Here is a 72,089-nt window from a genome sequence, read left to right on the forward strand (position 1 = left end):
GTTGCTGTGTATCAGGTTACATTCTGTGCCAGAGTCCACCAATGCTGACACACACTGCACATTTGCCATCCACCCCTAAGCCCCACAACTGTAGAAGCCAAACAGCTAGGGGTTTGGTCAGATGCACAACAGGTAGTGCAAGGAGATACACAGGTTCTCCCAACTCACTGTCAGGGTCATTATCATCCTTGGCTTCAGGAATGGGAGTGTGCTGTTGCTGTACTTCAGTGTCCAGTATGTCTGACTTTTGTTTCAACTCTCAAAACCGTGCCACATCACAGAGTGTCTGGTCCATGTTGGCTCACAGTGCAGTGAGCAGCAGCTAGTCCATCCAGCCAACTGCACACTGGGACTCCTCATCTTTCACAATAAAGTTCAGTACCTTGAAAGCTTTCTCCATGCTCTCAGGGACCCATCCACATAGTCTCCTGTTTCCAGTGGAGCCCAAGTCCACAGGAATGCTGCCACCAGGTACCACATGCTTGAGGGCAGCCACATCTCTTCCCACTCTCAAGGGACTCATGGCTCCTTTACCTGCTCATCCTGCCAAAACTATACTCAGCAAGGTTATCTTTCAGAAATGAGAGAGAAAAATGTGTATTTCCCAGACAAACAAAAATTACGGGAGTTCACTAACTCACAACCAGCACTGCAAGAAATTCTTAAAATAGTCCTGCATCCAGAATCTGAAAAACAATAATCACTATCACAAATTTACAAAAAAGAGCAAAGACTGCTGTTAAAACCAAAAAGCTAATGAGAAAGAGAAAGAAAAGAAATCATGTCATCTCAAGAATCCAACTAACATTGAAAGTGAAAAATAAAAGGAGAAGAAAGGAACAAATGATATTTGAAACATTTAAAACAAAAAGCAAAATAATGACAGGAGTAAAGCAATACTTATCAGTAACAACCCTAAAGGTAAATTGGATTAAACTCCTCATTCAAAAGACACAGACTGTCTGATTGAATTTAAAAGTTAGACCCAACTTTAGGCTGTTTTCAAGAGAACCACCTCACCAATAAAGACACAACACACAGACTAAAAGTGAAGGGAAGGAAAAAGATATACCATGCAAATGGAAACCAAAAATGAGCAGTAATAGCTATTCTTATATCAGATAAAATAGACTTCAAACCAAAATCCATAAAAAGAGACAAAGAAGGCCATTACATAATAATAAAAGGATCTATACAGTTAGAAGACATATCAATCATAAATATGTATGCATCCAACACTGGAGCACACAGATATGTAAAACAAACACTCTTAGACCTAAACAAAGAGATAGACCCAAATAAAATAATAGTGGGTGACCTGAAAACCCCTCTCAGCATTAGGCAGATCTTTCAGGTAACAAACCAACACAAAAACACATGGTTTAAACTACACCTTAGACCAATTGGACCTGGCACACATCTATAGAACATTTCATCTAACAACTAAAGAATACACATTCTTCTCATCAGCACATGGAACATTCTCCTGGAATGACCACATACCAGGTCACAAATTAAGTCTTAGCAAATTTTTAAAAATTGAAATCATCCCAAGTATCTTTTCAGACCATGATGGATTAAACCTAGAAATCAACAACAAGCAAAATTCTAGAGACTACTCAACTGCATGGAAACTAAACAGACTTTGGAGCAACCTATGGGTCTAAGAAGACATTAAACAGGAAATCAAAACATTTCTTGAAACTAATGAAAATAAGGATATATCATATCAAACCTGTGAAATACTGTAAAAGCAGTCATAAGAAGGAAGTTTAGTGCAATAAATGCTTACACTGAAAGAACAGAGACTTCAAATAAATGACCTAACACCATGCTTCAAAGAACTAGGAAAGCAGAACAATCTAATCCCAAAAGTAGTAGACAGAAAGAAATAATTAAGGTCAGGGCAGAACTAAATGAAATAGAGACCCCCAAAATGGTACAAAAGATCAATGAGAGAAAAAGTTGTTTTTTGAGAAGATAAGTAAAATAGACAAACCATAAGCTAGGTTAACAAAAGAAAGAGGGGGGGGGGAGAGAGAGAGAGAGACCCAAATATAAAAATCAGAAATGAAAAGGTAAACACTACAACTGATACCAAAAAAAATATCAAGAATCATTAGAGATTATTATAAACAACTGTACACCAACAAGTATGAAAACCTGGAGGAAATGGATAAATTTACAGACACATAAAAACTACCAAGACTGAACCAAGAAGAAATAGAAATAGAGAATCTGGACAGACCAATAACAAGCAACGAGCTTAAAGCAGTAATAAGCATTCTCCCAACAAAGAAAAGCTCAAGTCCAGATGGCTTTACTACTGAATTCTATAAAATCTTTAAAGAGAAATTAACACTAATTCTCTCCAATGTATTCCAAAAATTTGAAACAGAGCCCACTCTCACAAACTCTTTCTATGAGGCCAGCATCACCTTGATACCAAATCCATATCAAGATACCACAAATAAAAGAAAACTACAGGCCAATATCCTTGGTGAACATAGATGCAAAAATCCTCAACAAAATATTAGCAAACAGAATACAGCAACCCATCAAAAATATTAAACGCGATGATAAAGTGGGATTCATCTCAGGGATGCAAAGTTGGTTCAACATACTCAAGCCAATAAATGTGGTACACCAATCCACAAAACCAAAGACAAAAACCATGATTATCTCAATTGATGCAGAAAAGTCATTCAACAAAATTCAACATCCCTCATGGTTAAGATTCTCAGGAAATTATGTATAGAAGGAAATTATCTCAATACAATAAAAAGCTATTTATGACAAATGAATTGCCAATATCAACCTGAATGGTACAAGACAAGGATGTCCACTTTCACCACTTGTATTTAACATATTATTCATAGTGGTAGCCAGAGCAATCAGGCAAGAGAAAGAAATAAAGGGCATCCAGATTGGAAATGACCAAGTCAAACTGTCCTTGTTTGCAGATTAAATGAAATTATATACAAAAAACCCTATAGACTCAACAAATTACTCTTACAGCTGATTAACAATTTCAGTAATATTTCAGGATACAATATCAACATCCAAAAATCAGTAGCATTTTTATACTCCAGTTACAAACTAGCAGAAAATGAAATCCAGAAAGCAAGCCCATTTACAATAAGCATGAAAAAAAAAAAACACATAGTATCAATTTAACCAAGGAGGTGAAAGATGTCTACAATGTGAACTACAAAATGAGGCACCCTTGCTTGTACAGCCCCACCCAAACTGGATATCTTGCAGAAACAGCTTTAGCTGACGTCCTGCTGCAACAGCATGACCCCCTAAGTCTCACCCTATGGTATTTAGCTGACACCCTGTGATTTCACAGACTGCTGTAACTGAATGTCTCAATCTCTCTTCTGTTTTTTCTTCTGCTTTTTCTTGCCAGTAGTTTTCTACTCTAAGATAAAGCACCCCCCACCACCACCACCATGATGTAAAACCCGGAAATTCTATAGCATAAAAATGACAGCCCTGCACCGGGTGCCCAGCTCTTGGACATTAGTCCTCTGGGCCACAGCTGTCTGGTCAATTGTGGAATATACTAAAAAGCATATGTACTTCACAGGGCATGGTTTTCCAAAGTCTTGCAGTTTCAAATATTGACCTTGCAAAGACAGGAAATTCTCCTCAGGCTGTAAGTCTCTGGTGTAAGATAAAGATTTGTGGCACAGCAGGTTGCTGGCTCAAAGACAGACTAGTTACTGATTGTTATGTTAAGAAATTGCTGTTAAGAAGGAATGTTTGCTAAGATCAAACTGTTGTTGATAGGACCACTTAATTGCCTTACTGGAATGTCATCTGGCTTGTTTCACTGAAAGTTACCAGCCTATATTGTTAAACCATAACCCCACCTTTGTTCTCTTCCTGTAACTTCCTGGTCTGGAAAATAAATGCAGGAAGAGAACCCCAATTTGGTGTTAATTTCCCAAATGGAAGGGTTGGCTCTTGCTTGAGCATTTCCAGGGAAGTTAACCACTTCGGGGCCTCTCACTGCTCAGAAGAGATGGGCTTTGTGTAATCCTTTGTGTCTCCATCACCCAGGGGAAGTGGAGTGACAAATCCATGGGGGGCAAAGCAACACAAAGCAACAGTCAATAAATTCTGCTTCCTGTAGAAGCCTCAGTGTCCCACCTCTCTGTAAGAGTTTGCTGAACCACTGCAACTTTTCTTAAGGGCTCATCCAGGATGGTGGAGATGGCAGCTTGACTGCCTCCCTTGTCTCTCACTCTCAGCCCCCAAGACACCCGGGGACACAGACCACACTCCGGTGTCAACAGAGAGTTTTCTGTGAGTGGGAAATACCTCACTGGGTGGACACAGAGGATGAACCCTGAGCACAACAGAAACAAAAAGAGGCCATGGGAACCAGACCAGGGGAACTCTGCCCATTGGACAAGATAAGGGCCTGGGCCCCAGCAGAGTCCTACTTGCAGGAGAGTAGAAGGGGAGCCTGATCAACTCCCACAGAGGGGAATATCCCAGTACTCCATCCCATGGAGGAAACCACATTCTCCAGTCAGGATTTTTGGAAATTTTCACATGGTGAATGAAAGTGTGTGAATGTTTGTGGCTGAAATGTATCCTGGATACAAACCAAGTGCAGAGTCCTGATCCATGGGTCTGTTGTAACCTCACATGTCTAAGGGTGACTCTCACAAGAGATGTCCTGGTGTGGGGTTTATACCATCTTACCAAAGCCAAGAGGCACTAAAATACCACCTCAAGATGAGCAGCTGGACATGGATAAAACAATTGGAATTGAGTGACTGTTGCAGCACTGATCAAGGGTTTAAAACATTGGAGGGAAACCAAGTAAACAAACTCCCTTTGCCTGTATGCTGAAAAACTTTAAGAAAGGATTTTCTGGTAACTATGGTGTCAAGCTGTCCCCTGATAAGCTTAGGACATTCTTTGAAATGGATTGGCCATCTCTCAATGTAGGATGACCCTCTGAGGGGTCCTTTGACCTCTTCCTTATCTGTCAAGTCACACAGGTTATTACAGGTCAGCCAGTTAGTTTTGGTCAACATGGACATGGCCCTCACAGCCACCCTGACCAATATCCCTATATTGATTCATGGGAAGATTTAGTTCGTTCTCCACCCTCCTGGTTAAAGGCCTGCATGGAAAAACACTGCAAAATTCTCCAGGCCAGAGAAAGGTAAGTCCTGGGTCAGGCTCATATCCAGAGGTGACTGCTCCAAGCGACCTCCAAGCCAGCTATTCTGACTTCAGATCCAGAGGATCTGCCACCTCTCTACTTAACTAGGCCAACTGCTCCACCACCCCCATGGCCCTCATCACTACCTTCCACCCCAGCGATGACTCCTACATCTCCTCCTGGCCCATCAGAAGGGACCACTTCATCTCCCACATCTCTAGAGACCCCACTGCCACCTACCCTGACTCCCTATGGACTGAGCCAGTCCTAACTCTCAACTGTGTCATCATGGGGGACAGCTCTCCAGATTCCACTCTGAGAGACCTGAGGGCCCTTTTATTATGATCAGGATGGACATCTGCAGGGAGGACAACCCACCTTCATCTATCAGCTATTCACAACAACTGACCTCCTGAACTGGAAGCATCACACCCCAAATATACTGAAAAGCCCCAGGCTATGTTCAATCTGGTCCAGTCCAAAATTCAGACTCACTGGCCCACCTGGATGGACTGCAGACAGCTGTTACTGACTCTTTTAAATACAGAGGATAGACGCCCTATTATCCAGGAAGCTCTAAAATGGCTTCAAGACCATGCCCAAGATAGGACAGTAAATGCCCAAGATGGGACAGTAAATGCCCAAATGTATGCCCAAACTAATTTCCCAGATGAGGATCCACAATGGGACCCCAACACAGATCAGGGCCTATGGAAGCTGTAATGATACCAAGAGGCTCTCCTGGGAGGCTTAAAGGCAGGAGGGAAAAAACTGACTAACATGATGAGCAAGATCTCTAAGGTCCTCCAAAAGCCAGATGAGAGCCTCAGTCAGTTCTATGAAACGCTATGTGAGACATTCCACCTCTACATGCCCTTTGATTCTGAACAACCTGAAAGCCAGAGAATGATCAATGCTGCTTTTGTGAGACAGGCACAGGGGGATATTCACTGTAAGCTACAGAAGCTGGAAGGGTTTGCTGTCATGAATGTTGCCCAGTGCCTAGAAATTGCAACCAAGGTGTTTGTCAACCGGGACTTGGAGGCCCATCGTGAGGCAGATAAGAGGAAGAAAAGAAAGATGGACCTCCTAGCTGCAGCACTGGTCAAAAAGTCAGTACCTCCAAAAGGGCCCCAAGGCCGAGGCCAAAAGCCAACCAGAGGGCAGCCACAGGACACACCTGGTTCTAGACCAACCTTAAGACCCAACAAATGTGCCTTCTGTCATCAAGGTGGTCACTGGAAAAATGAATGTCCCCAATACCCAGTGACCACTAGAGGCCGATTCCAGCCCTTGAAAAGGAGACAAACTCCCCAGGGTGACCACAACCCAGTCAAAGCCATTCCAGCCAAATTTCACTGACTTGACTGAACTTGAACAATATCAAAGTAAATTAGACTGACCAGGGTTCTTCTCCCTGGGCCCCCAGGAGCCCTTAGTCCAAATGATGGTACAGCCCAACTTATAAGCTTCATAGTCAGAGCCACAGGAAGCTGACAGAGACACTTCTTTCTGCAGCCAGAAGATGTAACATAGGAAAAAGAAAGGTCATTCATGAGTGTCTCTGCCTACCCAACTGCCCAATACCTCTACTTGGATGAGATCTGCTAAGTAACTTACAGGCCCAAATACCTTTCTCAAAAACTGGAGATATGTCCTTAACTCTGGGAGATTCAGAGATGCAGATCCTGGCCTTCACCATTTGCCAGGGGGAAGAATGGCAGTTTTTAAGCCTGGAGACCACAACACCAACATTACTGGAGCTACCATTCTGGATGCCCAGAGTTTGGGCTGAAGACAACCCATCAGGCCTGGTGAGGGACATTTCCCCAGTCCTAATGGAGCTGAAATCACGGGCAACACCAGTCCAACAAAAGCAATATTATATCCCCCGACAGGCTCAACAGGCGATACAAAAACATCTGGATAGACTCCTCAAATATGGACTTTTAAGGCCATGCCAGTCCCACTAGAACACACCTCTACTGTCAGTTCAGAAGATGAGGACCAACAACTTCCAACTGGTACAAGACCCCAGGGCAGTCAACAAACCAACCCTTACCCTGCACCCTGTCATTCCTAATCCATACATGCTTCGGAGTTTAATACCTGCTGGTGCCACTTATTTCACCTGTCTAGACCTTAAAGATGCCTTCTCCTGCATCAAACTGGCTTCCCAGAGTCAACCCATTTTTGTCTTCCAATGGGACAGTCTGGAGGGGACCCAAAGACAATTAACCTGTACTCAGTTACCTCAATGATTCAAGAACTACCCAACCATCTTCAGCATGAGCCTGGCTTCTGACCTACAGGCTTTCCCAGTCAAACAAAGTGGATGTGCTCTGCTCCAATACATTGATGACCTGTTGCTGGCCAGAAGAACCCACCAAGACTATATAAAAGAGACTGAACTCCTCTTCAACCGGCTTTGGAAAAAGGGATACAAGGTATCTAGGGAAAAGGACCAAATATGCCCTGAAAAAAGTCAAATATTTGGGGTTTTATATCTCTCGGGGACAACACCAACTGGGACCAGAATGAAAACAGGCTATTTGCTCCATCCCGACCCCCAACACCCAAAGACAATTTCGTGTGATCCTGGAGGCAGTGGGTTTCTGCAGGATCTGGATCACCAATTTTGCAATGATGGCCAAACCCCTACATGAAGCAACCAAAGTGGGGAAAGAACCCTTGATCTGGGAAACAACTTAAGAAAAGGCTTTCATGAATGTAAAAAGGGCACTTATGAGTACCCCAAGACTAGGACTGCCTGACTTGGAAAAGTCCTTCTTTCTATATGTCCACAAAAGACAGGACATTGTGGTGAGAGTTCTAACTCAGCTTCTGGGGTCCTGGCACCACCTGGTGGCATATCTTTTAAGGCAATTGGACATAGTTGCTCTAGGCTGACCACCCTGTCTCCAGGCAATAGCAGCCACAGCACTTCTGGTAGCCGAAACTGACAAATTAACTCTGGGACAAAAACCCACTGTGCAGGTGCCCCATGCTGTCCTCACGTTGCTGGACTCTAAAGGACATTACCAGCTCACTAATGCCTGACTAACTGAATATCAAGGAATGATATGTGGAAATCCTCGTATAGATCTGAAAACAGTTAAAACTCTGAATCCTGCTACATTGCTGCCACTTGGGTCTGGAATCCCAGATCATGACTGCATAGAAGTGCTCAATGAAATATATTCCAGCTGACTGGACCTCAAAGATCAGTGTCTCTCAGACCCTGATGTTGAATACTACACAGATGGAAGCAGCTCTGTCATTGTCAGTCTGGATCACAGATCATTCTGCCCCATCCTGTGCAGGTCCTGAGCCAGGTAGTCAAAAGGAAAACTGAGCAGCCACCCGCAAAGTGGACATGCTTTATTTTTAGACATGAGCTCTGCCAACCAGCGGTTCAGAACCACTGCCTTCCATACTGAAGTGTACACAACAAAAACAGCAACAAGCCAAGTGATACATGGGTGTACATGCACACTAACTCTACTCCCATGCAACTTGTTTACAAAGGATGTGCTGAATCATACCCAGCCAGACCTGAGGCAAGAGGGCCTGACTAAACTACTCTGTTTTCTTCACAGTCATCAACAGCCAATGCCAGGCAGGATATGCCATGGTCACTCTTGACTCCACCATCGGGGCCAAGGCCTTGCCTATGGGGACTTCAGCCCAGAAAGCCGAGTTAACTGCCTTAACCTGTGCTTTACAGCTGGCAGATGGTACTAAAGTCAACACTTACACAGACTCCAAGTTCACCTTTACTACCCTCCATGCCCACGGAGCCTTATACAAAAAGCGAGGCTTAATCACTTCAACAGGCAAAGATATAAAGTACCAAAAAGAGGTCCTTGAGCTCTGAGAAGCAGTCTGGACTCCAAAAAGGGTGGCACCATACACTGTGTGGGCTACCAAAAGGAAAATAGCTCTCAAGCCAAAGGAAACTGCAAGGCAGATCAAACAGCCAAGTTAGCCACTACAGGCCTGCCTCCCACCTCGGGAGACCAACAGATACTAAGGATCCTCTGCTCCCAATTTCTCTGCTCAACTGTACCCCAACTTACACCCCCCAGGAGATAACCTAGCGTAAAACAGAAAATGGAATGCTTCTCCCAGAAGGATAGTGGAAACTACCTGATGGAAGGGTTGTTATCCCTAGCTCTCTGGCCCCAAGGGTAGTTAACTAGTTCCATGAAGATTCCCATTTTGGACAGACAGCGTCCAAAGTCACTTTAAGCTGCTACTTCTATATTCCACAACTTGACAGTCTGGTCCAGACCATCTGCACATGATGTGTTCTATGTACCCACAACAACCCCAAGTCACACTTGAGTGCCCCTCCAGGAACTCAAGCCATGGGTGCAACTCCTTTTAAAGACCTTGAAGTGGACTTTACCAAAATGCCCTAGTCTCAAGGCTATAAATATCTCTTGGTTTTGGTATACATTTTCTCTGGTTGGGTTGAAGCCTTTCCTACTCGAACCAAGAAGGCTCATGAGGTGGCTCAAATACTGCCACAAGAAATAATCCCAAGGTTGGACTGCCTTTAGTCATTGAGTCTGACAATGGACCAGCATTTGTAGCTGAAATTCTTCAACTGCTAGCCCGGAATTTAAAAATTACCTGGAAGCTACGCACTGCCTATTGACTTCAAAGTTCAGGAACAGTAAAACGCATGAACAGATCTATAAAGACTCACCTCAGAAAGCTTTGTCAAGAAACTCACCTTCACTGGAACAAAATCCTCCCCATGGTTTTGTTCAGAATTTGATCTACACCACCAAATGCACAGGCTTCTCTCCTTTTCAAATCCTATATGGAAGGCCTCGTCCTCTCATTAAGGCTGTTCAAGATGATCTGACAAAAATCAGACACATGGCCTTACAATAACTCTTGGCCTTAGGAAAAAGCATGCGGGACATTCAGCAGTGTGTAGGAGAACGACTCCCAGTTAGTCTTAATCCCCCTATACACCCCTTCCAGCCAGATACTTCTACTTGGGTAAAGGAATGGAATGTACAACCTCTCAAAGTGTTATGGAGGAGACCATTCACTGTTCTTTTGTCTACCCCTACTGCAGTCAAATTAGCTGAAATCATGCCATGGATACATCACAGTAGACACAAACCAGCCACGGCTGCCTGGGACTGCGTTCCTCACCCCGCTTCCCCATACAAGTTGCCCTGCTGGAAACAGGGACCTAGACCTGCCTCAAAAATTCCAGATTACATCAGCCCTGCTCTAGTCATTTCAGAGGCTGACCAGCCTGTGCACGGCAAAAGCCTGAGGATCTCCGATGAGAGAATGTGACCTTGCAAAAATTGCCAGACTTTGTTTTTTAGGGGTGATGATACTTGCCTTTGTTTTGATTTTCTGTTGTGTGTACCACATCATTTCTTTCCCTTTTGGATCCCAGACAAGCCTCATTCAGAACCATGCCCTCATCTTCTCGTCTGCACCTCATTATCCTTCTCACTGTGAGGGCTTCATTTCCCAGGGGAGCCCCATACAGTATCCCCAGATTTCCATGTTACTACACCCTTTCTAATGGAGCCAAGATGGGTGAGGCTTTTGTCTCCCATGACAACTCAGGCCCCTGCTCAAGCCAGAACGAGATTTGCCAGGGGCCTAAAAAAGACCATTATTGGACAGGTACTGACCAAGGCCACCCCTATTGTTGGTATAGGACAAATCCCGGCAGTGGATATCAAGGCCCAATTGGGACAAAAAGACCTAACAAAATCCTAATCCAGAGACCCACTACCCGGCCTCTCCCCAGGGCTCCTGCCCCCACAGACCTATCCCTTGGTCTGTATAACAAACTCAAAGCCTCCCTCCAAAACACTTTCACGGTCAGCCAAAACTTGTTCATACATCTGGCAGAGAGCATAGCTCAAACCCTAAATGTATCGATCTGTTGGATATATGGGGGGACCTTGATGAATGAAAACTGACCATGAAAGAGATCTAGCCTAGAGGTCCCCAAAATCCTCCTATGGAATGAGACCATAGCCCCATGGGCATCTATCTTGCTCCATAGTTGGGATCTGTCCTCAAAGGTCATTGGACAAAACTACTTAAGTAGACAAGGTAAAAATTTTACCCAATGGGTTGGAAAAACTTTCTGCAGACAGATATACTCCTTAAATAAAACTACCTACACATGGTGGCCAAAAGTTTCCACTCAATATTGGGCCCGACTTCCAACCAAGGAAAGAGCTCACAACAGGTCCTTCACTCCAAGTTCTTATTACCTTCAGCTACAAAATTGTACAGGGGCTTGGCCTTTCCAGGGAACTCCGCAAATCAACCAATATTGGAAAAATTTAAAATCTACCAATCCCAAAACTTTGAGAGCACCTGAAGGGCTCTTCTGAATCTATGGAAAGAGGGCTTATACCCATCTACCCCCCAGATGGAATGGCTGTTGTGCCCTAGGAACTATCCAATCAGGTTTCTTCCTGTTGCCCAAGGAACAGGGCACAGAGCTGGGAATTCCCCTGTATGATGACTTGAGACCCAAACGGTCCATTGAACTGGGAGGAAAACAAACTTGGTATGGAGATGAATGGCCCCCACAAGACATAACACAATATTATGGTCCAGCCACTTGGGCTCAAGACAGTAGCTGGAGATATAGAACCCCCATCTACATGCTAAACCATATCATCAGACTCCAGGCAATTCTAGAGATAATTACCAATGAAATTTCCATTGCCATAGACTTCCTAGCCCAGCAACAATCTCAAATGAGAGCAGCTATTTACCAAAATTGACTGGCATTAGACTAGCTCCTAACAAAGGAAGGGGGAGTCTATGAAAAGTTTTAAACTTCAGACTACCATTTATAAATAGATGACAACAAAAAGACAATCACCAATATAACCGCAAAAATGAGTTAGCTCATATTCCTGTTCAAAAATGGTCAGGCTGGAATCCAGGAAACCTCTTTGGAGGTGGGTTTGGAGGCTGGTTTAACATGTTTGGAGGATTCAAAACCCTTATTATTATAATCCTTTTCATAGTGGGAACCTGTCTCACCCTCCCCTGCCTGTTGCCTCTAATAATACACACAGTTAAATCCTCCCTAGAGGCCATGGTGGAATGAAAAACTACCACCAAAATGTTCTCACTATGGCAATACCAACCAGTGGCCCAACAGGTCCCCTGTATTAGTCTGGTTTGTGTTGCTATAACAGAAATACCTGAGACTGGGTAAATTATAAGGAAAGAGGCTTATTTGGCTTACGATTCTGGGACAGCTGCATCTGGCATGGGCCTCAGGCTGCTTCTACTCATGCAGAAAAGCGGCAGGCAGCTGGTGGGTACAAGCAGATCACATGGTGAGAGAGGAAGCAAGAGAGACAGAGAGGAAGGGCCAGGGTCCTAGAAACAACAAGCTCTCATGGGAATTAAGAGAGTGAGAACTCACCCATTACTCCCCCCTTCCCCAGAGAGAGCATTAATCCATTCATAAGGGATCTGCCCCCATGACTCAATCGGTTTCCAACACTGCCACTTTGGGGATCAAATTTCCACATGAGTTTTGGAGAGCACAACACATCCAAACTCCATCAACCCCAAAAACTATATGTAATGATGCTGTATGACTGAGCCATGTCCAGCCACAGTCAATGCATCAAAGGGGGGAATGAGGCACCCTTGCCTGTACAGCTCTGCCCAAACTGGATATCTTGCAGAAACAGCTTTAGCCAACATCCTGCTGCAGCAGCAGGACCTCCTAGGTCTTACCTTGTGGTTATTTAGCTGACACCCTGTGGTTTCACAGACTGCTGTAACTGAATGTCTCAATCTCTCTTCTGCTTTTTTTTCTTCTGCTTTTTCTTGCCAGTACTTTTCAACTGTAAGATAAAGCATTCCCCCCTCCCATGCTGTAATACCCCAAAATGCTATAATTTAAAAATGACAGCTCTGATGCATCAGGTGCTCAGCTGGACAGTAGTTCTCTGGGCCACAGCTGGCCAGTTAATAAATTCTGCTTCCTGTAGAAACCTTGGTGCCCTGCCTCTCTTAAGTGTTTGCCAAACTGCTGCAACAAAAACACTACTGAAAGAAATTAAAGAGGACACAAAATGTTGGAAAGACATACAACGCTCTTGGATGGGATGAATTAACATTGTGGAAAAGTCCATTGTACCCAAAGCAATCTATAGATTCCACACAATCCCAGTCAAAATATCATTGACATTTTACATAGAAATAGAAAAAAAAAAATCCTAACATTCATATGGAAGAACAAAATACCCCAAGTTGCCAAAGCAATCCTAAGCAGAAAAAAAAAAAGCAGGAGGCATGACACTATCTGACTTCAAATTATATTACAAAGCTATTGTAAACAAAACAGAATGGTACTGCCATAAACACAGACACTCTAACTAATGGAACAGAATAGTAAGCTCAGGAATTAACCCACATATTTACAGCCAAACGATCTTTGACAAGGTCAGCAAGAACATACATTGAGGAAAAGACTGCCTCTTCAACAAATGGTGCTGGGAAAATTGGACATCCATATGCAGAAAAATGAAATTTGACCTGTATCTCTCACTATATACAAAAATCAACTAAAAATGGATTAAAGACTTAAATATAAGAGCTGAAACCATAAAATTACTAAAGGAATACATAGGGTAAACACTCCAGGAAGTAGGGCTGGGCATATACTTTATGAACAAGACACCAAAAGCACAAGCAACACAAGACAAAATAAATAAATGGGATTATATTAAAAGGAAAAGCTTCAGCATGGCAAAGGAAACAATCAACACATCAGAAAGACAATCTATGGAATGGGAGAAAATATTTGTCCATCTGACAAGGGATTAATATCCAGAATACACAAAGAATTCAAACAACTATACATTAATGAAACAAATAATCCAATGAAAAAATGGGCAAAGTAGATGAATAGAAATTTTTCAAAGGAAGACATACAAATGGCCAACAGGTACATGAAAAAATGCTCAGCATCATTAGTCATCAGAGAAATGCAAATCAAAACCACATTGAGATATCATCTCACCCAAGTTAGACTGGCCATTATTAAAGAGACCATGAATAACATGCTGGAGAGGATGTGGGGAAAGGGGTACTCTTCTACACTGTTGGTGGGACTGTAAATTAGCACAACCACTATGGAAAACAGTATGGAGTTTTCTCAAACAACTCTCTGTAGTTTAATATACCATATAATCCAGCAATCCCACCACTGGCTATATATCCAAAGGAATGCAAATCATCATATCAAAAGGATACCTGCACTCCCATGTTCATTGCAGCTCTATTCACAATAGCCAAAATAAGGAACCAACCTAAATGTCCATAAATGGACGACTAGATAAAGAAAATGTGGTATATATACACAATGGAATACTACTCAGCCATAAAAAAGAATGAAATTCTGCCATTTGCAGGAACATGGAGGAGTCTGGAGAAAATTATGTTAAGTGAAATAAGCCAGATAAACAAAGAGAAATACGGTATGTTCTCACTAGGAAGGAAGGAAAGAAGGGAAGGAGAGATGGAGGGTGGGAGTGAGGAAGGAAGGAATGAAGGAAAGAAGGAAAGTAAAGACCACGACAATATGTTGAACTTTCAGAAGGAGAGAACAGTCCTAAGGGTACTAGAGATGGCAGTGAGGGAGGGAGGGGGTTTGGGAAGTGATAAGTAGGGTAAAGGATATAAAAAATTATCACGATTTATAAGAGTGAATGTGCTAATAATAAATAATATAAATTTAAAAAATATGTTGATTTTAAATATTCTTTGGATTTTTGTGTTTATTTTTCTGATATGTATTATTTTTATCAACGGCAACACATATCCTGCTAATACATTTATCTATTCTTTATGACACTTATGAGTATTAACTATATTTTTAAGTATTCATTGAGATTTAAATAATTGAGGGAGAAATCCCTGCTAAATATCTAGAAAATATACATTTTCATTTTGTTACTTGGCTGCATAACCCAATTAATATTAATTGTATGAACATTCCCACAAAAATTAATAAGATACTAAGAAAAACTCTAAATGACAAGGGGAAAAATCATTTTAGAGTTGCAAAGGAAGAGACTTAAGATGTAGCAACAAGATAATGTGTTTATTTAGGTAAAGGTAGATTTAGAAATGTCTTAAATGTTTAAAAAGTCATACATTTATGTGAAAAAATTACCTAAAATTGTACTGTGACAGTTTATACCATTTCATTATATCAGAATGTCCCAAGAGACGCTAGGTACAAAACTAATGCAGGGAGAGAGAAGTAAATGGGAGAGGGATATCACTGAAATTTATAAGGCAAATAAATCAACTTATGAGTGAATATGGTAGAAAGTTTATGATGACTTATCTTCTTTCCCTCAACTCCTTATTGATATACTGATGAGATTAATTTTAAAATGATATCACAAACAAGAGTACTAGAATCTAAGACTATGCACAACTGATCTGTCAGACACTAGTAAGAATTTTTACACATCAAAACGTGGACTATACCCAGAGTCAGGGCAGAGAAAGATCCTAAGTTATTTCTCACCACATTCACACTCAGAAAACATAGATAAAGTTCCTATACAGTCATAATAAACTGCATTATGGCAGAACTCACTTCTAATATGATCTAAGATATTTTATGGGAATGTGCACATGCTCATACACCCACACTTGCATATTCATCTATTTTACCATTTTCAGGTTCAGTGATGGCAATTTGTAGAAGCAATGCGAGCATACAAGAAATTAAAGTTCATAAGCAAAATCATAACACATACAAAAACTTAAACATGTCAGAAAAGTGGAAAATGAAGTATTTAAATCAACTCTCCATCCAGTTATATATAAAAGCAGAATTGTAACCCCAACCATATGTATATGCCTATTCTGACTACAAAACTAATACCTTATCATTTGATTTAGAAAAAGAAAAAAAACAACTGTCACTTAACCTATAATATACCTATAAATATATACACATACGTGAATTTAGATATATGTATATAATACCATAAGCATATAAATAATATTTTTAATATTCATATTCTTAGAAAATAAAACAAATATGCCAGTCCAAAGGCAAGCATGGAGGGATACTACAAAAGATCCATGACCATTAGACATAATAAAATGAATTAGCAGAAATACATTCAAACACATGCAATTATGTACATGTAAAGTTAAATTTGACTTTTAGAAGCTAGATATTTTAGATTATATTGTTTAACAGCTTTATTCGCCTATAATTCACATATTATACAATTCACCTATGTAAAGTGTATCATTCAATGGCATTTAGTATGTTAACAGAATTGAGCAACCCATCACTATAGTCAATTTTAAAATATGTTCATATCCCCACAAGAAACCCCACACTTCTTAGCTTCAAACCTGTTAGCCACCCACTGCACCATTCTTCCCAGGCCTAGGTAACCACTAATCTATAAGGTTTGCTTTAAAAACAGTTAAATGTGGGATCATTTTAGATCCCAATTATAAGAATATTTAGTATTTTAATTCAGGATGATTACAGAATACATGATTATCGAGAAAACATGAAAATAGAATAAAAAAAATACCTCAGATATGATCACTTTTCTAGAAAAGACAATATACTGGTTAGATTAAGCAAGAGAAACATACAGTGTCCAAAACACATATGAGTAACATATAAAAATATGTGCATGTTGTCAAACTCTCTATTTCACAGCTCAAAAAACTTCAGGCCAAGAGTAAGGAAAGGCTTAACTGACAACAGCATCATCTGACTGCAGACTTCGTGAAAAGATGTCATTGTGCTCTATTTCATAAAAGTTAATGTGAATGTCCATAATACTCATAAAACTGCCAAATATTTATTTATTCTTTATTCATTCACTACAATCAAATTGGCTTGTATATAAGGATTTGTAATACAGAAACTGAGATGCACACACATAGATTGAGAAGATGGTGGCAAAGACAATAAGACAATCTTACTTATGACAATTTTTAAAAGCAGCTTTATTGAGATCATATTCACATATCATACAATTCACCCACCTAAAGTGTACACTATTAAATGGTTTTAATATATTTACAGAATTGTTAATTCATCACCACAATTAATTTTAGAATATTTTTATTTCCCAAAAGAGACCCTTCATCACTTAGATTTCACCACCTAAACATCTCATTTTCCCTGTACCAAGTCAACCACTAATCTAATTTTTGTCATTACAGTTTTTTATTCTGAACATTTCATGTAAATGAAATCAGCAATTTAGTCTATTGTGATTGTTATATTTTACTTAGTATAATGTCAAAGTTCATCCATTTTTTAGCATGAATCACAATTTATATTCTACTCACTGAATAATTGTCCATCGTGTGAATATGCTACATTTTGTTTATCTATTTATCACTTGATGGACATCTGGGCTGTTTTCACATTTCAGCTATTATGAGTAAATCTGTTATGAACATTTAAGCACAAGTTTTTGTGTAAATACGTTTTCATTTTCTTGAGTATATACCCAGTGGTGGATTTGCTGGAACATATTAAAACCGTCCGTGCAAAGTTTTGAGGAAATACCAGGCATTTTCAGAAAGTGGCTGCACCTTCAGCTTTATTTTATTTTTATTTTTATTTTTATTTTGCTCAGGATTGCTTTGGCTATTCGGGGTCTTTTGTTGTTCCATATGAATGTTAGGATTGTTTTTTTCTATTTCTGTGAAGAATGTCATTGGTATTTTGATGGGGATTGCTTTGAATCTGTAGATCTCTTTGGATAGTATGGACATTTTCACAATGTTAATTTTTCCAATCCAAGAGCATGGAATGTGTTTCCATCATTTTATGTCTTCTTTCATTTCTTTCCATAATGCTTTGTAGTTTTCATTGTAGGGATCTTTAACGTCCTTGGTTAAATTGATTTCTAGGTATTTTATTTTTTTGGTGACTATTGTAAATGGGTTTATTTTCTTGATTCCTCTTTCTGTTAGCTCATTATTGGAGAATATAAATGCAATTGATTTGGGGGTTATGATTTTGTTTCCTGAAGCATTACTGAAATTATTAATCAGCTCTAAGAGTTTCTTGGTAGAGTTTTTAGGTTTTCTTCTATATAGGGTCATGTCATCGCAGGTAGCGACAGTTGGAATTCATCTCTTCCAATCTGGATGTCCCTTAATTCCTACTCTTGCCTGATTGCTCTGGCTTGTATCTCCAGTACTATGTTAAATAAGAGTGGTGAGAGTGGGTATCCTTGTCTTTTTCCTTTTATTAAGGGAAAAACTTTCCAGTTTTTTCCCATTCAGGATATTGGCAGTGGGCTTGTCATAGGTGGTTTATATTTTGTTGAGCTACTTTCCTTCAATACCTAACTTATTGAGAGTCTTTATCATGATGTGGTGCTAAATCAGTCAAATGATTTTTCTGCATATATTGAGATGATCATATGGTTTTTGTCCTTGATTTGTTGATGTGACATGTCACATTCATTGACTTGCATATGTTGAATCATCCTTCCATTTCTGGGGTGAAACCCACTTCATCATGATGTATATTTTTCTTGATGTGTTCCTGTATTCTGACTGCCAGTATTTTATTGAGGATTTTTGTGTCTATATTTGTCAGAGATATTGGTCTGTAGTTTTGTTTCTTTGTTGTGTCTTTGTCTGGTTTTGGTATCAAGGTGATGCTGGCCTTATAGAATGAGTTTGGGAACATGGCCTGTATTAGTCCACTTTGTGTTGCTATAACAGAATACCTGAGACTGGGTAATTTATAAAGAAGAGAGGTTAATTTGCCTTATGATTCTGGGACAGCTGCATCCGGCATGGGCCTCAGGCTGCTTTTAATCATGGCGGAAAGTGGCAAGGAGCCGGTGAGTACAAGCAGATCACATGGTGAGAGGAAGCAAGAGAGAGAGAGAGAGAGGAGGTGCCAGGGTCCTATAAACAACAAGCTCTCGCAGGAACTAATAGAGTGAGAACTCACTCATTACTTCTCCCTCCTCCCCCAGGGAGAGCATTAATCCATTCATGAGGGATCTTCCCCCATGACTCAATCAGTTTCCAACACTGCCACATTGGAGATCAAATTTCCACATCAGTTTTGGATGGGATAACACATCCAAACTCAATCATTCCACCCCTGGACCCCAAAACTTGTGTTCCTCTCACATACAAAGTACAATCATTCCATCCCAACAGTCCCAAAAGTTTTAGCTTGTTCCAGCACCAACTTAAAAGTCCAAAATCCAAAGTCTCGTCTGAGACCAAAAGTAAAAGTCCTTCCAGCTTTGAACTTGTAAAAGTCAAAACCAAATTTATCTACTGCCAAGATACATTGGTGGAACAGGCATTGGGTATACACTCTCATTCCAAAAGGGAGGAATAGGCCGGAAGAAAGGAAAAACAGGCCCCCAAAAAGTCCAAAACCCAGCAGGGCAGATATTATGTCTTAAAGCTCCAAAATAATGTTCTTTGACTCCAAGTCCTGCATCCTGGGCACAATTGGGCATCTGGGCCCACAAAGCCTTGGGCAACCTCACTTCCACAGCTCTGCCAGGTGCAGCCCAGTTGTCAGTGCTGTGCCTGCAGCTTTTCCAGGCTGGTGTTGCATGTTACCCATGGCCATGCAGTTCTGGGGTCCTTGCAGAAGCCCTGCTGTCTTGGCTCTACTAGACATTTCCCTGGTGGGGGCTCTCTGTGGGGGATCCGACCCCACATTCCTGCTTGGTATTGCTCTAATAGATGGCCTCTGTGGTGGCTCCATCCCTGTGGCTAGTCTCTGCCTCAGTCCCCAGGTTTTTCCATACATCCTCTGGAATCTGGGTGGAGGCTGCCACGCCTCCGCTGCTCTCACACCCTGCTGGCCTGCAGACTTAACACAACATGGACGCCACTGAGGTTTCAGGCCTCTATTCTCCAGGGCTTCTGTATAAACCACACTTGGGGCTGCTCCAGCTGGAGAAGATGGGATGCAGGGAACAGGTTCCCAAGGGCAGCTGTGCCCCAGGTATGTCCTCCAGGATAACAGAGTTCTTCTAGTCCTCAGGGTCTGTGATGGGTGAGGCACCCTTCCAGACTTCTGAAATGCCTGCAGGGCTTTCCTCTCATTTTCTCTGCCATTAGCATCTGGCTGCCTCATCACCAAGATAATGTCTTTAGCCACCAGTTTATCTGATTCACCCTTGCATTTTTCTCCAGCTCTCTGCTTCTCTACCACACAGCCAGGATGCAAATTTTCCAAATCTTTATGCTCTGCTTCACTGTTGGTGGATGATGTGCAGGAACTGGAAGATTCAAAGCAGAAAGCAGAGTCATTGGAAGCATGTATAGATGTCCTGGAGGATGACGTATGGTGACTGGCCACTCCTGCTTCTCACACCAGGGAAGACAACGAAGCCAGTGGTGAGTTGGGGGAGACCATCTCCAGGCATGACCTGTCGTGCATCAGAAAACGAAGCATGAGCAGCCTATGGGACTGGGCGGGCAACCAGAGGGGAATCCACAGGTGACCCAATTTACCACCTATGTCATATATACCCAGGTTGAATTAGTTGACTTGGGGAGACAGTTTTGGTGAAAACAGGAGGAGCCCCTGGCTGCTTGGCTGTTGTGGTTATGGGACCTAGGGGTGGATAGTGTGCTATGCTCTGGTGAGGAGATGGAAAAATTGGCTTCCATCACCATACACCCATCCCTGAGGCAGAGGCTGCAGAGTAGCCACAGATATGCACGACGGCCAGGTAATCACTCCTTAATGGAATGGATGAGTGCAGCTGCCCAAACCATGTGGGCAAATGCTGGAGAATTGCCCAAGATTGTTAGTAAATGGCAAATGTTTGCTGAGTTAGTTCAAATAATTCAAGAGCTGGGGATGTGGTAGTCCATGTTTAATGTGAACACTCGTGGCCTGGATGATGAAAATTTTACAGACAGCATGAGAGACATAGTGCTGCAGAATGTCCCATCAACGTCCTTTGGGTCACTGATGGCCATACTGGCCCCATACATTGGTCGTACTATACATGAGGTAACGACCATTATAGCCAGCTTGGGTGAAGTAGAGGATAGGAGACAAGCAAAAGAGGTCCAAAAGGTGGCTAAGACCAAACCCCCAAGAAATACTTGGGATTTTATCCCAAAGGGACCAAGCAAAGCTAACCATAAGCAGATGTGGCCCGACTTGCTTGCAGCAGGGGTTGATAGGAAGAAAACTGACTGAAAGCCAAATGGAGTTCTGTTTGCCTTGTGGCAGCAACTGCTCCCTGAACAGTGTTTCACTAAATGTCTGGAAACAGGTAGCAAGGTATGTTCAGTGGATTTAAAAGATTTTTGATCGCTCCTGAGGAGGCAGATGAACTGCACCATTTTGACTAGGGAGCATGCCAAGGTGCTCATCTTTTGGGGGCAGGAGAGGACTGGAGGCTTCAGGTTGAATTGGCAATGATGAAGCTGATGTGCTGGCTAAGGTAAGATGGTTGGAGAGAGCTCCAACAGCTGATGTAGCTGGGTGGCTACATTGAAGAATGCAGCATGCTGGCTGCAAGACCAAGTGGTTGGTGGCCTGCCGGGTGCCACATAAACCCGAGGGAAAAATGTCCCGATGGGCAGATGTGCTCCTGATGAACAGACGGGTGTCCCTGATGGGCAGATAACTCATGTGAGAGTGCGACTGAGACAGTGGCAGGTGGATCTTGTGGGGCCACTGCCAAAGTCAGAGAGTTACTGGTCTTCTCTTTGTATGGCCAATTATGAGTTCCCCTATACTGGTACATGTAGAACCTACAGATCCCACAGTGTTAGCAGATAAAGCATGGTATCATAAACCAGGCAAGATACCTATTACTGCAACCATCTGTTCTCAGGATGGCAAACTGGCATGTATCTTATCAGATGGGTGAGAACTTCCCCTTACCAATAATCCTTCTGTCTTTTCGCCCATAGTGTTCTGGCTGCAGGCACTGCACCGGAGTCGGCTGGGTACATGCATACATTGGCATGATCATCTACTGAATATGCATTGAACTTCACATCAGTATGACTACAAGATTCCCATGGAAAATCACACCAATTGTGACTACTAACCGGACATGTGTGACTAAAGGACAGAACTACAGGGCAATCTTTAAGGACAAGCCTTAAGCCATATTGAAAAGACAATAGGTTGTATAAATAAAAGGGACATTTATCCTCACTAAGGTAACATCACAGAAGACCCTGAAGGGGTGGATTTTGGAGAAAATAGGATAATTTAGTCAGGCTCCTTTGTCTTAGGTCTGGTTGGGGGTCGTGCAGCACATTCTTAATTCCTTGTAAACAAGTTGTGTGTGGGTGGAGTTAGTGTGCATGTGCGCCAATGTATCTTTTTAGTTTTGTTGCTATTGTGTGTTTTGCAGTTTGTAAAGCAGAGCTGGCTGGCAGAGCTCACATCTAAAAATAGAGCATATTTACTCTGCTGGCAGCTGCTCAGTTTTTCAGTGGATTTTGCTGATAGCAGTTGAGTTACTGAGTTTCTCTGAGGACTGTTTAACTACTAGATGTGTGTGTGCTGAATAATGACTATTCCTACTTCAGCCAAGGCTCTGAGGACCGTTTTGTCTGGTTACCTAGCTCATTAACCTGAGTGAAGGGTTTGTGAATGGGCTCAAGGGGTCTGTGAGCTCCAAACCTTAGCCCTAGTTCTACATGCCCTTACTTCGGAGGACCTATTGTTTTGAAAATCTCCTTAGGCTTAAACTTCCCCACTTTTAGTTACCATAATATAAATTCTTCTGGGGGAGCTTTGGAGCTCTATTGTTCTTATGGACTTTCTCTCCACCTGGGTAGGTTCTCTGAATCACTACTATGGTGCCTAAATGGGTGGTGGTCTCTGTTTTTTGTTTTGGTTTGATTTTGGTTTTGTTTTTTTGGCTTTCTTCTGTCCTATGAGTGAGCTGTGGCTAGGGTGATTGGAGCTACAGTACTTTTGACCTTCCTTTCTTTGGGTATTGATTCTTTCTTATAAATGGGGGTTTGCTAAAGGGAGAAAACCCTCAACCTCTTGGCCACATTCACTAGAAATTTAGTGACTTTAGTTAAGCAATGGTAAGATACACAGTCTAGTGAGATAGTTTTCACTTATTTGAACTCTTAGTGCATAGGGAACCCCATTTTCTTGGCCACATCCAACTGAATTGGAGCTCCTATCAAACTGGCATGCAGAAAGTGAGGGAGAGAAGCAGCTACTAATAGCCCTAAGGCCACAAAGTGTCCCTGTCCTTACAAAGATTGAATAGTTTTTCTTAAATAAGTGCTTATTTTTTTCTCCACGTTCTTAAGACAATTTCCAGAATTTTTTTATACTTTTCATTAGCTTTGTTTGTTTTGTTGGAGAGTGTCTACAGATCCCCTTATACTTTCATAGTGGAAGTAAAACTCTCTTAAACTGAATTTAAAATCTAGCTGAACTTTGCTTAAAGGTCACAGATAACTAGGTGTCACAGAAAGTTGAAAATAATGTGATAAAAAAGACATATGCACTAAATGTAAGAGAAAAAAGTAAAAAAACATAGATAATAGAAAAAATAAAAGTCAAGTTGAAAAGCAGTAGGAAAGAAGATTTTGAAATAGAATGAATATGTATTATTGAGAAATCAGACCCCTCGACCTACGCAGGAGGCAGGAGAAGTACTGCTGCTAAGACAGGGAGGTCCAATGCAGAATAGTTCCCCAGCAGCCCAAACCCACCCCCACCCTCACAGGAGGCAGGAGTGCAGTTGCAGTGACAGGGAGGCCCAAGGGAGGGAAGTTCCTCAGGCAGCCCCCACCCATGCGGAAGGCAAGAGGAGCACTGCCACCACTAAAGGAGGGCCCAAGGGAAGGAAGTACCCTGGGCAGACCAAAACCAATACCAGCCTGCTAAGAAGGGAGGAAAAGTGCCCCCAATGGGACAATGAGGCACTGAACTTCTACTGCAGAGGTGGTTCCCAGCAGCTGCCACCAAAGCTTTTACCACTGCAAGGATGATTTGCCACCAAAACAGCAACAAACACCACTGTGCAGGTGGCTTGCTGCATAACAGAATGCACTGACAAAAGGAGAATCACCAGAAGACCCAGGAAAGAGAAGAGGAAGTCATACTCTTCAAGGTCCACTCCAGAGTAGTAAAAGTACCAACTGATCTACCAGATGATCAGATATCAGTGTAGAGACACTAGAAATATGAGAAATAAAATTAAATAAAATAAAATGTGACACCACCAAAGGAATGTAGTAATTCTCAAGTACCAGACCCTACAGAACAGGAAACCCTTAAAATGACTGAAAAGGAATTCTGATTAACAATTTTAAGAAAACTCAGTGAGATAAGAGGAGACTCAGTTAAACAACACAATGAAACAAGGAAAAATGCCCAGGATACGAAGGAAGATATTTACAAAGAGATTAGTACTTTAAAAAAGAATGTACCAGAACCCTATAACTGAAGGATTTATTCAATAAATTAAAAATAAAAACACAACCAAAAGATTAGGCAGCAGATTAATCAGAAGAAACAATATCTGAACTCAAAGATGGTATTTATTAAATAATCCAGGCAGACAAAAAAAAAAGAAAAAAATATGAATGAAAAAATTGTAAGAGAGCTAGCAGATAACATTAAGCACATAAACATCTAAATCATGGGTGTTTCAGAAGGGGAGGAATAAGGTAAAGGCATTGAAAATCTATTCAATGAAATAGTAATGGAAAATTTCCCAGATATAGGGAGAGACAGACATTCAGATCCAGGAAGCTCAAAGATCCCCAAATATTCAATCCAAAAGATCTTCTCTGAGACATAATGTAGTCAAACAGTCAAAGCTCAAAGAGAAATAGACAACTCTAAAAGCAGCAAGAGAAAATTGTCAAGCTGCTTTTCTGATAGGAGCCCACATCAGAATAACTGCAGACTTCTAAACTGAAACTCTACAGGCCAGAAGAAAATGGAATGACATTATCAAAATACTGAAAGGAAAAACTGCAAGCCAAGAACACTATACTCAGCAAGACTATCCTTCAGAAATGAGGGAGAAATAGTGTATTTCGCAGACAAACAAAGGTTGAGGGAGTTCACCAACACACAATCAGACCTGCAAGAAATCCTCAAGGGAGTCCTGTATCTAGAATCCAAAAAACAGTAATTACTGACACAAATACACAAAAAATCAAAACCCATTGGTAAAACACAAATGCAAAAGAGAAAGAAAAAAGAAACAAAATCTTACTACCTCAAAAACATCAAATATTGAAGATGAACAACGAAAGGGCAAGAAAGGAACTAAAGACTATTCAGGGTCTTTTGTTGTTCCATATGAACGTTAGGGTTGTTTTTCCTATTTCTGTGAAGAATGTCATTGGTATTTTGATGGGGATTGCACTGAACCTGTACATCACTTTGGATAGTATAGACATTTTCACAATGTTAATTTTTCCAATCCAAGAGCGTAAATTGCATTTTGGTCTTTTTGTCTCCTCTTAATTTCTTTCAGCAGTGATTTGTAGTTCTCATTGTAGAAAACTTTTGTCTTCTTGGTTAACTTGATTCCTAGTTCTTTTCATTTCTTTTTTTTTTGAAAACCATTTTATTTTATTTTATTTTTATTTTTATTTATCAAAATACAATGTAGGTGATTTTTGTGCCCCTTTACTGATTCCTCTTTACCCCTTCCCTCTCCTGACTCCCACTCATCAACATCATACCTGTTCAATATAATTAGAAAAATATTTAAACAAGGAGTCATAAGACTTGTACAGTGGGGGCCAGCCCATGGCTCACTTGGGAGAGTGTGGTGCTGATAACACCAAGGCCACAGGTTCAGATCCCTATATAGGGATGGCTGGTTTGTTCACCTGGGAGAGAGTGGTGCTGACAACACCAATTCAACGGTAAGATCCTCTTACCAGTCATCTTTAAAAAAAAAAAAAGACTTGTACAGTGAAAACAGCAAAACGTGGTTGAAAAAATGAAAGAACATCTAGATAACACAAGATAACAAAATATGTACTCTATGCGTAGATTGGAAGAGTTGGCATTGTTACCATAATCTTAACACTCAAAGTGATATACAAATTTAGCACATTACTTATTAAAATCCTAATAACATTTATTGCAGAAATTGAGAAACTATGCAAAAATCAATATAAAATTTTAAGGGAAACCAAACAGCCAAATCAACTCTGAAAAACCAGAACAAAGTTGGAAAACTCACACTTTCCAATTTCAAGATTTACTAAAAAACTACACTAATCAAAACAGTGTAGTAGCAGCATAAATTTAAGCTTATAGATCAATAGAATAGAGTTATCCAGAAATAAACTCGCATACATGTTCATTTGATTTTCAAGAAGGGTGCATACAATAGGAAAGAGCAGTATCTTCAACAAATGGTTTTGGAAAAACTGGATATCTAAGTGCAAATGAATGAAGGTGGAAAATTATCTTATAACATATAAAAATTAACTAAAAATGGACCAAAAACGTAAATTTAAAAGCTGATATCATAATACTCTTTGAAGAAAACAGGGACAAGTTTTCATGACCTGCAATTCTCAATGGTTTCTTAAATACCAAAGTCACAGGTGGTAAAAGCATAAAATTGATAAATTGAGCTTCATTGAAATTTTTATATTTTCAAAAAACTAACTCCTCATTTTAATGTTTTTATTGTTTTTCTAATCTATAGTTGTTTATTTCTTTCTAATTCTTGTTTTTGTTTGTTTGTTTTGTTACTCAGTTTTCATTTTTATTTATTTTTTTCTCAGTTTTCATTTTTTTTTTTTAATTTTATTTTGTCGATATACATTGTGGTTGATTATTGTTGCCCCTTACCAAAACCCCTTCCCTCATCCCTCTCCTCGCTCCCCCCAACAATGTCCTTTCTGTTTGCTTGTCGTATCAACTTCAAGTAATTGTAGTTGTTATATCTTCTTCATCCCACCAGTTATCTTTGTGTGTGTGTGTGTGTGTGTGTGTGTGTGTCTGTGTGAATTTATATATTAATTTTTAGCTCCCACCAATAAGTGAGAACATGTGGTATTTCTCTTTCTGTGCCTGACTTGTTTCACTTAATATAATTCTCTCAGGGTCCATCCAAGTTGTTGCAAATGGCAGTATTTCACTCGTTTTTATAGCTGAGTAGTATTCCATTGTGTAGATGTACCACATTTTCCGTATCCACTCATCTGATGATGGACATTTGGGCTGGTTCCAACTCTTGGCTATTGTAAAGAGTGCTGCGATGAACATTGGGGAACAGGTATACCTTCGACTTGAAGATTTCCATTCCTCTGGGTATATTCCCAACAGTGGGATAGCTGGGTCGTATGGTAGATCTATCTGCCATTGTTTGAGGAACCTCCATACCATTTTCCATAGAGGCTGCACCATTTTGCAGTCCCACCAACAATGTATGAGAGTTCCTTTTTCTCCGCAACCTCGCCAGCATTTATCGTTCAGAGTCTTCTGGATTTTAGCCATTCTAACTGGGGTTAGATGGTATCTCAGTGTGGTTTTGATTTGCATTTCCCGGATGCTGAGTGATGCTGAGCACTTTTTCATATGTCTGTTGGCCATTTGGATATCTTCCTTAGAGAAATGCCTACTTAGCTCTTTTGCCCAATTTTTGATTGGGTTGCTTGTTTTTTCTTGTAAAGTTGTTTGACTTACTTGTATATTCTGGATATTAATCCTTTGTCAGATGTATATTTTGCAAATATTTTCTCCCACTCTGTTGGTTGTCTTTTAACTCTCTTAATTGTTTCTTTTGCTGTGCAGAAGCTTTTTAGTTTGATATAATCCCATTTGTTTATTTTTCCTTTGGTTGCCCGTGCTTTTGGGGTCGTATTCATGAAGTCTGTGTCCGGTCCTATTTCCTGAAGTGTTTCTCCTATGTTTTCTTTAAGAAGTTTTATTGTTTCAGGGTGAATATTTAAATCCTTAATCCATTTTGAGTTGATTTTAGTATACGGTGAGAGGTATGGGTCTAGTTTCATTTTCCTGCATATGGATATCCACTTATCCCAGCACCATTTTCTGAAGAGGCAGTCCTTTCCCCAGTGAATAGGCTTGGTGCCTTTGTCAAAGATCAGATGGCAGTAAGTGTGTGGGTTGATTTCTGGATTCTCTATTCTATTCCATTGATCAGTGTGTCTGGTTTTATGCCAGTACCATACTGTTTTGGTTATTATAGATTTGTAGTATAGCTTAAAGTTGGGTACTGTTATGCTTCCAGGTTTTTTTTTTTTTTTTTGGCTCAGCATTGCTTTGGCTACGTGTGGTCTTTTATTATTCCATATAAATTTCTGGATAGTTCTTTCCATTACTGAGAAAAATGTCTTTGGAATTTTGATGGGGATTGCATTGAATTTGTATATCACTTTGGGTAGTATGGACATTTTCACTATGTTGATTCTTCCAATCCAAGAGCATGGGATATCTTTCCATCTTCTTGTATCCTCTCTAATTTCTCTCAGCAGTGGTTTGCAGTTCTCATTATAGAGATTTTTCACATCCTTGGTTAACTCAATTCCTAAGTATTTTATTTATTTGGTGGCTATTGTAAATGGGCATGCTTTCCTGATTTCTCGTTCTGCATGTTCACTATTGGAGAAAAGAAATGCTACTGATTTTTGCGTGTTGATTTTGTATCCTGCTACTGTACTGAAATCATTTATCTATTCCAAGAGTTTTTTTGTAGAGGTTTTAGGCTGTTCGATATATAGGATCATGTCATCTGCAGACAGGGACAGTTTGACTTCATCTCTTCCAATCTGGATGCCCTGTATTTCCTTCTTTTCTCTGACTGCTCTGGCTAATACTTCCAACACTATGTTGAATAGGAGTGGTGAGAATGGGCATTCTTGTCTAGTTCCTGTTCTTAAAGGAAAAGCTTTCAGCTTTTCCCCATTCAGGATGATATTGGCAGTGGGTTTGTCATATAGGGCTTTAATTATGTTGAGATACTTTCCCTCTATACCTAACTTATAGAGGGTCTTTGTCATGAATGAGTGCTGAACTCTATCAAATGCTTTTTCAGCATCTATAGAGATGATCATATGGTCTTTGTGTATGACTTTATTAATATGGTGTATCACATTTATTGATTTGCATATGTTGAACCAACCTTGCATCCCTGGGATGAATCCCACTTGATCGTGATGAATAATTTTATGTATGTGTTGCTGTATTCTGTTTGATATTATTTTAGTAAGGATTTTTGCATCTACATTCATCAAGGATATCAGCCTGTAGTTTTCTTTTTTTGGTTATATCTTTACCTGGTTTCGGTATCAGGATGATGTTTGCTTCATAGAATGAGTTTGGGAGATTTGCGTCTGTTTCAATCTTTTGGAATAGTTTGTAATGAATCGGGGTCTGTTCCTCTTTGAATGTTTGGTAAAATTCTGCTGTGAATCCATCTGGTCCTGGGCTTTTCTTTGTTGGGAGCCTTCTGATAACAGCTTCAATCTCCTTTATTGTTATTGGTCTGTTCAAATTTTCTACATCTTCATCGTTCAGTTAAGGGAGCTTGTGTGTGTCCAGAAATTTATCCATTTCCTCCAGATTTTCAAATTTGTTGGTGTATAGTTGTTTATAGTAGTCTCGAATGATTCCTTGTATTTCAGATGAATCAGTTGTAATATCGCCTTTTTCATTTCTAATTTTTTTATTTGAGTCTTCTCTCTTCTTTTTTTTGTTAGCCATGCTAATGGTTTGTCAATTTTATTCATCTTTTCAAATAACCAACTTTTTGATTCATTGATCTTTTGTATTGTTTTTCAGGTTTCAATTTCATTAAGTTCTGCTCTGATATTAATGATTTCTTTCCGTCTGGTAACTTTAGGTTTGGATTGTTCTTGTTTTTCTTGTTCTTTATGGTGAAGTGTTAGGTTGTTCACTTGCCATCTTTCCATTCTTCTGAGGTGAGCATTTAATGCAATAAATTTCCCCCTTAATACTGCTTTTGCAGTATCCCATATGTTTTGGTATGATGTATCATAATTTTGATTAGTTTCAAGAAATTTTTTGATTTCCTGCTTGATTTCTTCTTGGACCCATATGTCATTAAGTAGAATGCTGTTTAATTTCCATGTGTTTGTATAGTTTCCAGAGTTTCATTTGTTATTAATTTCTAGTTTTAATCCATTGTGGTCTGAGAAAATACATGGGATAATTCCAATTTTTTTGAATTTATTGAGACGTGCCCCATTTTTCATTATTTCATTCATTCTAGTAACCTTGGGTTGAGTTCTTTTCTTTCTAGTTCCTTGAGATGCAGGATTTAGATTGTTTATTTTAAATCTGTCTTCTTTTATGTAGGCATTTATTGCTCTTATGCTTCCCTCTTTGGACTGCTTTTGCTGTATTTCACATGTTTTGGTATTATATATTTCCATTTTAATCTAAATGGCCCCTAAAGTCATTGAAACTTAATCCCCATTATAACTGTTCAGGAAGGGAAATCCTATTATGGTGATTAAAAGATGGAGCCTTGAAGAGGCGGTTAGATTGTGAGGACCATAACCTAGAAAATGGAATAGTAAGTTGATACTTTAATAGTGGTTATGAATGTGATTCTGAGGGCTTTAAAAGGAGAGCACATGAGGAGCTGTTTCTCTCTGATCCACTACTCTCACCATATGACAATCTGCATGGCTTGTAGAGTCACCTCAGCAGATGTGTTCTCTGAACTTTGTACTTCCCAGCCTCAGAAACTGTAAGCAATAAATTTCATTTTATTATAAATTACCAAGTTTCAGGTATTTCTGTTATAAGCAACAGAAATGGATTTAAAACAGAAAATTGGTACTAGAGAAGTGGAATGTTGCTTATAACAAATACTTGAAAATGTGGAAGCAGCTTTGGAACTGAGTGCTGAGAAGAGGCTGGAAGAATTTGGAAGAGCAGGCTAGAAAAAGCCTAGTTGCTGGTGGGATGTTAGAAGACAAGAAATCCTGGGAAGATTTAGAACATATAAAGTCACTGAAGATTAATCCCACAGTTCAGGGTGCAAAATTCTATTACAGTGACTGAAATGTGGGGCCTTGAAGAGGTGCTTAGATTGTGAAGATCATGTCTTATCAAATGGAATATGAAATTGATGGTTTAATATTAGTCATAGTCATGATTCTCAGGACTTTAAAAGTAGAGCACATGAGGAGCTATCTCTCTCTCTGCTCCACTATACTCACCATATGGCACCCTGCATTTCTGTAGAGTCACCACACCAGATGTGCTCCCTGGACTTGAGACATCCCAGTCTTCAAAACTGTAAGCAATAAATTTTATTTTCTTACCATTCTAGGTATTTTGTTATAAGGAATACAAATGGACTAATACAGTTTGTCTCAAGGAATTGGTATGTCTTTAAATTTTGTATTGACCCTTTAGTCATTCATTAGCATGTTGTTTAATATCTATGTATTAGTAAAATTACCAAGCTTCCTCCTGTTACTGATTTCTAGTCTTAATAACACTGTGGTCAGTAAAGATACTTAGTATGATTTCAATTTTCTTAAATTCATTAAGATTTGTTTTATGGCTTAACATGATCTATCCTGGAGAATGTTCCTTGTGCAGTTGAGAACAATGCATATTCAGCAGTTGCATGAAATTGTTTGCAAATGTCTGTTAGTTACAGTTGGTCTAGAGTGCAGTTAAACTCTGTTGTTTCTTTGTTGATTTTCTGTCTGGATGAGATTTTTCTGAATAAGGTTGTCTGGATGGATGTTGATTTTCTGTCTTTACATTGTTGAGAGTAGGGGATTGAAGAACCATACTATTATTGTATTGCAGTATATCATTTTTTTAGATCTATTAATTTTTGCTTTATATACCTAGGTGCTCCAAAGTTGGGTGCATATATAGTTATAATTATTATGTCCTTTTACTGTATTAAATTATTTACCATTATATAATAACCTTTTTTTGTCTTTTTCTATACAATTTTTGAATTAAAGTCTATTCTATATGATACAGGTACGTGTATTTCAGCTCTATTTGATTTCCATATGTGTGAAATATAATTTTCTGTCCCTTCACTGTCAGCATTTGGGTATCCTTACAGACAAAGAGAGTCTCTTATACGCAGCATGCAATTGGGTCTTATTATAATACATTCAGCCCTTCTTTTTTTTAATTTGAGAATTAAATCCATTTGCATTCAGTGTGATTATTGATACATTAGCACTTACTACTGACATTTTCTTAATTGTTTTCAAGTTATTTTGTACATCCTTTCTTCCTCTCTTCCTCTGTTAATGTCTTCCTTTGTGGGTAAGAGACTTTCATGAGCAGTACATTTTGATGCTTTGATATTTTAGTGTATCTATTATAAGTTTTTGCTTTGTGCTTACTATGAGGCCTACAGAAACCATCTTGCAGTTAGAACAGATTATTTTAGGCTAGTATCAACTTAACTTTGATCTCTATTTTAAAAAATAAAATCTACAGTTTAACTCTACCCACACACACAGATTTTTAAATATTGATGTCAAAATTTACATTTTTATATTGTATATTCTTTAAAAAATTATTGTAGTTACTAATTTTCAAGAGTTTTGTCATTTAGTCTTTAAATTAAGGAAATAATTTGATTTAAACACCGCCATTACATTTTCAGAAAATTCGGAGTTTGTCTGTTTACTTTTATCAATGAGTTTTATACTTTTTACTGTTTTCATATTACTCATTATCATTCCCTTCTTATAGTCTGAAGAACACCCCTTTGCATTTCTTATAGGGCAGGTGTGGTGTTAAATGAACTCCCTCAGATTTTGTTTGTCTGGAAGTCTTGACCTCTCCTTCATTTCTGAAGGACACCTTTGCTGGATACAGTATACTTGATGGGTAGTTTATTTTCCTCAGCACTTTGAATATATCATTCCACTTTCTCTTGGCCTGAAGTATTTTGTGATAAGAATTCCACTGAAAGCAATATTAGGACTCCATTAAATGTGATATGTTTTTTTCCATTTCGTCTTTCATTATTCTTTCTTTTTTTGTTATTGATGATTTCATTATGATATATGCCTTGGGGAATTTTGTTAGGGGTTAAATTTAAGAAGTGACAATTGAGCTTCCTGTATCTGGCTATGGTTGTATGTCCTCAGATTCCATTATTTTCTCAAATATGCTCTGTAGGACATTTCCTATGGTTGTTTCTGGGTCTAGGGAAGAATTAATGCAAGCACTGGAACTTAATTACTGATCTTTTAGTTTTTTGCTGGTCAGGGGAATGTTCCACAAGAGAAACTGTGTTATTTCGGAAATTCAGCCAGAGACTCTGGTCTAAAATACCTGTGGATTGTGCCTTCTGCAATGTGATGACACCAACCAGTCTTCTAAGCATAGTGGTCCCACTGATTGTAAGGCAGAGCAGCTGTCATGGTCTAGGTGCCAGTCGCTGCGATCAGTGACCTCACTCTTTCTCCAACTCACCCCATTTAATTTGGCTTACTTACATTTCTAGTGCTTCCTGAGGGATGGAACTGAAGTGGGTTTCCTGTGAAGATCCCCAGACCTATGGGGAGATGAATAGCCCACCTCTAATTCTTTCCTACCACCTCAGAAACCATAAGTCCAGGGGTATGCTCTGTGAGTGGTGTTATGCCAGTTTGGGAGTGGAGGTGGAGTGGTCTCAGATGACCACTCCTCTTCCCAGTCACAGCTTTTATCATTTCTGCAGCCCCAAGAGGATTCTCTCCTTTTTCCATGAGTTCTGGTAAATTTAGGGTGATATTCTTGCCTTAGAATAGTTTTTAATTGTACTTTTCTGTTGGTGAGTGATGCTGGTGTCCTCCTATTCCATCATATTGGTGACGTCACCCAAGTCTATATATTTCTTCCTAATTCCAACCTTAGCTGTAGTCCAATTCTTTATATCTAGTACTTTGTTATTATTCACTTTTAACTAGTTTGTGACTTTTATTACAACTTTTTCACCCATTAGCTCTTTAGCAACATCATTTAATATTTCCAAATGCAGGTGTTATTTAAGTATTTTTATGTTTTTTAAAGTTTTTTGCAAGCAAAGCTTATTCTGTTGCAACAAAAAGATTCTAAATTTAATTAGTATTATTTTCCGAATACTGCAAGTGTATTCAAAGGTTTAAAACTCATCCAGTACTCATAATTTATATCATTTTGTATTACAGAATTTTCATTGTCTATTTTCGTCCTAAAAATTTATACAGTCAATATTTTTAAGTTTACCCTCATTTTCAACATTTTTAACATTCATAATTTCTTCTTACAAGATATATATCTTATCCTGGGATTATTTCTATATGTCTTAAAATAATCCTACACAGTATTCTTTGCTAAAATAGTCTGTTGATAGCAAACACTTTTAATTATTGTGAGAAAATATCTTTTTTTCAGCATATTTCTTAAAATAGTTTTCTGGATATATAATTTTTTACAGACAGAAATGATTTTCTAGCTTTTTTTTGAAGGTGTCATTCCACTATCCTCTTGTTCCATGGTGGTTTTGATAAGTTATCTAAAAACAGAGGTGTGCTATTATACCAACTCTAAAATAAATATAAAAATAAAAAGAGGTGATGTGGAGTGCTTGAAAATTTATATGGCTGTTTTCAAGCTAGTGATGTGACATCTCTGAACATAAAGTTGGGATGATACGTGCAGAATATTTTTTCTGTTTAGATAAATGGTTTTATTTCATTTAGGCTGATTTTTAACATGATCCTTGATCCTTTCTTTTTCATCGCCCACTTTTCTTCTACATTGCAGTACCTCTCATTACATTCTTGCTCAACATTTTGTGTAAACACCATGGTATTTACTGTTCTGTATATTTGGCCAAATCCTTGTAGTTATACAATAGCACACATTTCCTTATATATGTACATGCAAATTAGCATAGACATACGAATATGTTTTCTAAGCATAGTGGGGAAGGACCATTGTTTCGATCACCAAAAGAAATAGTATTACAAAGCCTCCTCTGCATTTTCCATTTCTCTCCCAATAGTATGTTGGGGAAATAACAATAAATTAATGAGAAAAATATATTTATGCATAATTTATTCCACAATTACCTTGATGATTCCCATTAATTGTTTCCAGAATATTATATAAAAGTAAATACAATCAAACAGAAAGAAATCAATATTACAGTAGAGGTATTGATTTTTAATGCCCCAACTCTAAGCATGGCCCTGAGTTTAGAAAGCTTTAAACAAATGGTGACTTCTGTGCCCAAACTCTTTTCTTAATTCTATTTACTGCCTAATCTTATAACATCAGAAGAAGAGCCCTATGGTGCTAACTAAAGACCAATGCAGTGAGAGGGCTTGTTGAGCCCTAAGAACGGGAATGGGCTAGCAGTCCTGCTTTTGCTTCCCTCCCTTCCCCATCCCACATCTGTCACGGTGATTGTGTCTCCTGGGCACTGTGTCTATTAAAATTGCTTAAGACACTAGTTTAAAATGATGATTCTAGGGACCCTACTGAATCAAGCATCTCGGCCCGATGCCCAGAAACTTTTACTAAAACCTTGTGAGGACACAGCCTCAACAACCTAAAACTTTATTTTTTTTTTTTAAAAAAAAGGCCACTTAAAAGGTCCATGGGACAAGAAGCATAGACTAGAACCATTTAAAATTTACGACAAAAATCAGAAATTACTCTGGTGCTACCAAGAATAAACTGAAACTTGAAATGGCAAAACTCTTTTATTGAACATCCTGCTGAAGCCCAAGGAACAATGTCACCTCCTGCTGGTACTCCTCTTATCTGTCACTTAGAGCTTTTTTGTGTGTTCAATTATCTTTAGAAGCATCTTCTATGAACCACAGATGCTCCAAACTCCGTGAAATCATCCGAGGTGACACACATCTGCTTTAAACTGCTCACAGAGGTCATGACAGATGCACCAATCCAGGCAAAGAAACATCTGTCAGGAGAAGCTGTGATCTTGATGGGGGTCCCTTTGAAAGTCAGCTGTTCCACTTCTTTCATGAGCCTTTCCTCCAGCCCAGGGAAGAGAGTGGTGCCTCCAGACAGCACAATCTGTGCAAAAAGGTTCTTCTTGATGTCCCTGTCACACTTCATGATGCTGCTAAAGACCATTTTTGAGAGACCCAGGTTGTGGATGCCCAGCTGGTCAGGCACAAAAAGACCCTCTGGCACCTGGTATGGCTTTTCCCCAATTTGTATGACATTCCCATCTGGCAATTTGTATTCCCTCAAGGCCTCCTCAGGCCTCTTGCGTATCTCTTTTTCTGGCTCCAAGGCAACATAGCACACAGATTCTTTTTGATGTCATACACCAAGGCCTCCTTGAGTGTGCCAGGGAATATACATCCGCTAACAAAGAGGAGCTGGGTGAGGTGCTCTGTTATGTCCTTCCCCTCGCCCCCCACCACGCAGATCTTGGTGACTGCATGAGGCAGGCAGTAACTCTCAAAAATCGGGAAAGTGCGAGCGACCCCATCCCCACTGTCCACCACCAGGCCTGTGACACAGCAGAGGCATAGAGTGCTACCACCGCATGGTTGGACAGGTAAACAGCAGGCACGTTGAAGTTCTCAAACATCATTTCTGCAATCTTTTCCCGAATCTCCAGTAGATTCAAGGAGGGCTCAGTCACGAGTACAGGCTGTTGATGGGGTTTTACCCCCGGCTCCCACTCAAAAATATGCTCCCAGAGTTTCTCCATGTCATCCCAATGCGTTATCATTCCACGCTCAATGGGGTACTGCAAATATAATGCCTCATGCCTGTGCAAGGCTTTTTCCCCCACATAGTACTTGTTTGGATTGGCTCTTCCTGATGGCATGTTGAATTTAGGATGAACCACGATAGTGTTGATGACATGACGGGGTCCAATCTCTCCAGACAGGTCTGCTTTGCAGATTTCAGAACCATTGTCTAAAATCACAGCTGGAACATCTAATACATGTGGGCCAAACATGTCTGTATCGTGCTCTTCTGTACTTCACTGGAATAAAGAAATCTTGAGCGACTCTTCCAGAAAACAGGCACCTTTGGGATTCCAAAGTTCTCAGGTTGTCACCCAGGCAGACCTAGAAGGCTGTCCCCAATCCACCCAAATGCTCCTCCTCAACCCATGAATCCTGTCCCCTTTCTGGTGGTCCAGAGCCTGCTGAGGCAATTTCATTGATGATTACCTTTTATGTAACAATGTAGCCATGGCAACAATTGTTCTTAGTGAACATCAGAGGGATGGGGTCTCTGAGCCACCAGTACTCCCTACTTGGTGAGACATTAAGCAGAGGAAGGCAATTACATCTACAGATAGCTTTGGTAAGCCTGTGAAACCACAGCAGAGGCTTAGTTTTAGAATAAAGTGAAGCTGAAAACGTTTGATTTGTCCCAGAGAAGTGCCTTCTCTGCTCTGCTCAGCTGCTGCATGGGGGACACACACACACACACACACACACTCTCTCTCTCTCCCTCTCCCTCTCCCCCTTCCTCCCTCCCTCCCTCCCCTCCCCTCCCCTCCCCTCCCCTCCCCTGCCCTCCGCTTTGGATGGAGAGATACTAAGCACAAGGTGCAGGTCCAGGTCTGAGTAGGGATGCCTGCAACTCAGTCTAGCAAGCACTAAGAATGTTTTTTAAGCATCTTTAGTGAGATAAGTTTCACAATGCTATTTAAAGTGCACAGTTCCACAGATTTTAGTATATTTACTCATATCTGCATATGTTACAATCTTCAATTTAGAATATTTTCATCACCTCAAAAAGAAAACCGCTACCCTTTTGCAATCACTCCCTCCTCAGACCATCCCCCAGAGCCTTAAACAAGGCTATATATAGTCTATCTAACATATAGTCTACCTTTACAGATTTATCACTTGTGCATGTTTTTTTAAAAATGGAATGACACAATGTATGGCCTTTCTGACTGGCTTCATTCATTTTGCATAATGTTTTCAAGGTTGAGCCATTGTTTGGATATAGCACGCTTTGTTTATCCATTCACCTTTTGACAGACTTTTGTATTGTTTCCACCATTTCATTGTTATGAAATAAGTTGCTTGAAACAAGCTCGTACATGTTTTTGTGTGGAATTACTTTTTCATTTCTCTTGGTTATATACCTAAAAATGGAATAGCTGAGTCATATGACAATGACAACTCTATTTTTAATTATTTTACAGACTGTTAGTGTGTTTTCCAAAGTACGAAACATTTTGTGTTCCTACCCGAGCTGTAGGTGGGTTTTCTACATGCTTGCCAACACTAATCAGTATCTGACTTTTTGATTCTAGGAATCACAGAAGGTGTGAAGTGACATCTTATCACAATAATATCACTTCACACCCACTAGGATGGCTGTAACAGAAAAATGAAACATACAAGTTTTGGTGAAGATGTGGAGAAATTGGATCCCTCGTGCATTGCTAGTGGGAATGTAAAATGGTGCAGTCACCGTGGAAAACAGTTTGGCAGATTCTAAAAAAAGTTAAACACAGAATTAACTTTTGACATAGTGATTCTACTCCTAGGTCTGTATCCAGAAAATGGAGAGCAGGTGTCGGGCTGGATCTCAGATCCCTACCCCTTCCAGTGCAGGCCCTGAGTCAGGTAATTGAAAGAAGATTCTCACGGCGTTATGCAAGGTAGACATACTTTATTCTTTAGAAGTGAGTTTCACAAACATGCTTTATCCTCAGACACGAGCTCTGCCATTCTCCACTGTGCTCTGCCCACCTTCCATGTTCTGCCAACCTTCCAGGCTCTGCTGTCCAGCAGTTCAGACCAGTTACCTTTATACTTTTAGTACACAATAGCAGCCACAAGCCAAGCATGACATAATTACAACAATCATGCTGCATCAGTAAATGGGCACACAGGCACAGTTACCCTACTTTTATTACTGTTTCTAGTGAATGTGCTGAATCTTGCCCATTTGTAACAGATATGAGGTGAGACATCCTGTCTTAACCTTTCTACTTTCCTTACAATACCCTTGACAATAACCCCCAAAGAGTGTTTTCTTTGTTTAGCTACAAATGTGTCTCAACAGATATCACTGAAGAACATCTCAATACAGAAACTAACATATAATTTTTTATCTAAATTTTAAGTGGAGGATTTATGTCAATGGTACATAGAAAATTAATTTTCAGTGTAGAAAATGCTTGAACTATTAATCTTTATCAAAGCAGACAGATATTGGTAGATACTTATTGGTAAAAATCAGGTGGTATGAAAACATCAAGAAATTAAAGATGGTCTGGGAATTCAATTAGGAGTAGAAAAAAGTTGAAATAGTACTAAAAATTGGGCCATGTCAGTGTGGTGAATTCTTGAAATTATGGCCTGGGATGTTGACTAAAAATGAAATTACGTATAAAGGGGAAGTTCAGAGAAAAATTCTATATTTATATTCATTCCTCTACATCAGAGATCAAAAGAAGTATGATAATACTTTTTTGCAATCAATTTTATTTACTGTGATTTACTTTTTACTATAATATTTAGGTTATATTCTAAAGAGCAGAATTGTGAAGTGATGTAAATTTTTCATTGCATGATTCAAATAGCAGCTTCCTCTTAAACATAGTTTAATACCCTCTACCACTATTACTTTCTATTTATGACTTGGGAGCTGGGAGTAAAGATTTGCCTGCCCAGCCTTAATAATTCTCAAACAAAAGTTAATGGCTAATAGGATCACTACAGTCATTGCTATTCTCTAAACCTACCTTTATTTGAGTCATTTAGAGAGAGAAATTATCAAATCAATGATGTGTTCCCATGCAAAAATACATGAGTGACTTGTATTTAAGCAGAAATAATGTAGGCTAGTATACTGTTGCTCACTGATTGATCTGGGAGTAAATGATGAGGAACATCATAAATGAAAACTCTAGTTAAATTGAAAGTTATGTTAAGTATTTTTTGGATAGCCTATTTGTAAACTGACCTTTTAGCAAAATCATATAGAAGATCAGCTTTTCTAAGTAATGTGGTGTTTATTGTCTCTTTGTAGTCCTCTAAGCATGTAAATAGCTCTTCAGAAGATGTGAAATGCCCCTCAAATAAGAGCAAAAATGTCCATGATATTTTGTCATATTCCCTACAGTCAATAATTTCATTTCATGCCACTTTATTATCTATAATGGACAGGCTACACAAAATTCAAGAGGTACTATATAGAAAAAAAAATGTAAATAATGGTGAGAAATTACTTTCATTAAAAAAATATAACACTTTAAGTAAAAAGAAAAAGTCTTTATTTTGTATGTTTTATTCTAAAGGGTACTGCTAATTCCTTGGAGTTTTGTTTCTCTAAAGGGTACACATTTTGCTTAAGAATTAATAATTTCAAATGATTTTTGTGATAAATGAAATGCTTTTATTTCTACATCTACATGCAAGAGAAAAAGATGAGGAAAGATGAAGGCAACACATAATAATACACAGTTCTAAGAATATTTATATAATAAGATTTGCTTTCTAAGCAAACACAGGAGCATCTTGTAATCTAAAGTACTTTATATATATAATAGATATATTTTCAATATTTTTAAGTGTAAAAATACCATTTTCTCTGACAAGCAAATAAAATATTTTAACCTGATCAGCAATCACAAACATACAAATTTAAACAATCATTCAATATATTTACCTATTAAAATTGCAAATATATATATTTTTAATTTTCTTAGGCCCTGATACACCTTGTGGGTCCCTTTATTTTTATTTTTTTAAATTTTATTTTGTTAATATACAATGTGGTTGATTATTGTGGCCCATTACCAAAACCTCCCTCCCGCCTCCCTCTCCCTGCTCCCACCCAACAATGTCCTTTCTGTTTGCTTGTCGTGTCAACTTCAAGGAATTGTAATTGTTATGTCTTCTTCTCCCCCGTTTTTTTTTTTTTTGTGTGCATTTGTGTGAATTTATTTAATTTTTATCTCCCAACAATAAGTGAGTACATGTGGTATTTCTCTTTCTGTGCCTGACTTGTTTCACTTAATATAATTTTCTCTAGGTCCATCCATGTTGTTGCAAATGGCAGTATTTCATTCATTTTTATAGCTGAGTAGTATTCCATTGTGTAGATATACCACATTTTCCGTATCCACTCATCTGATGATGGACATTTGGGCTGGTTCCAACTCAGCTATATGTAAAGAGTGCTGCAATGAACATTGGAGAACAGGTATACCTTTGACTTGATGATTTCCATTCCTCTGGGTATATTCCCAACAGTGGGACAGCTGGGTCATATGGTAGATCTATCTGCAATTGTTTGAGGAACCTCCATACCATTTTCCATAGAGGCTGCACCATTTTGAAATTGCAAATATTTTTAAACTGATGATACTTATAATTTTCTACCCATGTTCACTGACATACTATATTCAATATTTAATGTACCTAATTTGTGATGACTGTTTGTTTTAAACAATCTGCTTATGTGTTACTAATGACTGTATACATTGTTGGAAATACTTGAGAAGATAATTGAAAATAAGTACTAACAATGGAAGCAAACTACTATAGAAATTCAATGACTAAGATGTTTATCAGCTTATCTTGTTAATAAACACTCCTGAAAAATTTAAGTTATCCAAGAAAATGGATTTCATGAGACTTAAGAAACACTTATGGGGTGACATCAGTGAAAATTATGGAATAAAGTTTATACCTCCATAAAAGCAATGATAAAACTGTTAAAGGCTGTCTGAATCAACTTTACTGGAACTCTGAAAGCTAACCAAAGGTTTGCAGCAACAAGGGAACTACTTCATCAAGAAAAACTAGCTGAATCTTGATAAGAACAAAAAGCTGTATGGCATTTTAATTTTTTTTGTCCCATTCCCCACTCCCCTGCTCAATTTTAGACCTGAAAATAAAAAGACCATTTCTGGAACCAGCATCAGTACACTACAGAGTAAAATGGATTTTATTTAAAAAGATTTGTTATTATTTGACCTGTCCAGTGCCTCCATAGAAGATGAGGTCAAAAGTCTTGCATTTGTCTTTCCAAATTCAGAATTTACCCAGTGCCAAAACTGCTACATGGGAAATTTTTGCTAAAAAATTTACAGATATGTGTTTTAGTCATTGATGCTGGAGAGAATAGATGAAAGTTCAAACAAACAATAACCTAACAAAAACGCTTTGAAGGAAAACATGAGAAATGAGATGCTTTGGGGAATAAGCACTTGAAAACCTTAGAAATATTCCTTGGAGTATAGATAACCATGTCCATGCAAAGGATTATGCTCATGCTCAGTGAAGACCTGAGATCATAATATTTCACCTCTGGCAGACTTTAAGTCTCTGTACAAACAGAAAACAAATACTAAAACAAAATTTTAAACTTCCTTCCTAAATTTTGAAGGCATGCCCTAATAAATACATGTAATGAAATATCCAAAGAAGAGAGAGAAAAAGATGTACAAAAGATAATTTAATAAATAATGGGATAATGGTGGCAAATGTCCCAAATTTGATTTAAAAACCTCAAAAAATATCTCTAACTGGAATAAACAAAGTGATCTACAATGAGACATCTCATAATCTAACTGTAAAAGTACATAGACAAAGACTCTTAAAAGCAACAAGAGAGATCTGACTTGTTATATTAAAACCATCTTCAATATAAACAACAGATAATATATATTCAGAAATCATGACCCAAGACAGTAGAATGACATACTTGAAGTGCTGAAAGATATTGGTAACAAAAAATTCTGTATCTGGCAAAACCATCTGAGAATAAAGGAGAAATGATTACATTCCCCGAAAAACAAAATGTCAGAGAGTTCATTGTCAGTAGACTTGCCCTACAAAAAATGCTAAACGAATTTTTTTTTTCTTCAGATGGAATAAAAGTACACTGGACAGCAACTCAAATCTACATGAAGAAATAAAGAACACCAGTAACTGCATGGATAAATGATACAAGCCAATATTAACATCACAATACATTTAAAATAGATAAAATCATACAAAGTTTGTTCTATGACTATAGTAAAATAAGAAATAAATAAGTAAATCAAATTTAGAAAATTTACACATATTTGGAAATTAAAAAATACACTTCTAAATACCAATGAGTTAAAGATAATTCACACATATTAGAAAATATTTTGAAACAAAAAAGGTAAAAAGACAACATAGAGAAACATATGAGCAGTGGTAAGATACAGATTTAGAGTTGTAAATGGCTTTATTGAATATGAAACAAGATTTCAATTCATAACCTAAACTACTACCTTTAGAAACAAAGAAGGGCAAACTAAACTCAAAGCAAACAGAACAAAATAAGTAATGAAGATTAGAGCAAAGATCAATGAAATAGAGAATAGAAAACAATAGAGAAATTTTTTAAGAGTCTGTTGTTTAAAAAGATAAAATTGAGAAAAATTTAGGTACACTGACCAGGGAAAAAAGAGAGAAGACTCAAATTAATAAAATTAGAATGAGGGTTTCAAGATGGCGGTGGCTGCGGCGGTTGGCGCTTAGTAGCTGAGGTGGAAAAGGCGGCCACTGGGCCTCAGGCAGCCGGGAAACTTGTGGACCTTCCTCTTGCCATCTCTTAAGGGAGGACCGCTGCTGGTGGCCGGTCGTGGGGGCTGACCGCCACTTTGCCCCAGGCAGGAAAGGCTGCCTCATTTACAGGCAACAGCTTTGAAGTGTGGAGCAGGAAAGGAACTGTTTCTTAGCTGCAAAAGCGAGTCTCGAAACAGGGAACACGGCGCCAGGGCTGCTGTGAATGCAGACAGGATCCCGGAGGCCAGGGCTGCGCTGAAGGCAACCAGCTGCCCTATTCAGGATTCGAGGTTTCAGGCCGGCATTAAAGAAGATTCCTGGGAGTGCCCGAGCCGCGCCGCGACTGAACAGCCCGAGGCAGCAGCGGCCGAGAACGGGGAAGACGACAAACCAGAGGCAGAGAGTGAGCACCCGACCTGGCACAGCCCTGTGAGTGACCCCTGGCCAAGCCCTGTTGGGGGGCTGACACCCACCCAGCTCCCACCTGCATCACCGGTTCACTCACCGCCCCAGGGCTGCCTCCATTTTCCCAGGTGCTGGCAGCTCCGCCCGGCTCGGCCATCACTGAGCCTTCCCACTTGCTTGGCACAGCGTGGGGATTTCCGGAGCCTGTGGGCCGGCCTCCGCTCCCACTCCCTCCACGGTTCTCTGGTGGAGCTGGTGGTGGGGGGCGTCCCAAGCCAGTGTCGGGAGGGCAAGGAAGTATGGGTGGGCCGACTGTCACTCCACCACACCCTCGACTCTGGCCCCCAGTAAATTTCCTGTTACTGGGAGGCAGATACCCTCTCTGCGGCCACCAGTTCAGAAAAAAGCCTAACAAATCTCTGGTTGGGAATAGTGTGGTAGGAGAGTTCCCAGGTCTGCTTGAACCTGCCGGACAGCTGGCTGCAGGTGGGTGCTAGATTCGGTCTATGCCGGGAGGATACAAAGGTGAACAAGTCCCAGGAACGATCTACACAGTGCAACAAAGGCACCTAGAGTGACCAGTCGTCTGTGCCTACCAGAAACCTGGTAGACTTCCGGGGAGAGGTGGTGCCGAGCAGGGTCTTGAAGGCCCAGCTGATAGACGAGGGCTGCAGAAGACACACCCCAGCCCAGCACAGTGCGCACAGAGTGGGGAGACGTGCAGCCAGGGAGGCGGAGACTCGAAAGAAACCACACACCCTGTGGGGTCGCCACTGCACAATCCAACAGCCTGGGCCAGAGCACACGGAACAGGGAGAAGTCCTGCACAGGAAGTGAAAGCTCAACAGCGATCACACACCCTGTGGTACGTGATCCACCAGCCCAGCAGAGTCAAAGCTGACCAGAAAGGTGGCTCCCCGGAGAAGCCCAAGACCCGAGGCAACCACACACACAAGGCACTAGAGGCCAAATGAGCAGTCACGGAGGTAGCCATACGAAATTGGCAGCCACAGCAACATCGTAGTTAGTCATTAGTCTCAAACCGGTGGACTGTGAAACCCCCTGCCACAATGAATAAACATCAAAAAAAAGATACCAGAAATACAAAAAATCAAGAAAGTACACCACCAAAAGTTAATAAATCTCAAACTCTAGATCCTATAGAACAAGAAGCCCTTGAAATGACTGACAAGGAATTTCGAGTGATAATTCTAAGGAAACTGAATGAGATACAAGAAAACTCAGCTAGACATCATGATGAAATGAGGAAAAGTATACAGGATCTGAAAGAGGAAATGTACAAGGAAATCAATGTCCTGAAAAAAAATGTAGCAGAACTTGCTGAACTGAAGAAGTTATTCAGCGAAATAAAAAACACAACGGAGAGTTTAATCAGCACACTTGTCGAAGTGGACGAGAGAACCTCTGAACTTGAAGATGGGCTGTTTGAAATAACACAAGCAGACAAAAAGAAAGAAAAAAGAATCAAGGACATGGAAGAAAATCTGAGAGAGATATCAGACAACTTTAAGCGCTCAAATATCCGAGTCATGGGTATTCCAGAAGGGGAGGAAAATGGAGATTCCATTGAAAACATATTCAACAAAATAGTGGCAGAAAATTTCCCAGGTATAGGAAAAATCACAGATCTTCAGATCCAGAAGCTCAACGATCTCCAAACGTATTCAACCCAAAAAGGCCTTCTCCAAGACATGTCATAGTCAAATTGGCAAAACTCAGAGACCATATCATAGTCAAATTGGCAAAACTCAGAGACAAAGAGAGAATCTTAAGAGCTGCAAGAGAGAAGCGTCAAACCACCTATAAGGGAGCCCCAATCAGGCTAACATCAGACTTTTCATCACAAACCCTAAAAACTAGAAAGGAATGGGATGATATTTTTAAAATGCTAAATGACAAAGATTGCCAGCCAAGAATACTCTAACCTGCAAGGCTATCCTTCCGAAATGAAGGGCAAATAGTATATTTCTCAGACAAACAAAAACTGCAGGAGTTCACTACCAGAAGACCACCCTTACAAGAAATCCTCAAGGGAGTACTGGGTTTGGTTCCTGAAAAATAACTACCACTGACATAAAAACCCAAGAAAAATCAATACCCACTACTATAATATAAATGGCATACATGAAGAGAAAACAAGCAAACAAAAACGCTATCTACAACCTAAGGAACCAACAAACACAGAAACCAAACAGTAAATCAGAAAGCAAGGAACAAAAGACACCTAAGACAACCAAACAACCAATAAAATGCTAAGAATAAATCAACACCTTTCAATAACAACTCTTAAGGTAAAAGGCTTAAATTGCCCAATCAAAAGACACAGACTGGCTGACTGGATCCAAAAGGAGGACCCAACTATATGCTGCCTACAAAAGACCAACCTCACCCATAAAGATTCACACAGACTAAGAGTGAAAGGATGGAAAAGGATTTACCATGCAAACAGAAACAAAAAACGAGCTGGAGTAGCTATTCTTATATCTGACAAAATAGACTTTAAACTAAAAACCATAAAAAGAGACAATGAGGGACACTACTTAATGATAAAAAGACTAATCCATCAAGAAGACATAACAATCATAAATATGTACGCACCCAATGCTGGAGCAGGAAATAGAAACTAATACCGTAATAGCAGGGGACCTGAACACCCCACTGTCAATAATAGACAGATCTTCTAGGCAAAGAATCAGTGGAGAAACACAAGATCTAAATAAGACTCTAGACCAACTGGAATTGGCAGATAGCTACAGAACATTCCACCCAACAACCTCAGAATATTCATTCTTCTCATCAGCACATGGATCATTCTCCAGGATAGATCACATATTAGGTCACAAATCAAGTCTCAATAAATTCAAAAAAATTGGAATTATCCCATGTATCTTCTCAGACCACAATGGATTAAAACTAGAAATTAATAACAAACGAAACTCTGGAAACTATACAAACACATGGAAATTAAACAGCATTCTACTTAATGACATATGGGTCCAAGAAGAAATCAAGCAGGAAATAAAAATTTTATTGAAACTAATGAAAACAAAGATACATCATACCAAAACATGTGGGACACTGCAAAAGCAGTATTTAGGGGGAAATTTATTGCATTAAACGCTCACTTCAGAAGAATGGAAAGATGGCAAGTGAACAACCTAACACTTCACCATAAAGAACAAGAAAAACAAGAACAATCCAAACCTAAAGTTAGGAGACGGAAAGAAATCATTAAGATCAGAGCAGAACTTAATGAAATTAAAACCCGAAAAACAATACAAAAGATCAATGAATCAAAAAGTTGGTTATTTGAAAAGATAAATAAAATTGACAAACCATTAGCATGGCTAACAAAAAAAAGAAGAGAGAAGACTCAAATAACAAAAATTAGAAATGAAAAAGGTGATATTACAACTGATTCATCTGAAATACAAGGAATCATTCGAGACTACTATAAACAACTATACGCCAACAAATTTGAAAATCTGGAGGAAATGGATAAATTTCCATACAAACACAACCTCCCAAAACTGAACCATGTAGATGTAGAAAATTTGTACAGACCAATAACAATAAAGGAGATTGAAGCTGTTATCAGAAGGCTCCCAACAAAGAAAAGCCCAGGACCAGATGGATTCACAGCAGAATTTTACCAAACATTCAAAGAGGAATTGACACCGATTCTTTACAAACTATTCCAAAAGATTGAAACGGACGCAAATCTCCCAAACTCATTCTATGAAGCAAACATCATCCTGATACCAAAACCAGGTAAAGATATAACCAAAAAAGAAAACTACAAGCCAATATCCTTGATGAATATAGATGCAAAAATCCTCACTAAAATACTAGCAAACAGAATACAGCAACACATACGTAAAATTATTCACCACGATCAAGTGGGATTCATCCCAGGGATGCAAGGTTGGTTCAACATATGCAAATCAATAAATGTGATACACCATATTAATAAACTCAGACACAAGGACCATATGATCATCTCTATAGATGCTGAAAAAGCACTTGATAAAGTTCAGCACTCATTCATGACAAAGACCCTATATAAGTAAGGTATAGAGGGAAAGTATCTCAACATAATTAAAGCCATATATGCGAAACCCACTGCCAATATCATCCTGAATGGGCAAAAGCTGAAAGCTTTTCCCTTAAGAACAGGAACTAGACCAAGATGCCCACTCTCACCACTCCTATTCAACCTAGTGTTGGAAGTACTAGCCAGAGCAATCAGAGAAGAGAAGGAAATAAAGGGCATCCAGATTGGAAAAGAGGAAGTCAAACTGTCCCTGTCTGCAGATGACATGATCCTATATATCGAACAGCCTAAAACCTCTACAAAAAAACTGTTGGAGTTGGTAAATGATTTCAGCACAGTAGCAGGATACAAAATCAACATGCAAAAATCAGTAGCATTTCTTTTCTCCAATAGTGAACATGCAGAATGAGAAATCAAGAAAGCCTGCCCATTTACAATAGCCACCAAAAAAATAAAATACTTAGGAATTGAGTTAACCAAGAAGGTGAAAAATCTCTATAATGAGAACTACAAACCACTGCTGAGAGAAATTAGAGAGGATACACGAAGATGGAAAGATATCCCATGCTCTTGGATTGGAAGAATCAACATAGTGAAAATGTCCATACTACCCAAAGTGATATACAAATTCAATGCAATCCCCATCAAAATTCCAAAGACGTTTTTCTCAGAAATGGAAAAAACTATCTAGACATTTATATGGAACAATAAAAGACCACGCATAGCCAAAGCAATGCTGAGCAAAAAAAATAAAGCTGGAGGCATAACACTACCTGACTTTAAGCTATACTACAAAGTTATAATAACCAAAACAGTATGGTACTGGCATAAAAACAGACACACTGACCAATGGAATAGAATAGAGAATCCAGAAATCAACCCAAAAACTTATTGCCATCTGATCTTTGACAAAGGCACCAAGCCTATTCACTGGGGAAGGGACTGCCTCTTCAGCAAATGGTGCTGGGATAACTGGATATCCATATGCAGGAGAATGAAACTAGATCCATACCTCTCACCATATACTAAAATCAACTCATAATGGATTAAGGATTTAAATATACACCCTGAAACAATAAAACTTCTTAAAGAAAACATAGGAGAAACACTTCAGGAAATAGGACTGGAAACAGACTTCATGAATACGACCCCAAAAGCATGGGCAACCAAAGGAAAAACAAACAAATGGGATTATATCAAACTAAAAAGCTTCTGCACAGCAAAAGAAACAATTAACAGAGTTTAAAGACAACCAACAGAGTGGGAGAAAATATTTGCAAAATATACATCTGACAAAAGATTAATATCCAGAATATATAAGAAACTCAAACAACTTTACAAGAAGAAAACAAGCAACCCAATTAAAAAATGGGCAAAAGATCTAAGTAGGTATTTGTCTAAGGAAGATATCCAAATGGCCAACAGACATATGAAAAAATGCTCAACATCACTCAGCATCCGGGAAATGCAAATCAAAACCACACTGAGATATCATCTAACCCCAGTTAGGATGGCTAAAATCCAAAAGACTCTGAACGATAAATGCTGGCGAGGTTGCGGAGAAAAAGGAACTCTCATATATTGTTGGTGGGACTGCAAAATGGTGCAGCCTCTATGGAAAATGGTATGGAGGTTCCTCAAACAATTGCAGATAGATCTACCATACGACCCAGCTATCCCACTGTTGGGAATATACCCAGAGGAATGGAAATCTTCAAGTCGAAGGTATACCTTTTCCCCAATGTTCATCGCAGCACTCTTTACAACAGCCAAGAGTTGGAACCAGCCCAAATGTCCATCATCAGATGAGTGGATACGGAAAATGTGGTACATCTACACAATGGAATACTACTCAGCTATAAAAACGATTGAAATACTGCCATTTGCAACAACATGGATGGACCTTGAGAGAATTATATTAAGTGAAACAAGTCAGGCACAGAAAGAGAAATACCACATGTTCTCACTTATTGGTGGGAGCTAAAAATTAATATATAAACTCACACACACACACAGACACACACACAAAAAAAAACCGGGGGGGGGAAGAAGATATAACAACCACAATTACTTGAAGTTGATAGACAAGCAAACAGAAAGGGCATTGCTGGGGAGGGGGGGAGGGAGAAGGGAGGGAGGTTTTGGTGATGGGGAGCAATAATCAGCCACAATGTATATCGACAAAATAAAATTTAAAAAATAAATAAATAAATAAAAATAAAAATAAAATTAGAATGAAAACCTGGATATCATTGCTTATTTTACTGAAATAAAAGGACTTGCAAGATAATACTGTAAACAGTTGTGTGCCAAAAAAAATTATACAAAGTAAATGAAATTGAAAATTATAAAAGTATCTTTATTGACCACAATGGAGTGAATCTAGAAATCAATAGCAGTCAGAAAACAGAAAAATTCACAAATATGTGGAAATTAAACAACACGTTCTTGGACAATCATTGGGTCTAAGAAGAAGTTAAAAAGTCAATCATAATTTATCTTGAGTCATGCAAAAACAAAAACACAAACTACCAAAACATTGAATGTAACAAAAGTAGTACGAATAGGAAAGTTTATTTCAATAAATGCTTACATTAAAAAAGAAAAAGATCTCAAATAAACCACCTAACTTTGCAACTCATATAACAAGAAAAAGAAGGAAGAAACTAATCCCAAGGTTATCAGAAGGAAGGAAATAAATATTACAGCAGTAACAAACAAAGTAGAAAATAGAAACAGTAGAAAATATCTACTAAGCTGAGGGGTTTTTTTTTGAAAAAATAAACAAAATGGACAATCCTAAGCTAGACTTTAAAAACAGACAAGGCATAAATAAGTTTAAGAATAAAAGAAGAGACATTACAACTTATGCACAAAAATAGAAAGGATAAGAAACTACTTTGAACAATTTTACATTAACAAATTGGATAACCTGGAAGAAACAGATAACTCCTAAAACATACAACCTGACAGCATTGAATCATAAATAGAATATCTGAACAGGTCTATAATTTTTAAGGAAGCTGGGTAATTTAAAACATCCCAACAAAGGAAAGCCCTGGACCAGACGACTTCACTGGTGAATTCTACCAAATATTTAAGGAATAATCAATGCCAATCATTCTCAAATTTTTTTAATCAATTGAAAAAGAGAGAACACTTCCAAACGCATTGTATAAGGCCAGCATTACCCTGACATCAAAGGCAGACAAAGGCATTTTGTAGAAAATAAAACTACAAGCTAATAACCTTGGTGAACATAGATACAAAAGTCCTCAACAAAATACTAACAAACCAAATTCAAAAGAACATTAAAAGGATAATTTACTATGACCAAGTGGGATGTATCTGTCATGCAAAGATAATTCATTATGCCCACATCAATTATTGTACAATGCTACATTAACAGAACGACGGATAAATTACATGCAGAGAAAGAAATTGACAAAATTCAACAAATTTTCATGAAAGAAACTCAGCAATCTATATATAGAAGGAAATTATCTCAATATAATAAAGGCCATACATGAAAAGCTAACAGTTAACATCATACTCAACTGTGAAAATCTGAAACCTTTCCTCTAAGATCAGGAACAAAACAAGGGATGCCTACTTTTATTATTTCTATTCAGCATGGCACTGAAAGTCTTAGCCTGAATAACTAGGCAAGAAAATAAATAAATGAAATGCATTCAAAGAAGAAAGGAAGAAATAAAGTCATCTTGCGGATGGCATAATTTTTCATGCACACAATCTTGAAGATTTCACACACACACACACAAAAAAACCTGTTAGAAGTAATAAATTCAGTAAAGTTGCAAGATACAAAATCAACATAAAAAGCAGTTGTGTTTTTATACAATAACGAGAACTATTTGAAAAGAAAATGTGGAAAACAATCCCAATTACAATAGCACAAAAAAATATAAAATACTTCAGAATAAACTTAACTAAGATGGTGAAAGACTTCTACTACAAATTATATTGATATAAAACATTAAAGAAGGCATAAATTGAAAGATATTCTGTCTATGTTTAAATATCATACTACATAAAGGGATCTACAGATTCAATGCAATCCTTATCAAAATTCCAATGATAGTTTTTATAGAACTACAAAACAAATTCTACAATTTATACAGAATCACAAAAGACACAAAATAGCCAAATCAATCTTAAGAAGAAAAAAGAAGCTGGAAGCATCATACTTTCTGATTTCAAAATGTATTAAATAAAGATACACATATATAGACCAATGGAAGACAATAGAGAACCCACAAATAAAACAAATATATAGTCAACTAATCTCTTAAAAGGTGCCAAAAATACACAATGGGAAAAGGGTACACTTTTTAAAAATACTTTTTATTGAAATGTATTTATTGACTGCACATACTTATGGGGTACAGAGTTATATCTCAACACATGTATACCATGTGTGATGATCCATTCAGAATAATCAGCATATTCATCCTTGCATAACCCAATCATTTCTTTAGGATGTGCAAATTTGATCTCTCTTCTAGTCGTTTGGTAACATGCGGTAAACCATTGCTAATTATAGATTTCTGGGTCTACTGTACACCAATAAGATTTATTTTCCTATATAGCTGTAATTTTGTGTCTATTAATCATCTTCTCTCCATCCTCCTCCCCGCTCCTCCCTCTACTAACCACAGTTCTTCCCTCTCCATTTAACAGTTGAACTTGTTATTATTTATTTGTTTTGTTTTATTTTGTTTTATTCTCATTTTAAGCTCCCACATATGAGTGAGATAATGTGGTATTTGTCTTTCTGTGCCTGGCTTATTTTGCTTATGATTTTCTCCAGGCTCATCTATGTTGCTGTGAATGCCATAATTCCATTCTTTTTATGGCTGAGTAGTATTCCATTGTGTATATGTACCACATTTTCTTTATCTTATCATCCATCAATGGACATTTAGGTTGGTTCCATACCTTGGCTATTGTGGTTAGACAATAGACAGGTGGTTTCCATTCCCTTGGGTATATACCCAGTAGTGAGATTGCTGGGACATATGGTAGTTCTATCTGTAGTTGTTTGAGAAACCTCCATACTATCTGAGCAAAGGGTACTTTATTCAACAAACAGGGCTGGGAAAAGTGGATATTGATATGAAAAAGAATGAAATTGGACCCTATTGTACACCATATACAAAAATCAACTCCTAATGGATTAGGGGCTTAAACATAAGGTCTGAAACTGTAAAACTCTTAGAAGAAATTACAGGTGAAAATTTCATGACATTCTTCTTGGCTATGATTTCATGGATATGACACCAAAAGCACAGGCAACAAAAACAAATAAACAAGGGGGGCTACCTCAAACTACAAAGTTTCTGCATAGTGAAGGAAATAATTAACAAAGTAAAAAATAGCCAATTGAATAAGAGAAAATATTTGCATAACATATGTCTGATAAAGAGTTAATATCCAAAATATATAAGAAACTCCTGCAATTCAATAGTAAGATATTTATAATAAGAAGAAGAAGAAGAAAAAGAAGAAGATAAAATAGTAACCCAATTAAAATATGGGCTGAAGACTTGAATAGACATTTTGTCAAAGACATACAAATGACCAACAGGTATTATGAAAAAATTATCAACATCATAGTCATCAGGGAAATGCAAATTAAAACTACAATGAGTTATCCCCTCACACTTATCAAGATGGCTATTACCAAAAAAAAAAAAAAAAAAAAGGCAAGGATGTGAGAAATTGGAACACTTGCATTTTGTTGGTGGGAATACAAAATAGTGTAGCCACTATGGAAAACAGTATGGAGCTTTCTCAAAGAGTTAGAAATAGAACTACCATATAATTCAGCAATCCCACTTTGGGCATTTATCCAAAATAATTAAAATTAGGATGGTGAAGTGATATTAGCACTCACATATTCATTGCAGTACTAATCACAATAGCCATAATATATAAACAACCTAAATTTTCATAGACAGATGAATGGGTAAAGAAAATGTGTTATATACATACAACAAATTCCTATACAACATTAAAAAAGAAAGAAATTCTGTAATATTGAAGGACATGGATCAACCTTGCAAACATTATGCTAAGAGAAATATGACAGTCACAGAAAGACAAACACTGCATAATTCCACTTATATGAGGTATCCAAAATAGTCAAATTCATAGAATCTAAAAGTGGAATGGTGGATGTTGGAGGCTGAGGGTGGGAGCAAAAGGGGAGTTACTCATCAATGGGTACATTTCAGTTAATCAAGATCAATAAACTCTAGATATTTGCTGTACTTTTAGTTATCACTAATTTATTGTACACTTAAAAATTTAAAGGAAATTTCACTTTAAGAGTTTTTACCACAGTAAAATATAATTTTGAAAAATCCCCTAGAATGAGAGAAAATATTTTCAAATCATATATATGCTAAAGATCCAGTATCCAGAATATATAAGGAACTCTTACAAGGCTGAAAAAAAAAAAAAAAAAAAGACAATCATTCTACTCAATAATTGAGCAAAGAAGTTGAATAGGCATTTCTCCAAAGAATACATACCAATGGGCAATCCACACATGATAAGATGATCGACATCATTAGCTTTTAAGGGACTGTAAATAAAAAACACAATGAGATACCACTTCCAACTCCTTAGGGTTTCTATAGTCAAATAAATAGAAAATAACCAGTTTTGTCAATGATGCAAATAAATTGATACCATCATCCCTATGAGGTGGGAATGTAACATGGTGCAGCCATGCTGGAAAACACTTTGGCAGTTCCTCCAAAATTTAAAAATAGAGTTACCTTATGGTACAGAAATTTCACTCCTAGATATAAACTCAAGTGAATTAAAATCATATTCACACAAAAATGTACATGTGAATGTTCATAGCAGCATTACTCATTATAGCCCCAAAGTGGAAGCAACTGAAATGTCCAACTGATGAGTGGATTAACAAATTATGGTATATTTGTACAATGGACTATTATTCCATAATGAAAGAGAATGAACTATTGATATATGCTACAATATGGATGAACCTTAAAAGCAATTTGCTAAATGAAAAGCCAGACACAAAAGACGACATATTGTATCATTCCATTTATATGAATTATCCAGAATAGACAAACACCTAGAGACAGAAAGCAGATTAGTGGTTGACTAGAACTACAGATAAGGAGTGCTGGGTTTCTTTTGGGGGCAATGAAAATGTTCTAGAATTTATTGTGATAATGTTTACACAACTCCATGAACATACTACACCGAATTATACAGTTCAAATGAGTGAATTATGTCGTATGTTATTTTCCAATAAAGCTGTTTCAGAAGAGAAAAAACAGTACAGATAAAAATGAAAGGGAGCTCATAAAGAAGTTGTTCATTTTTATATTTACTCATGAAGACTTATGCAGAAATACAGATTATGTACTTAATATTAACCCTCATAATAAAAAATTAATATCATTAATTTAAATTGGGACAGAATAGGTTTCATGAATGACATGAGTAAGCATGATAACTCCCTTGTCATTTGAATGCAGGTTATTGGTATGGGGTGACTAGGACAGATAAATCCAGAAATAATTGTTTAGAAATATTATGTAATGCCAAAAATGCAATCATCCATAGAGCTATATACTATTGTTCTTAAGGGAAAAACTTTTGCCTTTTCCCCATTCAGGATGATATTGGTGACTGGTTTGCCATGAATGGCTATTATTGTGTTCAGATAATTTCCTTATATACCAAATTTGCTGAGAGTCTTTATCATAAAGTGATGCTGAATTCTGTCAAATGCTTTTTCTGCATCTATTGAAATAATCATATGGCTTTTGCCCTTGGTTTTGTTGATGTGATGTATCATGTTTATTGATTTGTATATGTTGAACCAACCTTGCATCCCTGGAATAAATCCCACTTGATCATGGTATATAATTCTTTTGATGTGTTGCTGTATTCTGCTTTTAAATATTTTGTTGAAGAATTTTGCCTCTATATTTATCAAGGATATTGACCTGTAATATTCTTTTTTTCTTGTATCTTTATCTGGTCTTGGTAATAGGATGATACAGGCTTTATAGAATGAGATTGGAAGAATGGATCCTGTTTCAATTTTTTGGAAAAGTTTGAAAAGAAGTGGTATTAATTCCTCTTTAAAAGTTTGATAGAATTCATCTGTCTAGCCATCCAGATCTAGGTTTTTCCCTTCACTTTTAGTCTGTGTTTTTCTTTACAGATGAGGTGGGTCACTTGAGGACAGCATATAGCTGAGTGTAGCTTTTTAATCCAACCAGTCAGTCTCTGTCTTTTGAATGGGGAGATTAATCCATTAACATTTACTGCTGTTACTGATAAGTATTCCTTTACTCATGTCATTATATTGCTTTTTCTTCAGATGTTTTAAATATCATTTGTTCCTTTCTTCCACTTTTATATTTCATCATCAATGTTAGTTGGATTTTTGAGGTGACATAATTTAGCTTCCTTCTCTTTCTTTTTTGCATTTTGGTTTTAATAGTGGATTTTGTTCTTTCTTGTAAATCTGAGATATTTATTATTGTTTTTCAGATTTTGGATACAGGACTCCTTTGAGTATTTCTTGCAAGGCTGGTTTTGTGGTAGTGAACTACCATAATTTTGGTTTGTAAGGGAAATACACTATTTCTCCCTGATTACTTTTTTTTTTTTTTTTTTTTTTTTCGTGACCGGCGCTCAGCCAGGGAGTGCACCGGTCATTCCTATATAGGATCCGAACCCGCGGCGGGAGCGTCGCCGTGCTGCTAGCGCAGCACGCTACCGAGTGCGCCACGGGCTCAGCCCTCTCCCTGATTTCTGAAGGATATCAAAGCTGGGTATAGAATTCTTGGATGGCAATTTTTTTCTTGTAATATTTTGAATATATCATCCCATTTCTTCTGGCTTGTAAGGTTTCAGTTGAGAAGTCTACTGTTAGTCTGATGGGGAATCCCTTATAGGTGACTTGATGATTTTCTCTTGCTGCTTTTAGAATTCTCTCTTTGTCTTTGAGTTTTGCCAGTTTGACTGTAACATGTCTTGGAGAAGACCTTTTTGGACTGAATCTGTTTGGAGGTCTTTGGGCTTTCTGGATCTGAAGGTCTTCATCCCTCCCTATACCTGGGAAGCTTTCTGTTATTACTCCCTTGAATAAGTTTTCAATGGCCTTTCCTTATTCCTCCCTTTTCTGGAATACCCATGATTCAGATGTTTGTGCACTTGAGGTTGTCTTCTAGCTCTCTTAAATTTTCTTCATTTTAAATTTTTTTTCCTTTGCTTTTTGTCTGCCTGGGTTATTTCAAAAAGATCATCTTTGAGTTCTGAATTTCTTTTTTCTGCTTGCTCTAGCCTGCTGCTCAAGCTTTCTGTTCTGTTTTTTTATTTCATTGATTATTCATCTTCATTTCTAGGAGTTCTGTAACATTCTTTTTAAAGTTATTAATCTCTTTGTAAATTTCCTCCTTCAAATCCTGGATATTTTTTGTTTATTTAATTGTGTTCTCTAATTGATTCTTCTCTAATTTATTGGAGTTTTCTTAAGATCAGTGTTCAGTATTCCTTTTCAGACATCACAAGGTTTTCTTGCTCTGTGGGGTTTGGTACTTGAGAATTACTATATTCTTTTGGTGGTGTCATACCTTCCTGTTTATTTGTAGTTCTAGTATTTTTATGCTGATGTTTGGTCATCTGGTAGAAAACTTGTTTCTTCTATCACTATGGAGTAGTCTTTGAGGGGAAACACTTCTTTCCTCTATTTATAGGTTTTGCTGGTGCCTGTTCTCGGATCAGTGCTTTTGAGTGTGCAGTGGGCTGCCACGGCTCCTGTTTGGTCAGTGGAAGAGCCCCTCCAGTGCGTGGGCATGAGTGGGCCTGATGCTGGGTTAGGCCTATTGGGTGGCACAGGTCCAATGCACTCACCTGAGTAAGTTGGAGGGCCCGTCTCATGCTCGGGCATGAGCAGACCCATAGTTGTCTTGGGCCTGGGGCATACTGCATGTCTGTCATGCTCACCTGGGCAGCCACTCAGTCAGCAGGTGGGCTGGAAATTCAATGTGAACATGAATTCTTACTTAGTATGATGAATTTGTCTTAACACAGCAAGGAAGAAGAAAATAGATTGTGATACTAATAGTAAAATAAATTACGGACATTATTGTGTGCTAGCCATGTAGGAAAAAGTTCTTAAGATGAAATAATACTGCCCTTGTTTCTCATATTTAAGGATCCTCTTCCTATATCTCATGGTAATGAAATGAGAATAAACATGACTTTCAAAGAGATTCCACTGCTTGATAACATGATGGCCAACATGTCTTGTTATATGTAAGTTTTTAAAATGCAAGGCTGAAACAAGCTTGTTATATAAAATTGTAAATTGTCACATAAGTTGGAACAAACAAAAATGTAAGTGTCGTATAATCAATTCACGTTATTAACATTATGTGAATTCTTTGCATAGCAGTGAACTGCTCTGTCTCTCCACAGTGGTTAGCCCACTGGTGATTATGATTGCCAATCCAAACACAAAGAGAAATTTTCTTTATTCCTTTCTTTGTTTAAATAAAATTGCATGTATTAGGCATCTCCCTGATGATTAGTAATGTTGAGCATTTTTTCTTATACCTCTTGGCTATTCGTATGTCTTCCTTTGAGAAATGTTTATTCAGCTCCTTTGCCCCTTTTTAAATTGTATTATTTGGGTTTTTGCTGTAAAGTTGTCTGAGCTCTTTGTATATTCTGGATATTAATCCCTTGTCAGATGCATATTTTGCAAATATTTTCTTCCAATCTGTAGGATGCCTTTTCACTCTACTGATTATTTCCTTTTCTGCGCAGAAGCTTTTTAGTTTGATATAATCCCATTTATTTATTTTTTTCTTTTGTTGCCTGTGTTTTTGGGGTGTTAGTCCTAAAGTTATTTCCTAGTCCTAAGTCCTGGAGCATTTCCCCTATATTTTCTTCTAGGAGTTTTAAAGTTTCAGGCATCAGAAATGTAAATCAAAACCACTTTGAGATATAACCTCACCCCAATCAGACTGTATTATGAAAAAGACAGAATAAGAAATGCTGGTGAGGATGTTGAGATAGAAGAAACCTCCTGCACTGTTGATGGGACTGTAAATTAGTATAGCCATTATGGAGAACAGTATGGAGGCTTCTTAAACAACTACAGATAGAACTTTCATATGATCCAGCAATCCCACTCCTGGGGATATATCCAGAGGATTGGGAAACATCAGGTCAAAGGGATACCTGCATGCCCATATTTATTGCAGCTCTTTTTACAAGAGCTAGGTGATGGAACCAACCTAAATGTCCATTGATAGATGACTGGATAAGGAAATTGTGGTATATTTACACAATGGAATACTACTCAGACATAAAAAAGAATGAAATTCTACCATTTGCAACAACATGGATGAGCCTGGAGAAAATTATCCTAAGTGAAACAACCCAGGTACAGAAAGAGAAATACCACACGTTCTCACTCATAGCTGGGAGCTGAATCCATAAATAAACAAATGAACAATAAAGAGAGACAGAAGAAAGAAAGAAACAGGAATCACAGGAATACGTTGAACTTTTAGAAAACTAGAAGGGGAGGGGAGAGGGAGAGGGAGAGTGGGAAGTTAATGAGGAATTGGTCAATAGACACAAAGAATGATTGCCTATTGCAATGATGAATAAGCTAACTGTACTGATCTAATGATGACACATTCTACACAGTTATTGAAAATCAGTGTTGTACCTCACACGTATGTATAATAAAAAAAGAAAGAAAGAATATAAATATTAAAAACAAAACAAAGCAAAAAACAAATTACATGTATTAGACTTCAGTACACAAAATTGCTAATATACAACCATTTTGACCAACAATAAGGGTAATTACTTATGGCTCAACCTAATATAGCAGCAATTCAGGGAAATAGAAATAAATAGTGAGACTGTTCAATTGGGTTGAAAAGTACTACAGATATGAGGTTTTTCTAAAAAATAATCAATATTTTTAAAATTGTGCATATAACACTTTCTCAAATTTATTATTTATAAAATATATTTACAAAGAAAAACATAGTTGTAAATAAATCAAAATAATATCAATGCTTGTCTCAGGGTAAAGAACTTAGAGATTGTTTTTTATTTCTTTTTCATAGTTATTTTTTCTATTTTTCAAATAATCTACAAATAATTTGCATTATAGATTACATTTTAAAAAACTTTATCAAAAAACAAAATTTTCACATGGTTTAGAAAAATGTTAATGGTTCCAATGAAAAACACCTATTTAACAGATGTATCAATTTGAGTTTCTACAAATATCTTTGAAGTCTACAAAACATCAAATTATTAAAAGCACAATGCAAATACAAACCAAAATATGAAGCTTAGAGAGAGTACATTAAAACTATAATTAAAAATGCAATCTATATGTATTTGATTAACTTAAATATCACCATCATTAAACATGTTTATATTGTCCTTTAGATACTGCTTTTCCTTTTCAAAATTTCACACTTGTTCTCCTGCAATTTGCATCTAGGTATATACCTAAAGTAATAAAAAACAAGTATCCAAATGTGTACAGGTACATACATATTCATAGCAGCACTATTTGCAATAGCCACAATGTGTAAACAGCCCAGTTTTGAAAAGATAAGTAGTTGATAAACAAAATGTGGTATATTCATACAATAGAATATCATTCAACAATATAAAAGAAGTATTGATACATGCTAAAATGAGGCTGGACATCAAAAAATAATGCTAAATGAAAGAAGCCATATACAAAATGTCACACATTGTATGATTTCACTGATTAGACTTTTTTTTTATTTTAGTCTGAAAAAATCTCTTCTAAACAATTTTTTTATGTTTACTATATATACTTTCTTCAGATTCATTTTTAAGCATACTACAATCAAGTTTTTATCACTATCACTTCACAAAAATGCTTGCACATTCCATACTGGTTTATCCAATTTCCTTACTCCTTATCTTATTCAAACCATCAGCATAATTTGATACTTTTGATCCTTTCCTCTTCCTTAAGTAATTTTTTCTCTTGTCTTCCTGAAAACCATACTCTACTAGTTTATACTACCACATTGGCTAGTCATTTTCAGATTCCTTGGCTGCCCCTCTTCATCTCTTCTACATTTTGTTAGAAAATAGCATTATTTCAACATAATTTACAAATCATGAAATTCACATTTTTAATGTGTTGTATCCTTTTTTTTCTTATGGCAGCTGGCTGGTATGGTGATCTGAACCCTTGGCCTTGGTGTTATAACACCACACTCTAACCAGTTCAGCTAACTGGCCAACCTATATCCAGTGTTTCTAATTATAGTCATAGAGTTGTGCAACCATCAATACTATTTTAATCAGGAATTTTTTATCACCCCAAATGTATTCATTAGGAATCACTCCCTATAAACCCTTCCCCCTAGACACTGACAACTAATCTACTTTCTGTTTCTGTGAATTTGTCTCTTCTCGACATTTCATATAAATGTAAATCACGCAATAGTTAACCTTTTGTGATTGGTCTCTTTCACTTTCATAATGTTTTTTAAGGTTCATCCATGTTGTAGCATGTGTCAGTACTTCATTCCTTTTTATGGCTGCATAATATTCCATCATATGAATTTCCCACTTTTTGATTGTCCATTTTTCAGGAGAAGGGCATTTAAGTTGTTTCTTCTTTTTGTCTGTTGTGAATAGTACTTGCTATGGACATTTTGAACAAGTTTTTGTGTAAAAACAAGTTTTGAATTCTTTTGAATATATACCTAGCTGTAGATGTGTTTGGTCATATGGTAACTCGACGTTTGGCAGTTTTAGGAGCTGTCAACCTGTTTTACACAGTGGCTGATCCATTTTACATTCCCATTATCAATGTATGAGATTTCCAGTTTCTCCATATCCTCACCAATACTTGCCCCCCCCCACTTTTGCCTAATAGCCATTCTTGTGGGTGTAAATGGTATCTCATTAATGTTTTGATTTGTATTTCCCTAATGAGCAATGCTATTGAGCATGTTCTCATGTTCTTGTTGGCTTTATGTATATATTCTCTGGAAAAATGTCAATTTAAATATTTTGCCCATTTAAAATTGGGTTGTTTGTCTTCTTATTTTTGGATTGCAAAAGTTTGTATGTACTAGAAAAAAATTCCTTTTTAGATTCATAATTTACAAATATTTTCTCCAATTTCATGGGTTTTCTTTCTCACATTTTGGGTGGTTCATTTCGAAGAACAAAATTTTAAAATTCAATGACATTGAATTTATATTTTGTTTGTTTGTTTGTTTGGTTGCTTATGCTTTTGGTGACTATCTAGGAGGGCTTCCTTAGTCCAAGGTCACAAAGACTTACACTTATATTTATTTCTAAAAGTTTTATAATTTTATTTTTTATATTTAATTATTTTTTCCATTTTTTTGTTCATTTTGGTAAATGGTGTGATGTAATATCTAATTCGATCTTTTTCTTATGTGTGGATATCTACTTGTCTCAGTATTCCTCATTCACTCTTCTGTTGAAAAGAATGCTTATTCATCTTTGAATTTCTTTAGCAGCTTTGTCTAAAATAGAATGACCAGTATGCATTGGTTTATTTCTAGGCTGTAAATTATTTTCTATTGATATATATGCCTATCCTTTTGTCAGTAACTCATAGTCTTGATACTGTAGCTCTGTAGTAAATTTTGAAATTGGGAAATGTGAGTCCTTTAACTTTTTTTTTGTTCAATATTGTTTACAGAATTTGTAGATCAATTTGGTGAGTATTTCCCTCTTAACAATGTTATTCTTTCATGTATTCAAATCTTCCTTAATTTCTTTCAACAGTGCCTATCTTTTTGAAAGAGTTTGTGAAGGATTGGGGTTAATTCAGTGAAGTTCTCTGGGTTTGGGAATCTCCTGTAAATACTGACTCAATATCTTTATTTGTTATAGTGTTATTCAGATTTTCTATTTCTTTTTGAATAAGAGTCAGTAAAATTTGGCTGAGATTTACTAAAATTTGTGCCTTCTTGGAATTTGTCCATATTATCTAAGTTACCGAATTTGTTTACTTAAAACTGTTCCTAGTATTTTTTTATACTTTTTTCTTCCCTCTACAAGCCCTCTAGTACTGTCTCAATTTTCATTAGTGATTTCAGTAATTTGAATCTTTTCTTTCTTTTCTAAATCAATCTTGCTGAAGGTGTTTCAATTGTATTACACTTGTGAAGTGTCAACTTTTGCGTTGTTGATTTTCTCTATTGTTTTTCTCATCTGTATTTTATTTATTTCCATGGTAATCATTATTATTACCATCCTTCTATTTCTTTGGGACTTAGTTTGCTCTTTATACACCCTTCTTTAAGTGAAGTATTAGTTTATTAATTAGTAAATTTAAGCATTTACAGGTATAATTTTCTCTCAAAACACTGCTTTAGCTTCATCCCATACATTTTAGTGTGTCATTTTTATATTCATCTGAAAATATTTTCTAATTTCTATTGTGAGGTCTTTAATTTTTTTAGTTCAGGATTATTTTGTTTAATTTGAAAATATTTGTGAATTTCACAAGTTCTTGTTACTAATTTCTAATTTTGCTCTCCACTAGTAAAAAAACATAATTTGTATGATTTTAATACTTTGGAATTTTTTGTTTTGTTTATTGACATTTGCTTTATATTCTAACATATGTTCTATCTCTGAGAATGCCCCATGTGTACTTGAGAAGGATGCTGTTGTTAGGTGGAGTGTTTATAGATGTCTCTTAGGTCTAGTTGATTTACAGTATTGTTCAAGCCTTCTATTTTTTTGTTGATAACCTGCCTAATTATTCTATGCACTATTAAAAACTGGATATCATAGTATTTAATTATTATTGTTGCATGTTTATTTCTCCCTACAATTCTGTTTTACATCATTTGTTTTGGGGGCTCTGTTGGTAGGTGCACATATATTTATAATTTTTATGGCTTCGTAAGAAATTTTCACCTTTATCATTAAAAATGTCCCTCTTTATCCCTAATAATATTCATGTTTAAAAGTCTACTTTGATATTAATATAGACACTAACTTTCTTATGGTCACTGTGTGAAATATTTTTTTTAATAGCCTCTCAACAGCCTTTTCTTACCACATACCCACCCCATCTACATTCCATTCTTTACGTAGCAGTGAAGGTAATTTCTATGAAACATGAACCAGAACACATTCCTATTTTACACAGAATCCCCTAATGCATTACAATTGAACTCAGAACAAAATATAAATTTAATATCTCAGTCTGTAATGCCTTACATAGTCTGGCCCCCAGCTACCTCTACGATGTACTCTTTTACCACTCTTTCTGTTATTGATTTGAGACCAGCTACTGGCCTCCTTGAATTCCCTTTAGTATACCAATCAAGCACTTCAATGTCTTTGCACATTTTGTATTCTCTGCTTGTAACGCTTTTCCCTAGATATCTGCAGCACTTGCTGTCTTTCTTTATTCAGGTCTATCCTCAAATGTCACCTCTTCAGAAAGGACTTACCTTTCTACCCTATCAAAATAGAACTACCAGTTCCCCTACCTTTCATTGATATTCTGTTTTCTTTTCACTGTTTTATTTTTCTTCATCATTATCTCACATATATGAACATATCTATTGTTTATTTCTCCTTACAAAAACTAAAGCTACATGACAGCAAAGACTTTCTTTGTTTGTTCATTGTTATATTACCAATGCCCAGATCAGTACACAGCATATGGTAGGTGCTCAATAAATACTCGTTGGATAAACAAATGGATATTAGTAAATGAATTCATATTACCTCTTCAGAGTTTGGAGAATATTAAAATAGTTCTTATGCCTCTTTCCCTGTCTTTTTTTTTTTTTTTAACACTTTCACTAGGTTTCTTCTTCCTTATATAAGGATAACATAACTATAAAGTGTACATTGTAAAACTTTCTCATAGGTAGTGAAGGTAGTTTTGCATTGCTAAGCTTTATAATTAAAATAAACATTTAACACTTATTTTCTCCCACACTTGAAAGAAAAATTAATATTTTAATTATATGTATACACACATATATAATTTTTATACATATTTTCTCAGGTTATAAACCTGAGTACTTTAATGAAGATATCATCTCCGATTCTATGCTCATTTTTATTGATTTACTTCTCTCAGAAGGGAGATAAATAGAAATAATCTCTGTTCCGTGGTTCCAGATTGTTTACTTAACTTGGAACAGTCACCTCATGTGCTCACATTGATAAAGAAAGTATGTGCGGGTAGTTCAAAGGTAAACATTTTTTTCTAAGAGGGTCTCACTTATAATTTGTGACTGGCAGCCACATAATCAAAATTCACAGAACATTTTGTTACTTTGTAAACTTTTGTATTACTTCTTTAATGGCATTTGTATGAAAAAGGAGTAATATTCTTCCAGTTAATGATGGTTCCCTCGTCCTAGAATGTACACTAATGATATGGGATAAAATTCTGTTCTGAATTCATATAAACATTGACCTCCTTTACTCAGCAATCATTTCATCTTTCTCTGCCCCACTTTTGTTTTTCATTTATTTTTAGGCCTGTGACTAGAAAATTTGGTCATCTTTCACCAATTATAATCATAAATTCCACAGCTGAAATTTAGAGAATCTGATTTACCTTAATGAACTTTCTAAGGCTTATAAAAGATCAAATTACATGAATCAGCTCCCTGGCACAATTATGCTATTCTAAATGTCATTCAGAACCTTCTCCCATCAGCAGCTTTTTTATTGTGGATCCCTTTGGTCTTCTCCTGGATGAGTTATAGCCTTGCTCTTCAGTACCAACCAGCCTCTTTTGGAGAGAGGAGGCACTTCAAAATTGGCAACCATTTTAACTCACTGAACAGATTGTGCCATGGATTGTTTCCAGCTTCTGCATCTGCATCTATGATTACTCGCTTCCAAAAGACATTTCCTAATGCAGCAGTAAAATTGGCTCCAAAACTGGTCACAGGTCAACTCCCCCCTGCTTTGCTCCTCTGATGGCTTCTATCAAAGGCCACTGAGCAGTTTTTGGCTGTACTTTGGCTTCTTTCATAACACAAAGAAAGAGAAAGATCATCATCTATAAACAGCTCTATCTATTTAAAAGTACCAAGTTAACTAATTTACAAGCCTAAGGAATCCTAATATATATTCTATATATTAAACATTTTTCAGATGTTATAAAGTGATTTAAAAGAAAAATCACATATTTTCTGAGGAGTAATAGGTTCTGGAAACTTAAATTAACTAATGTGTTTATATTTCAATTTATTCTAAGGCCTATGTAAAAATCCACAAAAATTCTCAATTGTGCTTCTCTTGACATTCTTGTTTCCAGGTTATTGGTTTATTATTCTGACTGATGGCTACAGTTCCCATCACCAATTATCAATATCCATACCAGCATTAAACACATATGCATTAGCTTTTAAAAAAGAAAAAAAAATTGCATGATAATTTTCCAAAATTAGAAAAACAAACAAACAAAAATGATCCAAGCTGATATACTTAAAGCCTCTAATAAGGAGAATGAACAACCAGGTAATAAACATGCAGGAAAACAGAAATCACTTACGGCATATTTTACAGGTGTACAAATGCTTTTATGTACTTCCCAAAATAAGTACAGATGAGCATGTAGATAGACTATCACTCTATCTACGACAAATGATTAAGAGATATATTCTGTTTTTATATAGATTTTGAATTCATATTAATGTATATGGAGGAAATTAATGAGCTTCAAGATCCATATTGACATAATCATTCAGGACCAAATAGTGTTCCTTTGGAGACCCATCCTAATTTTCAGTGATCATGCATGCATTCTAATGAAATGATTTGGGGAGAAAAAAGTCAACTTAAAAAGTAAAATTTGTGAAAAAATGACTTTTTGAAGGAAGGTAGCTATCTGCAAGCCAGGAAGAGAGCCTTCACCAGGAACTGAATATGCTGGCACCTTGATCTTGAGCTTTCCAGCTTGTAGAACTGTGAGAAATAAATTTCTGTTGTTTAAGCCACTCAGTCTATAGCATTTTGTTATGGCAGTTCAATCTGACTTACATAGTTTCCTTTTTTAATTGAATAATACTTTTAATTTATAAATCATAATGTTATACATTTATGGGTATTTTGGGGTGCAGAAAGTTGTTACCTCAAAATATGATACTTTGACATGCTGGAATAGAGAAATAAACACAAGGTATCTCTGATCTCCCACCCTCCTGTCTCTAAATCCTCTGTAACTCTCCAAAAGCACAGGATGAAGCTGCCCCTTATCTGCCTAAAATCCAGACCCACCAAAGAAGACAACATTGAGTTTTCATTAATTTAACTCATATTACAAGATGGAAGACGGAAGACTGTCGGCATATCTGAACTAACTTTTGTCACAGACATTGTCTGTTCTGTGGACCAAATAGACTTTGCCCCAGGCCAAGATATGTTCTCCAGGCCCATTGTGTCCTCCCAAGAATCATTTACTCCTACATCCCATTTCTTCTTCTCCATGAAGATGGGAATATATATGCTCTGTACCCCAGTAAAAAATTGGGACCTTACTCTCTTTTGAATCCTTAGTGCTTTGCCTTCTCCCAGCATGTTAAATAATAAAATTCGTTATGGCTTTTCTTCATACTGATTTAAATTTGTCAGTGATTTTTATTAATAAACCTTTAGGGGTGAAGTTTTCCTTTGGCCCCTATGTGATGTTTTGATATATGCATATAATGAGGAATTACTAAATCAAGCTAATTAACATATCCATCAACTCGTTTATCTATCATTTTTATGATAAGATATTTGAAATTTAGTCTCTTAATTATTTTGAAACATATATCATTATTCACTGTGGTCATCCTGCTGTGCAACAGGCCTCAAAACCTATTTCTCCTGTCTATGTGAAACTTTGTACCCTTTTACCAACAACTCCCCATTCTCTGCCCTTTTGTCCAGCCTCTGATAATCATCATCTATCCTATACTTCTGTGAGTTCAACTTTCTTAGATTCCACATATTCTAAGAAGTATGAATAAAGAAGTAAACCAGAACAGCTTTTTCACTTCACCAAGTAAGTCTCCCTGCTTCTCTATCTCTACACTCTGTAGTGGGGATTTTTGTATTGGTTTTGCTTATTTTTTAATCAATGGTGAGTAAATCCTTAAAACACTATTTCATTATTCCATGAAAAACACCATGCTTGGTGTATAAGAACAAAAGTGGCATTTTAAAGATGAGTATTGAATACAGATTTCTGTAAGAAGCAATGGAATAAATTTATATTGCTATGTTTCAGATACTGTACTAACTACTTCAATACCTACTATATGTTTAAGTCCTAAACAACCTCTGAAGATGGATATCTCCTTTTAAAGATAAACAAAAACTTAGAGAGGTGCAGTAGCTTGTAAAACCATAGAGCTTGTAAAACCAGGAATAAAATTTATGTTATCCAAAGCCCTGTTTTCTTTCCAACCCATATTACCTCTCATACCATGGTAAATATTTTTTAGTTTTCAATCTATCAAGCAATTAAAAGAATCTGCGGGGCTTGATATTGTCTGAGGCTACTAGGAACATCATTAGTAGGAATGTATTTTAATGCAATAGTTAAGAATAAAAACTGATGTAGACAGTTCAAATCCTAGGTTCAAATCTCAACTATGTCTCTATTTAAATAAGGTTTTATGTCTTTTGTTCCACATCTATAAAATGAGTATAATAATAGTACATAACTCCTAGAGTTGCTTTAAAGTTTGAGGCAATACTGTATTAATAACATTTAGAAGAGTGGAACCACATGGCTCCACGCGGCCCCACCACCTGACGCCTGGGATCTAGGCAGGGGGGGAGCTCCAGGCCCCACCCCAACACCCTGAACTGGAACTGCACAGGTGAGCCCACTGGAACCAGCCAGCCAGCAGAACCACATAGCTCCATGTGGCCTCTCATCCTGCCTCAGACCCAGGGGGGAGCATCATCCTACAGATCCAGCCCACCAAGTTTGGCCCAGCAGAACTCCATGCATTAGGGACTCATTCTATGACCACAGAGTCTAGAACAGGAGCCAAGTTGGTTCAAACCAGCCACTACCACACCTACTGTCAAGCAAGACAGTTCACCCCCCTCAGTAGCAACAAAGGCCACTCAACAGCCAACCTCAGTGTAATAGAAAAAGCAAACCCCCTACCAAATGACCAAGCATCAGTGAAAACACACTAGAAGTACAAACAATAAAGAAGAAATGACACCACTGAAAGGATACAGTAATGCCCCAAAGTCAGACTCCATGGAACAGGTAATCCTAAAAATGTCTGAAAAAGAATTTTGAGTAATGATCTTAAGAAAACTTGAATAAATACAGGAAGATTCAATTAGAGAACACAATGAAACAAGAAAAAACATCCAAAATATGAAGGAGGAAATCTACAAAGAGATTAATACCATAAAAAAGAGTGTAGCAGAACTTCTAGAAATGAAAGACTCACTCAATGAAATAAAAAACACAACTGAGAGCTTGAGCATCAGGGTAGAGCAAGCAGAAGAAAGAATTTCAGAGCTTGAAGATGGTCTTTTTGAAATAACTCAGACAGACAAAAAAAGAAAAAGAAAAGAGAATTAAAAATAATGAGGAAAACCTAAGAGAGATAGCAGACAATCTCAAGCAGTCTGACATTTGAATTGTGCATATTCCTGAAGGACAGGAGAAGGTAAAAGGTATCAAAAACCTACTCAAGGAAATAGTAACAAAAAACTTCCCAGATGTAGGGGGAGATACAGACCTTCAGACCCAGAAAGCTCAAAGGTCCCCAAACAGATTCAACCCAAAAGATCCTCCCCAAGACATATTATAGTTAAATTCACAAAGCTCTAAGACAAAGAGAGAATTCTACAAGCAGCAAGAGAAAAGCATCAGGTCACTTATAGGGGAACCCCTATCAAGCTAACAGCAGACTTCTCAACCGAAACCCTAAGGCCAGAAGAAAATGGAATGATATATACAAAATACTAAAAGAAAAACTGCAAGTCAAGAATTCTTTACCCAGCAAGGCTCTCCTTAAGAAATGAGGTAGAAATAGTGTATTTCCCAGACAAAAAAAAAGTTGTGGGAGATCACCACCACATGGCCAGCCCTGCAAGAAATTCTCAAGGGAGACATTCATCTGGATTCTGAATAATGGTGACCATCATGAATACACAAGAAAGAACAAAACTCACAGTTGAAACAAAAAGGCCAGCAAGAAAGAGAAAGAAGCTAAATGATTCCACCTTCAATCCCCAACTCACATTGAAGAAGAGAAATAAAAGGGGAAGTAATGATCAAAAGACATTTAAACCACCTAAACAAGTAGTAATTAAATGACAAGAATTAAACAACACTTCTCAGTAACTACTCTAAATGTTAATGGACTAAATACCTTATTAAAAGACACACACTAACTGACTGGATTAAAAACATAGACCCAAGTATATGCTGTCTTCAAGAGAGCCACCTCACATGTAAAGACACTCATAGACTAAAAGTGAAGGGATGGAAAAAGATATTCCATGCAAACGGAAACCAAAAACAAGCAGGAGTAGCTCTTCTTATATTGGACAAAACAGACTTTAAACCAAAAAACATTTAAAAAGACAAAGAAGGCCATTATATAATGATAAAGGAAAGTGTCCAGCTAGAAGACATAACAATCATAAACATGTCTGCACCCAATACTGGAGCACCTGGATATATCAAGCAAACACTCTTAGACCTGAAGAAGGAGATAGGTCCTAATACATTAATAGTGGGTGATCTGAACACCCCTCTCTCAGTATGGGACAGGACTTCCAGGCAACAAGTCAACAAAGAGACAAAGGATGTAATCTACACCCTACACCATCTGGACTTGACAGTTATATACAGAACATTTTACCCAACAGCTAAAGAATACACTTTCTTCTCATCAGCTCATGGTACATTCTCCAGGATAAACCACATATGAGGTCACAAATGTAGTCTTAGCAAATTTTAAAAACTTGAAATCATTTCAACAAACTTTTCAACCCACAATGGACTAAAATTAGAGATAAACAATAAGCAAATCACTGGAAGATATACAAATACATGGAAAATAAATAATAGTCTCCTGAATGACCTACGGGTCCAAGAAGAAATTAAACAAGAAATCAAAAAATTTCTAGAAACTAATCAAAATAAATATACATCATACCAAAACTTGTGGGATACTACAAAAGCAGTACTAAGAGGCAAATTTATTGTTGTAAATACTTATATCAAAAACAAACAAAAAAAAAATGGAAAGGCTCCAAATAAACAACCTAATGCTATGTCTCAAAGAACTTGAATAACAACAACAGTCCAAACCTAAAGGCAATAGATGGGAGGAAATAATTAAGACCAGAGCAGAACTAAATGAAATAGAGACCCAAAAAGCAATAGAAAAGATCAACAAAACTAAAAGTTGTTTTTTTGAGACGATAAACAAAATAGACACACCATTAGCTAGATTATCAAAAAAAAAAAAAAAAAAAAAAAAAAAAGGAGAGAGAAGACCCAAATAACAAAAATCAGAAATGAAAAGGGAGATATTACAAGTGCCACCACAGAAATACAAAGAATCATTAGAGACTATTATAAACAAATGCATGACAACAAATTTGAAAATCTGGAAGATTTGGATAAGTTTCTAGGCACGTATAAATTGCCAAGACTGAACCAAGAAGAGATAGAAAACCTGAACAGACCAATATCAAGCAAGGAGACTGAAGTGGTAATTAGCAATCTTCCAACAAAAAAAAAGCCCAGGTCTGGATGGCTTT

General features: G+C 37.5%; 1 pseudogene; it reads right to left on the reverse strand.

The window, feature by feature from the left end:
- Nucleotides 1–36,026: 36,026 nt before the first annotated feature.
- On the reverse strand, nt 36,027–37,170 carry LOC134367686 (actin-related protein T1-like; annotated as a pseudogene).
- Nucleotides 37,171–72,089: the final 34,919 nt, after the last annotated feature.

Source organism: Cynocephalus volans, chromosome X (assembly GCF_027409185.1).
Source record: "Cynocephalus volans isolate mCynVol1 chromosome X, mCynVol1.pri, whole genome shotgun sequence".
In the NCBI taxonomy this organism is placed as follows: domain Eukaryota; kingdom Metazoa; phylum Chordata; class Mammalia; order Dermoptera; family Cynocephalidae; genus Cynocephalus; species Cynocephalus volans.